This window comes from Triticum urartu, chromosome 6A, assembly GCF_056163025.1.
Source record: "Triticum urartu cultivar PI428250 chromosome 6A, HENAU_Tu73, whole genome shotgun sequence".
Lineage (NCBI taxonomy): Eukaryota > Viridiplantae > Streptophyta > Magnoliopsida > Poales > Poaceae > Triticum > Triticum urartu.
The window spans coordinates 284,036,674-284,108,762 of NC_141878.1; the positions used below are offsets into that span (position 1 = coordinate 284,036,674).

Here is a 72,089-nt window from a genome sequence, read left to right on the forward strand (position 1 = left end):
TCAGGAGTCTTGAAGCACTTTTGGAGCTGAGAGACATGGAACACATCATGAACATTTGCAAAGTTTGAAGGAAGCTCGACTTGATAGGCGAGATCGCCTCTCTTGCTGACAATCTTGAAAGGTCCCACGTATCTGGGGGCAAGCTTCCCTTTGATATCGAAGCGACGAGTACCTTTCATTGGAGAGACGCGGAGGTAAACATCCATTAAGAAGGCACAAAATACAAGCTAGACATGGCAAGAACAATGGCATAGCATGCACGGATCAACTACAATAACATCGGCAAAATCGCAAACGAGTTGACGATCTGCCCAGATTCACCATGAAGCAAAAGTAGAGCTCGATTGACTCAAGCTAGGGTGCTCCATAATTGCAAACAAAGACATGGATGGATAGAGAATAACATGATTAACAAAACTACTTTACTGATCATCCTCAAAAGAGGCACGGATCACTAGGAAATAAGCTGAACATATGGCATCATGAACTAAATAATCCCAGACTTAGTGAAAACTACTAAGTCCCTGAAAACAGATTTACCGGGTGCCTCACTTTGCAAGCTTGCACAAGTCACCACACACATCCTAAAAATGCATGGGTTGCACCTCTGGAAAGAAGACAAAATGCTTAACCAAACATATGAAGGACTCACAGGCATAGCATGCACACAATAATCATGGCAAAAATGACAAAAGTCTAAGATGAACTAGCAGATCTGACAATTAACTCACGAAGCCTCCTACTAACAGCATTTTGGGCATCAAGATGAGCTCAAATGAAAATGATTCAATGGAATTAAATGATGTACTCGTCGAGGCGAACATTTTGATATATTATATGTCCAAAACGGAGCTATGGATGCAAAGTTACGGGGCCTCGAACAGGAGCATATGGAGTAAAAATTTCCGGGACTTAGCAAAAAAACAACCTCTGGATCCAGATCTAGGGTTTCGGGGCACTGTTCACCGGCGCGAAAAACGATGACGGCCGGCGTTGAGGACAGCGGCGGCCAGAGTAGGAGGGGTCGCCGGGCGTGGAGAGGCCGGGGCGCGCCGGCCGGAGCAAGGCGGCGCCGGGCTCGGACGGGGGAGGCGGTGGTGGCGCGGGGCCGGCTCGGGCGGCGGCGCGCGGTGGTCCGCGGCGGCGGTGGTGGCGGTCCGCGGCGGCGGCGGTGGCGGCCCGCGGCGGCGGTCGCCGGGGATGGGAGAGGCGGCGGGGAGAGCGGCGGCGCGCGTACGGGCTCGCGGGGGCCTGGATCGGGCCTCCCGGGCCGGCGGCGGCAGTGGTTGGCGCTGCCCACGTGGCAGCGTCTGGTAGGCTGAGGGGGGCGCGGCGGACGTGTCCGGCTAGGCTCCGGACATGTCCGTCGGTGCGGGGATCGGTTTTTTTTAGACTAGGGTTTCGTGGGAGGAGATGATCCGAAAACGGGGGGGCTATTTATAGGCATAAGTGGAGCTAGGAGAGTCCAAATGAGGTGCGGTTTTCGGCCACACGATCGTGATCGAACGCTCTAGGACATGGAGCAGAGTTTGGTGGGTTTTGGGCCAAATTGGAGGGGTGTTGGGCTGCAACACACACGAGGCCTTTTCGGTCCCTCGGTTAACCGTTGGAGTATCAAACGAAGTCCAAATGATACGAAACTTGACAGGCGGTCTACGGGTAGTAAACCAAGGCCGCTTGGCAAGTCTCGGTCCAATCCGGAAATGTTTAATCCCCACACACGAAAGAAAGCTAGAAATGACCACCAGAGGGGAACGAAGCGCCGGAATGCAAAACGGACAACGGGGAAAATGCTCGAATGCATGAGACGAACACGTATGCGAATGCAATGCGCGTGATGACATGATATGAGATGCATGAAAACGAAAACAACACACGGAGACAAAGACCCGAACCCGAGAAATAAATATAACTTAACACCGGAAACGGCAAGAGTTGGACTACAAATAGGGAAAGTTACATCCGAGGTGTTACAACACTCCACCACTACGAAAAGATCTCGTCCCGAGATCTAGGACTGAAAGAACTCCGGGTACTCAGAACGGAGGTGATCCTCGCGTTCCCTGGTAGCTTCACGGTCGAAATGGTGAGACCACTTGACTTTGAGGAATTTGATTGACTTGTTGCGAGTCTTGCGTTCAGTCTCTTCAAGAATAGCACCTGGGTGCTCACGATAAGAGAGATCTTCTTGGAGCTCAATGTCCTCGAAGTTGACTGTGCGGTCAGGAGTCTTGAAGCACTTTCGAAGCTGAGAGACATGGAACACGTCATGAACATTTGCAAAGTTTGAAGGAAGCTCGAGTTGATAGGCGAGGTCGCCTCTCTTGCTGACAATCTTGAAAGGTCCCACGTATCTAGGGGCAAGCTTCCCTTTGATACCGAAGCGACGAGTACCTTTCATAGGAGAGATGCGGAGGTAAACATGATCTTCGATCTCGAAAGCCAAATCACGGTGCTTACTATCATAGTAGCTCTTCTGGCGGGATTGGGCTGCTTTGAGGTTATCACGAATGACTTTGCACATTTCTTCTGCTTCTGTGATTAAGTCATTACCCAAAAGCTGACGTTCACCGGTTTCAGACCAGTTGAGAGGGGTACGGCACTTCCTGCCATACAGAATTTCAAATGGGGCCTTGCCCGAACTTGCTTGAAAACTATTGTTGTAGGAGAATTCAGCATAAGGAAGACAATCCTCCCACTTCATGCCGAAGGAGATCACACAAGCCCTGAGCATATCTTCAAGAATCTGATTGACACGCTCGACTTGACCGCTAGTTTGAGGATGGAAAGCTGTGCTGAAGCGGATGTTGGTGCCCATGGACTTCTGAAAAGAATCCCAAAACTTGGAGGTAAAGATGCTGCCACGGTCTGAAGAGATCACTTGTGAAATACCATGCAGAGAGACAATCCGAGAGGTATAGAGTTCCGCCAATTGAGCTGCGGTGATTGACTCTTTGATAGGCAGAAAGTGAGCCACTTTAGTGAGTTTGTCGATGACAACGAATATAGCATCATTGCCACGCTTGGACTTTGGAAACCAGTCACGAAGTCCATTTCAATGTGGTCAAACTTCCATTCTGGAATGGCAAGAGGTTGGAAGAGACCAGCTGGCCTTTGGTGTTCTGCCTTCACTCTTCTGCAGACATCACACTCATTCACGAACTGAGCAATCTCGCGCTTCATTCGAGTCCACCAATAAGCCTGCTTGAGGTCCTAATACAACTTCGTGCTCCCAGGGTGGATGGAGAGGAGTGAATTGTGAGCCTCGTTCATGATCACTTTACGGAGGTCACCTTTGGGCACAACAATACGATCCTCGAAGAAGAGAGTATCCTTGTCATCAAGGCGGTAGCACTTGTACTTGGATTGACTCTTGGCAATCCCAATCTTCACCTTTTTCACCATAGCATCAAGAAGCTGGGCTTGGCGAATCTGGTCTTCCAAGGTAGGAGAGACTTGAAGGTTGGCGAGGAAACCTTGAGGAACAACTTGCAGATTAAGTTTGCGGAAAGCTTCACAAAGCTCGGGTTGATAAGGCTTGAGAATCAGACTGTTGCACTAAGCCTTCCTGCTCAATGCGTCAGCAATCACATTGGCCTTGCCTGGAGTATACTCGATACTCGGATTATACTCTTGAATCATTTCGACCCATCGAGTTTGCCTGAGGTTGAGATTAGGCTGAGTGAAGATGTACTTGAGACTCTTGTGATCAGTGAAAATGTCCACTTTTCTTCCCAATAAGAGATGTCTCCAAGTCAAAAGAGCATGCACAACTGCCGCCAACTCGAGATCATGAGTGGGGTAGTTCTTCTCGTTGGGCTTCAACTAGCGAGAGGTATAAGCAACAACTTTCTTCTCTTGCATCAACACTGCGCCAAGACCTTGGAGAGAGGCATCACAAAAGACCTCGTACGGCTTGGATTCATCAGGCGGAGTGAGAACTGGAGCAGTGATCAATTTCTCTTTCAAAGTGTTGAAAGCAATGTCACACTCCGGAGACCAAACGTACTTGACGTGCTTCTGGAGAAGATTTGAGAGAGGCTTCGCGATCTTAGAAAAGTTTTCAACGAATCTTCGGCAGTAGCTTGCGAGACCGAGGAAGCTGCAGAGTTGCTTCACATTCTGTGGAGGTTCCCAATTCACAATTGCAGACACCTTCTCAGGATTCACGGCAATGCCCTTGGCAGAGATGATATGTCCAAGATAAAGAACCTCATCGAGCCAAAATTCGCACTTGGAGAACTTGGCGTAGAACTGGTGTTCCCTCAGCTTATCGAGTACCAAACGCAAGTGCTTGGCATGATCTTCCTTGTTCTTCGAGAAAACCAGAATGTCATCAAGATAGAACAAAACGAAGTCATTGGTGTAGGCGTTGAAGATGAAGTTCATCATGCGAGAGAAAGTCGGAGGAGCGTTGACGAGGCCAAAAGACATGACAGTGTATTCATATGACCCATAGCTTGTCCTGAAAGCCGTCTTGGGAATATCTTGCTCACGGATTCGAATCTGATGATAACCCATACGGAGATCAAGCTTGGAGAATACTTGGGCACCTTTGAGTTGTTCGAACAGCTCATTGATGTTGGGAAGTGGGTATTTGTTCTTGATGGTCTTCTTGTTCAATGGACGGTAATCAACACAAAGTCGGTTCGTTCCATTCTTCTTCTTCACAAAAAGAACACCACAACCCCGCGAAGAAGAACTAGGCCAGATGAGACCCATTCTCTCTTGAATATCGAGTTGCTTCTTCAGCTCCTTCAACTCTTCAGGTCCGAGCTTGTAAGGACGCTTGCACACTGGTTCCATGCCAGGCTCAAGATCGATGACGAATTCAACTGGCCGGTGCGGAGGCATTCTTGGAAGCTCTTCTGGAAAGACGTCTTGATATTCGCAAACGACTGGAATTTGCGAGATAGCATCCAGTTCACCCTTCTCATTGAGAGAAAACAGACGGATGGTATCATCACGAGCGGCAAAGACAATTACATCCTCAGACGAATGAGTCAATTGAATCTGCCTGGCTGCACAATCAAGATGCGCCTTGTGCTTAGAAAGCCAATCCATTCCGAGAATAAGATCAATATTCAAGTCCCCAAGAACTGTAGGAGAAGATAGAAATTTGTAGTCTCCCAAAGTGATAGTAACATCCGGAGCAATGGAGTTAGCATGCATGCGCCTACCGGGAGAGACAACTGCTAATGGACTAGGCAAAATTTGCAAAGCCAAACCATGCTTAGATGAAAACGGTCTCGAGATGAAACAATGCGATGCACCCGTGTCAAAAAGAACTTTAGCTGGAATATCATTAACAGGAAGGTTACCCATGATGACATCTGACGAATCCTCTGCCTGAGCTGCATTCATCAGGTTGACCTTGGCATGCTTGGGATTATGCTTGACCACAGTTGTACTTGCCAATCTCACAGGAGGAGGAGGAGGAAGACGCCTCTGGTTGAAACACTTGTTGGCATAGTGACCCTTCTGTTGGCACTTGTTACACGTGACCTCTGAAAGCGGACGGTGATACGGAGCACTCGATCTTGGAGCTTGAGACGAAGTCTTGTTCTGGAAGCCAGGGTTGGGTGGGTGGGAAGATCCACTGCCACCTTTGCTCTTCTGCTGATACGGCTGACGAAACGGAGGAGGAGGAAGCCAATACTTCTGCTGCTTGGCCACTTGAGTAGAGGAAGAAGGAGTAGCATCTCTGACTCGCTTCTTGGAAGCATCACACCTCAGTTGAGCGGCCTCTTGCTTCAGTGCCATGTTGTAGAACTCATCGTACCTCAAGGGCTCAAAGAGAACAAGAGCTAGCTGGATTTCTTCTCTGAGACCACCCCTGAACTGGTATATCATGCTCTCCTCATCAGGGACGTCCTGCTTGGCAAAGCGGGCGAGCTTCTGAAACAACTTATTGTAGTCATAGACAGACAAAGAGCCTTGCTTCAGGTTGCGGAATTCCTCACGCTTGCTTTCAACCACGCTCTGAGGAATATGATGAGCTTTGAAATGTTGACGGAATTCATCCCAGGTAATAGCACGACCACCTCTGGAGTCTTTGTACTGCTGGAACCATTCTTCAGCTTGATCTTTGAGTTGGAAGGAAGCAAACTTGACGAAGTCCTCAGGCCTGACGTTACTGCACTCGAAATGCTTGCACAGATCCACGAGCCAATCGTCAGCATCAGTTGCCTCAACACAATTGCTGAAAGTTTTCGGCCCGTTAGCAAGGAACTGGTTGAGTGTAGCAAAGTGATTCTGATTGTTGCCTTGGTTGCCTTGATTGCGCTCTTGAAGAATTTGCATGATCAACTGTGTGTTTGCATTGGTTGCGGCCATCACAGCTTGCCATGCCTCCGGAGGAGGTGGAGGTGGTGGAGGATCTTGATTCTGATTCTGATTGGTGCTCTTAGCGGGAGCCATCCTGAAGAGGTTGACCACCGTTAGCACATTGACAGATAAATGAAACTGAATCCAATGGAATGAAAATTGCAACATAAAATCTTCACATTCGAACAAAATGAACGAATGCATTCCTCTTGAAATGGTCACATATCCATAAATTGAGAAGCCACTTAGAATTTAGGTAGAGAAATAAATCAACAAGGTACGGATCAAGAACGAATACTCGGTAAGAAATCCCAATCTCAAACCAAATATCCGTGGAAGAAGAACTAGAGCTACAATAATTCCCACCTATGAAACTCCCGAACCTTTCCGGTTATGCAATCAGGTGTTGGGGATACAGGGGAAGCATAATATCTCACCCAAATCTAGCAAATCCTACATCCAGCTGTATCCATCCTTCAACACATAACCGAGAAAAACTTCGGAAACCATCTACCTCAACCTTCGAAAAGCATCCATTATACAAGTTATGGCGATACTCCCGAACTCCCACCCCAGTACTGGGTGGCGTCGAGGTTATCTCACCAACGAACTGCATAAAAGAGATTTTCGATGTCGGCGTACTAAACTCAGGTATTCCAGAACTGCAACGATAAAATTATGACGACAACACCTCAGTGCTCAACTCCCCGGGACACTTCCACAAAACCCCTAACAGGAGGCACCAAGACAATGTTCTCGTCATAAAACCATCGGAACGATTCCAAGATACCCGCGTGATCCTAAAATTTTTTTTAGTGAAATTTGAGAAGAGAAGAGTCAAAACTCTACGTCAAGATGCCTTACCAGAGCGATGAGGAGACTGGGAAGCAAAAGAATTCCTAAACTCTCCAATATATAATTCCTAAATGACTCAAAACATTTTTCTAGACACAACTCGGCTGCTAAAAACGATCAATCAGTGGGGGCTCCTAAGGTCGGGGAAGGCTCTGATTACCAACTTGTAACGCCCTCGATGCGGCTATATCTCCCACGTGTCGAGGCACGACTTAGAGGCATAACCGCATTGAAAGCAATGTCGCAAGTTAGGCAATCTTCACAACATCCCATGTAATATAGATAATAAAAGGGGAGATAACATAGTTGGCTTACAGTCGCCACGTCAATCAAGTACATAAATAACATTACATCATTTCAACACTCATGGCCCGACTACGGTGCCAAAATAAAAGATAACCCAACATGCGACACGGTCCCGATCACCCCCAACTGGGCACCTCTACTGATCATCAGGGAAAGACACGTAGTATCGTTGAGACTCCTCGTCGAACTCCCACTTGAGCTCAAGCGCGTCACCTGGAGCGGAATCATCAGGCACTGCATCTGGTTTGGAAGTAATCTGTGAGCCACAGGGACTCAGCAATCTCGCACCCTCGCGATCAAGACTATTTAAGCTTATAGGTAAGGCAAGGTAAAATATGTGGAGCTGCAGCAGGCGACTAGCATATATGGTGGCTAACCTGTTCGGAAAAGAGAGCGAGAAGAGGAGGCAAAGCGTGAACGAGTAACTAGAGGACAACCTGCGCAAGCATTACTCCAACTCCGTGTTCACTTCCCGGACTCCGCCGAGAAGAGACCATCACGGTAACTCACACTATTGATTCATTTTAATTAAGTTAAGGTTCAAGTTATCTACAACCGGACATTAACAAATTCCCATCTGCCCATAACCGCGGGCACGGCTTTCGAAAGTTCAAATCCCTGCAGGGGGGTCCCAACTTAGCCCATGACAAGCTCTCACGGTCAACGAAGGAATAGACCTCCTCCCGAGACGTTCCGATCAGACTCGGTATCCCGGGTCTTCAAGACACTTCGACAGGTTAAAACAAATCCAGCAACACCGCCCGAATGTGCCGACAAAATCCCGATAGGAGCTGCACATATCTCATTCTCAGGGCACACTCAGATTGTCTTAGGTACGGGTAGGCCAGCCCAGAGTTGCCCCTGGTGGCCACCGGCAGCTGACAGGTGGACCAACACTCAGAGGAGCACTGGCCCGGGGGGTTTAAATAAGATGACCCTCGGGCTCCGGAAACCCAAGGGAAAAAGAGGTTAGGTGGCAAATGGTAAAACCAAGGTTGGGCATTGCTGGAAAAGCTTTAATCAAGGCGAACTATCAAGGGGCTCCCATTATAACCCAACCGCGTAAGGAACACAAAATCCGGGAACATAACACCGATATGACGGAAACTAGGGCGGCAAGAGTGGAACAAAACACTAGGCGAGAGGCCAAGCCTTCCACCCTTTACCAAGTATATAGATGCATTAAGATAACATGGCAATATAATGATATCCCAACAAGGAAATAATGTTCCAACAAGGAACGGTCTCCAATCTTCACCTGCAACTAGCAACGCTATAAGAGGGGCTGAGCAAAGCGGTAACATAGCCAATCAACGGTTTGCTAGGACATGGTGGGTTAGAGGCTGAACATGGCAATTTGGGAGGCATGATAAGCAAGTGGTAGGCATCGTAGCATAGGCATAGCAAAAGAGCGAGCATCTAGCAAAGCAAAGATAGTAGTGATTTCGAGGGTATGATCATCTTGCCTGCAATGTTGTGAGAGTTGACTGGATCCTCGAAAGCAAACTCAACGGGCTCCTCGTTAGCGAACTCGTCTCCCGGCTCTACCCAAACAAGACAAACAAGCAACAAGGACACAATCAACCACGTGCAAGGCTCAAACAATATGATGCAAAGATGATATGTTATGCGGGATGCATATGCAAGATGTGATAGGGAATGCATGAACCTGGCCTCAACTTGGAATTCCAAGTGTGCCACTGGAAAGATGAGATGAAATCACTTGAAAACGATATAAAGAATGCCGGAATCGGAGTTACGGTTTGGAAATGGCAAGCAATTCAAATATGGCACCGGTCTGCGATTTACAGCAAGTAGCCATCTAAATGCAACAAGATGAACATGCTACAGCACCCAAACATGGCAACAAAATACATGGAAGGGATGCATTCAAGATGCTTAACAAAAGTCTAGCACTGAGCTACGGCCAATTCATCCATTAACAGGTTCAAACAAGCATGGCAAAAATGCATTTGACAAACAGATCTCAGACTTAGTGAAATTAACACTTGTCTGGAATTTCAGATCAGATAGCACTCTTCGGAGCATGAAAACTATATGCTACAGGACCTGAACATGGCAATTTAAAGCATGGCATGGAGCTACTCAAAGATCTTAACAAAAGTCCCTTAGTGACCTTGGGCCAAAAGGGATCAGAAAATACATTTGCAAGCATGTGAACATGGAAAAAAACATAATCAGTTCTCAGACTTAGTGAAAACTGGAACATGCTGAAACAGATATCAAGTAGGCATGTTTACGAGCTCGATGCACTCGCTACAGAGCAAGTCATGACGAGCTAAGCATACACCCATCAAGAATACACAAAATACAAGCTAGACATGGCAAGAACAAGAACATAGCATGCACGGATCAACTACAACATCATCGGCAAAATCGCTAACAAGTAGACAATCTGCCCAGATTCACGAAATAGCAAAAGTAGAGCTCGATTGACTCAAGTTAGGGTGCTCCATAATTGCAAACAAAGACATGGATGGATAGAGGACTACAATATTAACAAAACATCCTTACTGATCATCCTCAAAAGAGGCACGGATCACTAGGAAACAACATGAACATATGGCCATATGAGATAAACAACTCAAGGACTTAGTGGAAATGCCAAGTCCCTGAAATCAGCATTACCAAGTGCCTCACTTTGCAAGTTTGTGCTAGTCACCACACACATCACAAAAATACATGGGTTGCACCTCTGGAAAGATGGCAAAACCCTTAACAAAACACATGTAGAGCTCATGGGCATATCATGCACACAATAATCATGGCAAAAATGACAAATATCTAAATGGAGCAGCAGATCTGACAATATCTCAAGTAGCACTCTTCTAACAGCATTTCGGGCATCAAGATGAACTCAAATGAAAATGATGCAATGGATTGAAATGATGTACTCTCTGAGACGAACATTTTGATATGCTATATGCCCAAAACGGAGCTACGGATGCGGAGATACGACATGATGAACAAGAGCAAATAAACTAGGGTTAGGGAAAAAGTCAACCCTCGTTTTGGATCTTAGATCCAGATCCACTGTAGCAGCGGCATGAACTCCGAGGATGGCCGGACTACTCGCCGGTGTTGGAGTCGGCCGACGGAGGAGGAGGTAGGCGCGGGGGCGGGGATGGACGGAGTGGCCGCGGTGCTCGCCGACGTTGGCGCGGGGTCGGACGGCGTCGGTGGCGGCCGGCGGCTCCCGGGCGCCTCAGGCGGCCGGAGTTCGCGAAGGGCGGCGGTGGCGTGGCTCCCGGTGGCCAGAGCTGGCGAGGGAGGCGGCGGACGCTCGGGTGCGCGGGATGAGGAAGGAGTCGGGCGGCGGCGCGCCGCTCTGGGCCGCGGGGGCCCTACGCGGGCCGGGCGGGCCGAGCGCGGCTGAGGCGGCGATGTGGGCGCGGCTCGCCGCGTGGCGCGTTGCGGTTGGGGCGGCGGCGATGTCCGATGGCGGGTCGGACGTGTCCGGCGGTGGCGGTTAGAATTTTAGGGTTTTCGGGGGAGAAGAAGATCCGGATTCGGAGGGGTTCTATTTATAGGCATAGAGGGAGCTAGGAGAGTCCAAATAAGGTGCGGTTTTCGGCCATGCGATCGTGATCGAATGCTCTATATGATGGAGAAGGTTTTGGTGGGTTTTGGGCCAAATTGGAAGGGTGTTGGGCTGCAACACACACGAGGCCTTTTCGGTCCCTCGGTTAACCGTTGGAGTATCAAACGAAATCCAAATGATACGAAACTTGACAGGCGGTCTACCGGTAGTAAACCAAGGCCGCTTGGCAAGTCTCGGTCCAATCCGGAAATGTTTAATCCCCACACACGAAAGAAAGGTAGAATTGACCACCGGAGGAGAACGGAGCGCCGGAATGCAAAACGGACAACGGGGAAAATGCTCGAATGCATGAGATGAACACGTATGCCAATGCAATGCACATGATGACATGATATGAGATGCATGACAACGACAACAACACACGGAGACAAAAACCCGAACCCAAGAAAAATAAAATAACTTAAGGCCGAAAACGGCAAGAGTTGGAGTACATATTGGGTAAATCACATCCGGGGTGTTACATTATGTCATTTCGGAGGAAGATAAGCTAAGTCTAGGTCATTATGGTAAGAATTTTGGAGGAAATAAAGCTAAGTCTAGGTCTTTATGCATTTCCTAAGCAAAACACTAAAGAAAACTTACCGTCATCATGGAGGTGAAGGACCGGTCAGGGTCGGGGTTGCGCCAGTGCGACATGGAGAAGGATCGGTCGATGCTTGTTGGGAGGCATGCTGCACCAAAGATCATTTGCAATGTCTCCTTAGCATGATGGAACTGAAATGCGAATACTAGTAACTAATGACCATTCAAATGAAACTCGCCATGTCCGCTATACCAATCTGGGGCATCGACGGAGGGTCTGACCGTTTTTCTCGCACATGGACTGCACATTTTGTTTTCATGAGTCATTCATATTAGTTAGTAACGAAACGAACATTACATGCATGATTTGGCTAATATGCAGGAGAAACTTACCACGAGGAGCTCTTATAGAGCCCGGTGAGACGCGTTGTTCTAGTTCCTCACCGCCTCCAACATGCTAGCCGTCCTCTCCTCCAACTCCATCTCCCTCTGCTTAGCCTGCCTATTTGCCTCCGCCAAAAGCTATTGGGCCCTAGCCTTGATGGCGAGCTCCATTGGCTGTGGTCGAGGCCCTATCTCAGGAAGAGATCTCGTCTGGCGCTTCTTGATCTCTGAGAGAGTTCTAGGACAACGTATCAGTCCATCCCCAATGGCTACCGAGCCATGTTTCCTCCCGTCACCAGATAGCATCACGAGCTCTGGATCAAAAGCACTCTAGCTCGGGTTGAAGTCCTCCCCTTTCGTCGCCTTCCCAAAGTCTCTGTACCTCATGAGCTTGTTGTGGGAGGAGATGTTGGTGAAGCTCTCTGGATGACCAAGGTTAGACTCAGAGAATGCCTTGGCCTTCTTGAATGGGGCAGTATGGGCCATGGCATAGAGGTCGTACAACGGTGGCACGTCTTTCTTGTTGTGTTTTGCCTAAAAGAGAGGAACAACATATTAGTTAAGGGCTCAAGCTCGCATGAAGAATGAAATTGCATGAATCGTTAAGGGCTCAAACCACATACCCAGTGATCCCCGCACTCAAACAGCTTGGGCTCCCTTGATGGTGTGGCACACCTTGCATTTGGGCACGCTTATCCCTGGCCTTGTTGTGGACAGCTAGCCATTGGGGAGAGCACCACTCATCCACCAACGCCACCCAATAGTCCATCCTATCCGCACACCATCTCGGGGGCACCTAAGTTAGGCAAAGAGAAATTTCAGCACTACGCCTACGAATGAAATCAAGGAAACTAAGTACAAGGCCTTAAGAATAGGTAATTACCTTCATGTACTTCTCCTTACTCAGATACTTGGCGCGGCACTTCTTCTTGGGCCTCCTAATGTTAGTCGAGGCGTAGTAGTCTCGAACAGCCTGCACCCTAGCCTCGTGCCGTAAGTTCTAAAGTAGGCGCTTGCACTTGGCTTCAAGAACAATAGACGCGTCCGCCTCGTGTTCCTCAAGACACCTGTAGAAGGTCCGCAATCGAACAAGACAACACTAATTAGCATAATCACTAGGTAATGTTGATTTTTAATTCTGTAAAGGAGAAATTACCCAAAATTGTCGCCTCACAATGTCGGCCACCGTGTCGCACAAGACACCGTCGACCCTCTCCTCCAGCGGGGCCGGGGTAGCCACGTGCAACTCCTAGCTCAGTGCTAGCTGTGGAACCTGACCCTCACCGCGCAACGTGACCCACCCCGGGAAGTGGCGCCGGCAAAGCACACCAAGGACCTAGTTGGGCCTGCGGACACCAGGGGCGTATTTCCAACCCCTGCAGTATGACAAGGCCAACACATTAGATATTAATTTGAAGAAACATGAAGGACAAAGGTTAAAAAAGAGTAAATGCACTTACTTCTCCCCGTTAGGCTCAATCAACCACCTTTGATCACGGGTCGCCGGCACGGGTGGGAGCTTTGTACCACCACGCTGGTAGACCTTCTTGCCCCCCTCAACCAGCTCGCCCTCGCTATAGCTATCGTCAGAAAAGGTGTCCTCGCCACCATTAGCATGGCCACTAGCCTCCGGAGTCACGTGGGATGAAGACTCTGAGACCCGAGTCTCCTGGGACGAAGACTTTGGGACCCGAGTCTCGTCGAACGAAGGCTCGGCGACCCGAGGCTTGTGGACAAGAGTCCAAGATGGGTCCAAAGCAGACGGTTCCACCTAAGATGGAGCACTCCGGTGGTCCGGAGAATCAGCCGGGGGTGGCGGCGAGGAAGGCGCAATAGCCTTCCTACCTCTCCCGCCGCCACATCCACCTCTAGTAGCCCTCTTGGGCTTCCCCCAACCTCTCCTGGCCGAAAAAGAAGCATCCGCCGGTGTCATCATGCTGTCTACCAGCGCTCTCCGAAGGTGCTGGGGGTGGAATAATAGCACCCCTCCCAGCACGCATCAAGGAAGGAGGCTCGGAGCGCTCTCGACCCGCGCCCACCATCTGTCAACACGTGCAATGGCAAAGAGTAAACGAAATTAGTACAACATAAACGTAATAAAATATTTAAGTGTGTACCATCATCATGAACATAATAAAATATTTAAGTGTGTCGGGGTCGGGGTTCCATGTCGGGGTCGCGGTGTCGGGGTGTCGAGGCGGGGTCGGGGTGTCGGGGTTAGGGCGGCGACCCTCGACCCCTCGACCCCTTTTCCCCTCGACACCTCGATCCTCAACCCCTAGACCCTCAACTCCTTTTCCCCTCGATCCTCGACCCCTTTTCCCCTCAACCCCTCGACACCTTGATCCTCGACCCCTAGACCCTCGACTTCTTTTCCCCTCGATCCTCGACCCCTCGACCCCTTTTCCCCTCGACCCCTCGACACCTCGATCCTCGACCCCTAGACCCTCGACTCCTTTTCCCCTCGATCCTCGACCCCTCGACACCTCGATCCTCGACCCCTAGACCCTCGACTCCTTTTCCCCTCGATCCTCGACCCCTCGACACCTCGATCCTCGACCCCTAGACCCTCGACTCCTTTTCCCCTTGATCCTCGAGCCCTCGACCACTCGACGACCCTCTTTTCCCTCGGCAACCCTCCTTTTCTCCTTTTCCTACTTCTTTTTTTCATCTTCTACTTCTACTTATTTTTCTCCATCTCCACTTCTACTTCTTTTTCTTCTTCTTCTTCCTTCTTTTCCTTCTTCCTCTTGTCTTCTTTTTCTTCTTCATTTTCCTTATTTTCATTCTTCCTCTTGACTTCCTTTTCTTCTTCAACTAATCAACCTAAACCAACTAATTAACCTAAATCAACTATAATCTACTAACCTAAAATCTACTAACCTAAAATACTCTAAAATCTATTAACCTAAAATCAACTAAAATCTATTAACCTAAAATCACCCTACTACTATTCATGTTAACCCATCCAACCATCCATATATCCATTGCAACACATGATGCAGTACCACACCTCACCTCCACCTCCAGGACACACACAACATGACCATGACTGACTTGTCAAGAAGAAGAGAACACATTTTAGTCCCACAGGAACAACGTGCTCTCACCACCCCAGCCCTTGCTTTGGGGCTCGCTTTAGCTGTTCAAATCTACTACTAAGCTACAAGAAAAAAAGTTAAAGAGAGGAGGAGGGAATCAGAAGGGTTGGGGGTTGGGAGCAAAAGCATGGCTTGCTGCTTTGCTTGGCAGGTTGGCTGGTGTTCCTCTGCTTTCTCTTTGCCACTGCTTTAATTTTCACTTGCCTCTTTGTTGTTTTCATTGTGGAAAATTGCTTCTTGGTTTTTGGTGCCATGTTGAATGCAAACATGTTTATTTTATGTGCATAAAGTAAATTCAAATTAGCATAAATTTTGAAATTTTGGTGGAAAAAAGTGGACATGTACAATAGGCTAGGCAAAGCAAGATGGGGAACTGGCAAAAGCCTCTCTAGTGGGCTTGGGTTACTTTATTAGGTGAGAACCTACAGATTGTGTGTTGGTCCTTCTTTGCTGACCTATTATTTGTTGGTTTCCTCTCTGGCAAAACTTACTGTGTGGTTCTGAAACTGATACAGTGACAAGGGAAAAAGAAAGTGGGCATCAAAACCAAACAATGTACTAATAGTCCTTTTAGGTCTTCTTTCTTTGTGGCAAAACTTACTATGTGGTTCTTTTCTTCTTTTTCTGTTTTCTTTCTTCTTCTTCTTCTTCTTCTTCTTCTTCTTCTTTTTTCTATGTTTTCTCCTCCTAGTCCTTTTAGGTCTTCTTTCTTTCTTTTATTTTCTTGTTCTTGGGCTTATCTAACTAAGTAAAAACCTAAAAAACTAACTAAGTAATTAACCTAAAGAAATAACTAACTAACTAATTAACCTATGTACATTAGGGTAAAACAACTAACTAACTAACCTAAATCAAAAAACAACAACAAAAAAAGTCAGTAAAAAAGTAAAGAAACCTCACTAGGGGACGGAGCGACGCTGGCCGCCACGGCCGGGGGGGGGGGGGGAGCAGCGACGGGTAGCAGGGTGGCGAGGGTTCGGGGGCGCGGGGCGGTGGGGGGTCGGGGGTGGTGGTGGTCGGGGTCGGTGGGGGTCGGGGGCGGTGGTGGCAGTGGGGGTCAGCGGCGGGGCCGGTGGGCACGGGGACGGCGGGCACGGGGGTGGCGCGGGTGAGGTGAGGGAGAAAGAGAGGGGAGAGAGAAAGGGGTGGGGCGCGGGGCCGGCCGCTTTTTAGTTAGGTTTAATTTCTTTGTAAAGAGCGTAGCTAGTGGGGTGGGGCCGGGGGTAACGGCCGTTAGGCTGGCTATTCTCTTTGCCATCTGCTCGCGGACGACAAAAAAAGTGGCCGTTAGGTGGTTCTCGTTAGTGCGCCACCCTCCCTCCTTGCCGTCTGCTAGCACACGGCAAAGCTTCTATGTCATCTGCTAGTAGACGACAAAGAGCTGGCTGACGGCAAACATGGTCTTTACCGTCAGCTCTTTCTTTAAGATGATAGCAAAGACCTTCTTTGCCGTCAGCTAGCGGACGGCAATAGCTGGCTGACGGCAAAGATTCTGATTCCAGTAATGGACGACACATTGGTAGGTTTGGGTGCCACAAAAAATAAGCGAAAGGCTGCACGGCCAACAAATAGTCGTGAAAACGCACAATACGAGGAGTTGAGTAAGCAGACAAGGTTTTGCAGCATTTTTCGAGGTAAAGGATATGAGAAGATGACCTGTCCACAAAGAGGGGATTTGCCGAAGCAACCAAGAAAAGAGAATGCATGTTTACAAACGGGTACTTTTCTCTCTGTAGGTATGTTCTACAATAAGCATGTGCCATGAAGTAAGAAAATGATACATGTAGATAATGTTCTAATCGTGTCGCTACTTATGACAAGTTTTTAATGGATCTATGAAAGAGAAAACACCAGCAATCCAATCTAATCCAATCCAATCCATTAATGCCGTATTAAAATAGAGAATATAAACTTAGACGGCACGGGAGATGGAGTCTATGAGTCATGATTATTATTTACGATATTATTATTTTTCTTCTGTTGCAACGCAGGGATATTTGTGCTAGTATATAGCAAACGGGGATAATTCAGGGCGGCCAAACGGATCGTCGTGGACTCTGACTGCTTCGTTCCCTCGCGAGCGCGTCCGGCTACCCCGGTCTAGTCCCCGTCGTCGATACCCACCCCACTGGCTAAACTGCATCACCGCCTCGCCCCCTTCCTCCTCTTCGGTGACGCTTCCCCTCCCCAGACCCTCCGTCCGGGTAAGCCTTGTGCTGCTGCTGCTGCTGCTACAGTGGCGTATCCTGCTGCCCCCGTCCCCGCGTCGCTCGGATCTGTCATTTCTGCTCGCCGCTTATTTCAGATCCATTAGGTGCCTAGCGTGCTACTTTGCCGGTGCCGCGATCTCGCCGCGGAGCTGCCCGGTGCGTGTGCGTTGCTTTTTCTCTGCGCGGGCGGGTCAAGAGCGTGCTGCGAATTGTGATCTCCCGTGGTAGCACCTTGTTGTTGTGAAAGGGAGTCACTGGAGTGCCGACTTGGTTCGCCGGCATAGAGTGGTTAGGTGCAGAAATTGCTTCGTCGCTGTGGAATTGAGAGTAGTTTTTAGTTTTTTTTCTTTTTTGAAAGATCCAGCAACCGCTGCCTTTTTATTGTGATAGGTTTTTGGACAAATGGTGAATTTTATTGGCTTAAAACGAAGCATCAAGAGAATACAAACACAATGAGCATACACCCAGCCCCTGCATAACTAAGATGCACATAGCCGACACCAAGGGTATGCACACAAAAACACGACGGCAAATAATAATGTCATATAACACCAAAGCTATGAGTAGGTGAGGAAACCCGTCCCCCCCCAAGCGATCAGATCTGCGACAAAGTATAACAAGATCTGCGACAAAGTATAACAATGACCATATCTGCACCAACTATCTCATGGCATCACACAAACGAAGAGGTTCTTCAGCAGCAACACCTTCAGAAAGGGAGTGACGCTCAAGCGCCAATGTCACTGGATCCAACCACCCAAGGCTAGAATCTATATTTTCACCTTAAAGAACCAGTCCAAGCATATCCGAGCAATGCCTTCAACAAGGTAACAACGTAAAAACATCACCATTGTGAAATATAACCAACTCGGGTTAGACCTAGGCTTTCACCCTGGAGCTCCAGACCGGGTGCTCGAGTAGCACCACCTTCGATTTCACTTATGCATTGTCGCCACCACTTTTTAGCGATCCCAACAGCTACATGCGATGTGTGACCGCCGCCGTTGTGCGCCACCATCGATTTCACTTATGTGTTGTTGCCACCACTTTTTAGCGATCCCAGTAGCTACATGCGATGCGTGACCGCCGCCATTGCACAACCATCCCTCCGTGTCATGCTATCGTCCATAGTTTGCATCTCATCGCCAAAGTAAGCTACCTGATCTGGAGAGAGGAACCCTCATGAAGACGTTTTGGTGGCCACCACAATCCGCAGCGAGGTCGCCGCCGTAGACAGAACACACCACCAACTACAACCTCGCAGAAGAGAGCCCTGCCTAGGCCCGTCGACTTAGGGTCCGACATGGCCGAAACTGGAGCGCGAAAGACAGATCAACATTGCCAGCGCGTGCTCACGCGGAGCGCAACGGACACTAGATCAGGGGCGCACAACCGCCAGATCGGCGCCACGCCTCCAGATCGGAGCATTGTGTGCGCCCCAAGCATGCCCGTTGTCGGGCCTCCAAGCCGTCGTGCCACTGCCTCGCACTTGTGCCAGTGCAGGAAGCTTGCAGTCGAGGTGTCGTCACGCCGCAGCCTCACATCCAAGCCACCACTGGAAGCCCGCGGCTGCGCCGCCGCATGCCATGAAGAGGCCCATGCCCACGCGAAGCCTGGATGTCCTGTGCTGCCAGTCAATCCCTTGAGAGGACAAGCAACATTGCTGCCGCCGGCTTCGCCCTCCGGCGGTGGCGTAGGAGAGGAGAGGATGGGAGGCGGCTGAGTTTTGTCGGCACAAGGGCTCGCCCGCGTCGCTCGTGGGAGCGGAACTGGACGATCCACTTCTCAGGCGAGTCAGTTCACGCCTTTACCTAGTTTTAGTAGTGTGCAGCTTGATATGTAGGGAGCAGTATTTACATCATCATAGTTGGAGAAGCGATAAAAGGAGGAAAGGTGGGTGTAGCAAACCCCCCCCCCCCCCCCCCAAAAAAAAAAGAGAGAAGTGGTTGCTTGACATGCTGATCTTTTCGGGGCAGATCATCGAAGGGGTGGTGCATGCAGATTGCTCTGACGTTTCTCCAAGAATCCAGAGACGGGGGTAGCAACCCAAAAAAAAGAGAAGTGGTTGCTCAGCATGCTGATCTTTTCAGGACGGATCACCGAAGGGGTGCTGCATGCAGATTGCTCTTGCGATTCTCCGAGAATCCAAAGAGTGGCGGGTCGAATGCATGATTGTGTTTATGGAAGAAATCTCGTCTCGGACAATGTGTTTGTTCCTTTCCAGCCATATCTCCCAAGTGATCATGATCATGAGGGATTTGGCACCTTTAGCATTGTCTGCTGTCGTTGAGCTTGAGATCGCTTCCCAAAACCCCAGTGAATTGTTAACCTCTGGCCATGCTTGGGGGTTCAGCGCCCAACACCCCAGCCAGAGCGAGGCCCGCCTCGAAATTTGCTTTGCCCCCGGGCATTGCCAGAATCGGTGCATGGAGGTCTCAAGATTCCGGGTCCAGAGAGGGCAGAAGTATTCATTCGGCCAGCCACGACATAGCAGCTGATCAGCACACCAAGTTCTGTCTTGGAGCAGAAGCCATACGAAAAACTTGCAGCGCGAAGCCCAAGCCTTCCAGAACAGGCTACGGAAGGGTGATCTAGTTCCTCCCAAGAATTGTAACTTATATGCCGGGGCAGCGCTGTATGAGCCCGAGCTCGAGACCTTCCAAAGAATTTCGTCTGGTATGTCCGGGTGAAGGACAATGGCGGACGCTCTGAGCATGCTCCAAATCAGAAGGAACTCAGCGATGTTTTCTTCCGTCAGGTGTTGGTTTCTGATGCCTGAGTCCATCTGTTATTCAGCAGGGCCTCACGCACCGATCTAGCTTTTCTTCTAGACTGCACGTAGAGCCTTGGTCCCATCAGGCACAAGGGGGTAGAGCATAGCCAGGTTCACTCCCAGAAACAGGTGGGCTTGCCCTTCCTGATATTGACTGAGGTGGCTGCAGTGAAGAGTCTCGGTCCTGCTGGTCGCACGGCAAGTCAGAGCCCACCCATGGGCGTGAGGGCGCCTGCCAGCTAAGCCAGAGCCATCGCAACTGTAGCTCGTGCTCAAACTTGTCGAGGTCGTGAATGCCCAAATCTCCCAGGGCAATTGGCGAGCAGACAGAGGTCCACTTGACCTTGCACTTTCAACCAGTAAGCTTCTCCTCGTGCACCCAGAGGAATTCTCTGCAAATTTTGTCGATTTCTTTGGAAAATCCCGTGGGAGCACGGATTGCTGTCAGGGCGAAGTCGGGGAGTGCAGGGCGAAGATGGGGAGCGCACGAGAGCCCGCCGGCCCGCATGGTTCATGAGCTTCCATCTTGCCATCTTGGCCTTGATCCGATCAAGGACGAACTGGAGATGCACGCGCCTTGTCCTTGATAGAGTGATCGGTAGCCCAAGGTAGGTGATCGGGAAACCTACCCTGCTGCCGCCAAACCCCTTAAGGATACCATCAAGTTCAATGCCCTGGCAACGGATGGGTTGATGCAAAGTCCAGTAGCACGCCCAAACTGCTCGAGGATTTGGAGAAGGTTGTTGATGTCGCCACGGTAAGGGTTTGGGAAAATGATGGCATCACCAGCATAGAGTCTGACCCACAACATCATGTCCCTCCCTGGTAGAGGGGAAAGAGCCCCCAAGGCGGCAGCAGCATCAGGTATATGTTGAAGCGGGTCGATGGCAAGGATGAACAGGAAAGGGGATAGCTGGTCCCCCCAAGCCCCGACGGTGAGCAATGGGGTCGATGGCAAGGATTAACAGGAACAGGTATAGCTGGTCGCCCCAAGCCCCGGCGGTGAGCAATGGGGTCGCTATTAACCCGTCCAGGAGGAATTGGGAGTAGTTTCCGCTCTCGTTCAGCGGTGTCACACTAAAAATTACTTGCTAGTATGTTCTTTATGTACCTGCGTTTGATCGTCTGCTAAGTGCTGAGAAAAGACTTAGTGGAGAACCAACCTGTGGTTGTATGGTTAGGAGGGTGGTTGTACCCCTATCCCACCAGGGATCAAACCCTGGGTTTGACACCCTGTGTGTCACAGGAATATTCTGCAGCAGGAGGCGAAATTTTCTTCGACAGTGAGGCTACTGTGGTGACTTCGTCAATCTTGAAGCTCTCTGTGCATCTGGTCTTTTGTGGGCACTATGTGAATGAGTGTGTACGTGCGGTTGTGCAGTACTTGGTGTTCCTAAAAAAAGGATGACTTAGTTTTTTTTGTTGTTGTATTCACAGCAAGCCCTTTAAATAATGAATTGAACAGTTGGATTTTCTCAGGCTACACAAGGTCATGTTGATCAGTTTAAATTTCTTTCGTTGATTCTTCAGCCCTAAGATTTTTTTCTCCCCTTTACTGTACTTTTATGTTATAAAGAATTTACAACGACCTGCTGTCTATGCCTTTCTAGGTCGCTTACTCATCTCTTGCTGTGATCATCAGAGATATGATACTTCAGTGCTGCACTTGAAGATTTGACCCATCGTGGTCCTAGTCCTGTTCTATCTGCTGGTGCTAGGCAGACTGAATGGCTTTCCGAGAGGAGAGATATGTGAGGTTAGTTTCTATGCTCCCCTTGTACTGAAGAGTGTTTGGTGTCTTCAAATAGAAATAGAAAATTTCATATTTCGAAGGAAAACCTACTCCACTGGGAACATATGAGGTCAGCTTCATTATGGTTTACAAAAAGTTCATGTTTGACAGATTCCGAAGTTATTATATCTAAAGAGCTGCCAAAATAAGAATCTACCTGCGCATTATTCTGACAAGTAGCCTTAGCTGTTTGTGTGTGTGTGTGTGTGTGTCAGGTTTCATGACTGGAGGTCAGAGTATTCTGTCGGTTCAGATAAGATAGTTTCAGAAGGAAGGCATACTGCATTTGACTCACTAAAGGATAAGACTCTAGGAGCCTTCTCATTCTTAGGGAACAGTTCACGCCCTGAAACCCTGAACAAATCAACACCAGAGGAAAGGAAGGCCAAAACAAGAGTTCTTGATCCTCAAGGGCCATTTTTGCAAAGATGGAACAAGATATTTGTGATATCATGTCTAATTGCAGTTTCTGTGGACCCACTATTCTTTTATATCCCAGTGATCGATGGTGTCAAGAACTGCCTATATCTGGACAAAAAGTTGGCAACCATTGCAAGTATCCTGCGCTTCTTCACAGACATCTTCTATTTGCTCCATATAATATTTCAGTTCAGAACAGGATTTGTTGCTCCTTCCAGAGTATTTGGTCGAGGTGTCTTGGTTGAAGACACCTTTGCAATAGCAAAGCGGTATCTAACTACATACTTTCTGATTGATTTTTTAGCTGTTATGCCCCTCCCTCAGGTACTTCGTATGCCATTTTCTGCATTAACCTGCAACAGTTGAACATCATGTGCTTCTTGTAGTTCTGATGGTTTTGTTAGGATCCAATAAGACTAGTTGTATGCATGCACTTTTGTACTAGTTTTCTCATGTATGATTTATTAGGAAGGCAGTAGGAACTGTTGCTGTTAGCTATTTTAGTGTACTTAAAAATTTATGGGGCCTAATGGCCCAGAATGCACAAAGATATGGACTTATGGAGCATCTATGCAATCAAGCGCATCAACGAGATGAGATGTTTAGTGTGGTTATGCACAGTAATTATAACTGCTGATAACAGAACATCAACCAATGGAATGTTGTCCTCTGGGAATTATAAGAGACAATAATTACTTGGGGCATTCTGTATTTAAAATGCTGAGTTATAAGCTAATGCTGTACTATTCATTTACTTGGTATGATTGAAGCTTTGGGATACTTATAGAACATGCCAAAAAGGGCAGATACTTTCCACCTATGACATAAAAAAGAGGTTGAATGCAGTCACTGTTCTTAACTGGGTGATACTATTCTTAAATTTGAATGAAACAAATGCGGAATATTGCGTTTTTAGAATCTCTTTTGTCACAAATATGTAACAATAACGACATCATTTCAATAACCAGGTTTTTGTATTGTTAGTGCTACCCCATCTCAAAGATTCCAAGGTTATGGAGGCAAAAGATATACTGATGGTTATTGTTACATGTCAGTACGTGCCTCGGCTCGTTCGAATAATACCACTCTACCTTCAAATCACAAGGTCGGCTGGCATAATTACAGAGACCGCATGGGCTGGTGCTGCTTTTAACCTTTTAATTTATATGCTCGCTAGCCATGTAAGTGCTCCGCTCACTAATTAGTAAGAAGAATGCAAGTTAATTTATTTCCCTTTTCTGTCTCTAAACTTAATTAATAACATCGAATTCTGAATCCATGCTGATTTGAGTTCATTGTATATAGTTTTTTCTTGATGGTAAGAGCCTAAGTGGTAACCCAATAATTATTGCTTGATAAAACTTCTCTATTTGTGACCGAAGATAATTCCCGAACGAATTTTATCATGCGATCTCACATCAATACGGATAAATTAGTAGATACAGCTAGGGCGTGTTTGGTTGCCGTAGGAGCCGGGCCTGGTTAGCTCAGCCTGGCTCAACCCAGCCTGGTTGAAGGAAAACAGGCCAAAAGTCTGACATCTGCACATTGTTTGGTTGCCCGCATTTAGGCCTCTCGCATTAGGCTAGCAATTTTGGCATATCGATTGGTTGCTTGCATTGGCTCGGCTCACGCAACTACTCGGTGTTTGGTTCGATGCAACAACTATTGTCTGGTAACCTCTTCAACTTGTTGGCGGGGTTACCAACACACAGCAGCGTGAAGAAACAATCATGCACACACAACAGAAGATAGTTTAAACCATAGCTAGCCGTAGTTTAAATAAAGTGCCACACTTAAACATATCAGTTCGGATGCAAAGCAGTACGATAAGAAACTAAACCAGATGGAGCATAGGAAGGGCAGTCCTAGACGTTGACGGTGAAGGCCTTGTCATGCTTGTTGCACTTGGTGACCACTTCAATGCCTTCGTCGTTGAAGACGATGACCTTGAGCATGTCCGGAGTGAGCAGCTTGAACGTCACCATGTAGCCGATCATGATCTGATGGATGGCGGCGAAGGGGGCCCAACCTTGATCGAGGGTCACCCTACCGTCCATCAGCCAGACAGTCACCTTCCATGAGCAGCCGGTGTTGGCCCTGAGCTTGAACTCTTGCGGCACCGCCGGGAAGTGCTTGGTGAAGTCCAGGGGCATCGGGATGCACTCAAGCTGAGGGGCAAGGATCACCTTGCAGGAGTGGGTTGGACCTCCCTCCTCATGGTAGTGGCCGTAGTTACGACACTTGCCGCAAGGGGGCTCCTCAGGCACCACATCCTCATCCGTGGCCACCTCCTCAGGCGTGGCCGGCTCAACCTCCATGGGCAGCACCACCTCCTTGCCCTTGTTGTCCGTGTCGATCTGCATTACGAAGAGCGCACATTATGAAGAGCACAAAGTTCCAAGGTTGATCGCCATTAAAACCTATCGTCCATAACCCCTTTATTTACCCATCCTCACGGTCACTACTTACCCGTCATCTCACTCAGTCATCTCTCTGTCTCTCACTCTCCCTCCTATCTACCGCCATGAACTCCAGCAGCAATCCCAACCCCTTCCCTTGGGGCATTGGATGGAGGGCTTTCTTCCTCGAGTGCTCGCTCGGTGACCGCACCAAGTTCGAGAACACCATGGAAGTCTGCTCCAACTTCACCAGCATGGCAAACATGCAAAAAGAGTTGGACGCGGTGCTGAAGAAGGCAACGCCGGAGGAGTTGAAGACGCTGATTCCTGACCTAGCGAAGGGTGCTATGTCGTCTGACATCTTCGCTGGGCCATGAATCAAGCCGACTTCGGCGACGCCCGACAGAGGTCAAGGGGGCCAAGTACATAGAGTACAGGCGTCCACACGACCATCGTGCCGCAACGTACTTCACGACATGGACTGTGGTGGCGGTGAAGGAGGAACAAGAAGCGGTGGCGATGGAGGTGGAAGAAGTTGCGGTGGCGATGGTTGTAAGGGCGCCGGAGCCAGGACACCGAAGCATGCCAATTGATCTGGACTCCGGCGAGCAAGAAGAGACGGTGGTGCAGCTCGAGGAGAAGAACAAGGGCAAGGGTAACCGCCGCTCCAAACGCCTCCAGGGTAGCCGAGGCTAAGATCTAGAACTACTGTGAAAGATTTTCCCCCAATACCCTTGTACTCAATCCCGATCGGTAACCTCAAATCCATCGGTGCCACAAACTCATGACGATGTTATGATCAATCCTATGGCTATTTACCTCGATTCCCCATTCCCCTAACGCGGATCGAACCTAAACGCGGATCGAATGCGAATGAGTACGTGAGGAGGTGAAAAAAGTGCTTACTGCCATTGTCGTGCCGGAGGTGATGATGCGGAAGCCGGTGGTCGCCTTGCTCTTCTCCGATCTGCTGCACGCCGTCGCTACCACCGCCGTCGGTGAGAGTGGGCAGCGGGGATACAAAGTGGTGAGGGGGCGGTGAGGGTAATAACTGCCGGCGCTTCGGGAAGCAACGCGGCTTCTCGAGCATGGCTCCGCGCGTGCAGTTCCCGCCGCTCACGTGCATCGAGCGGGCCTGGCTCTGGAGAAACTGCCAATTTGAGCTTTCCCAGCGAGACAAGCCCAGAGGTGCTTTAAAGTTAGTGCGATGCAGGCCCAATAGTGTATGCGGGCAACCAAACAGGCCGGATTCTTCCCGCGTGGGCTTGGTTGGACCTAATGCAGGCAACCAAACACGCCCATAAGGATTTGTTTTCGAAAAATATTCTCCTAGTGAGCATTCGAAATTTATGTTTGTGAACTTTGATTCCTCGAGGTAGTGCAAACAACAATGTCACATAGCAAAGCACATGGGATATTGTTTTTCTTTTTCTTTATGGAACACACAATGCATTTTATGATTATCACATGCTAAACCATATGCACAAACAATGAAATTGTCGTAGTGAGAAACATCTTGTCTTAAGCCGATGTCTTGGTAGATTAAAGGTCACTACTATGTGCAAATCAGTCCTTGTTTTTCACTCAGTTTTTATCATGTAAACTTGTTCTTCAAACTTCAAAGCAGAAACATGTCCCAACTTGTGAGATGAATCTATTTTTTTAACCTGCCGGAACTTTCTAAGATAAAATATGTAAAAGGTTCAAAATATTAGCAAGTTTATTCCTAAGCACAATGGTTCGCATGACATCGTGACCTTTTCGTCGACGGTGTTTCTTTGTTCGGCCAGGGCTAAAACACTTCAAATTACTTCAACCGACAACACAGTTTTTTTTACCCAGGTTCAGGCCACCGCGACATGTAACACCCTACGCCTGCTTGTGTTCTTGATCTATTGATTCCCTGCAGAAGGCGACACCTCTGCACCCTCGCCGAAGCAAGAGGAAGCTCCTTTGTCTTGATCGGCGATCAAGAAGCTCCTTTGTCTTGATCGGCGATCAAGACGGACGGTTGGAAGAGCCTTTCTTTAAAGGTTCCGACTGGGATCGGCTCCTGACGGGAAACCAGTCATGACAAGTGGTCAGCGATTCGGTTCACGTGGCGCTTCACGTGCAACATTTGCAGGCTGTCGAAATGCCGCTCCAGTTTCTTGACCTGGGCTTGGATGCTGCAATCCGTGGGTCTGAGCATTGCTACTCCTTGGACGTCTGGTTGATGAGTAGCTGTGGTACTCCTTGGACACCTGGTTGATGAGTAGTTGCGAGTCAGCTTTGACGAGTAGGCAACGGATTCCGAGGGGGACTGCGGCCCGGAGGCTGGCAAGCAGTCCCTTGTATTCGGCCATGTTATTGGTAGCATCCATGAAAAGGAGTTGGTGTTACGTATTAGAGTTGTTCGCTCGTTGGAGAGGTGAGAACAATTGTAACCCCCGTGCCTAGGAGCGTGAAGGATCCACCGAAATGCATTGTCCAGTGCTCGTGATTCTCGTGCCCTGGGGCCGCGAATAGTTCTTCCACCTTGTCTTTGGGCACACGAGTCCATTCCACCACAAAGTCGGCAAGGGTGCAACTTTTGATGGCATGGGAGCTGATCAAATGAAGGTCAAACTCCCCGATCTCGATCGCCCATTCTACAATGCGGCCGATTGTCCCACGGTCGTGAAAGATGCGATCGAGCGGGAAGGATGTGACGACGGACACCTTATGGGCTTGGAAATAATGCTACAGCTTTCTTGATGCGACCAAGATCGCGTAGAGCAACTTCTGGATCTTTGGATTCCGCGACTTGGTATCACGCAGGACTTCACTGATAAAGTAGATAGGACGTTGTACAACCCGCCCCAGAGTCGGAGACGCTTCCTCGAGCTCTTTGGTTTGCTCGAGGTCGAATGAGAGCTTGGGCTCAGACACCAGCCTAGATGAGAGCTTGCTTGGGCTTGGTCGCCTGTTTTGGGTTGGAAAGGAGCATGGGTGGGTGGAAGCTCGGGCTCATGGGCCAATGTGGATGAGAGCTTGGGCTCAACCATTAGTTTGGGGCTGGAAGGGAGGTTGGGCCCGGCCATTGGCTCTAGGCTGGAGGGGAGCCTAGGCTTAGAGGTTTGCTTGATGATGGTTGTCTCCTTTGGATGCACTGGTAGCCTAGATCCGGCGCTAAGAGTTGATGCTGATTAAGCCGGGGATTCTGACCCATGTTTGGGCTCCGACGTCTCCTCCCGCTTCACCACCAGGACGACGCTTACGACATGGGGGGGGGGGGGGGGAGGGGGAGGGTGGCGGCGATGTACAACAACAGCGGTTCCTCAGGTCTTGGTGGCAACCGCTGTTGTTGAGAAGTGAGATACCGCTTGATATTCTGGAGCACCCGATCAGCCTCGGGGGTCCACTCGAAGGGACCCGACTTCTTGAGGAGCTTGAAGATGAAGAGGCCTCGTTGCCCGAGGTTGGGATGCTTTGACGCTTGGGAGTACCGGGTTAACCTCCCGTGCCAACAACTTGAGTTGTCTGACGTGAAGTGGGCATGCAAGCGCCCCCATGGATGCACGCCACAACCTTGGATCCGTGGGAGCTAAAGAAGTCGTCTTGGCCATGGCGAGCATCATCCTCGTCGTGTATGTGGCGGAGATGGCGCTTGTTCGTACAACCCTGTGCTGCGTTTCATGTCACGGCGTGCTCGGCGTCGATTATCGGCAAATGCCTTGGTGTCTCGCCAGTCCAAGAGGGCATGTCTATCGGAGAGGTGCTCAGGGCACCACTCGTTAGTCCATTTTTTGGGGGCATCAGCCTTCCTCTTGCTGTAGGGGGTGTCACGAAGATCCCCGGCACGTACAGGAACGGAAGCAGTGATCGTGAGGTGGGGCCTGGAGCGGTGTTCTTGGTCCCGTCAAGCGAGGCTTGGCGGGCACAGCGATGGAAGACCCTTGTTGGTGCCGGGGCGGGAGGACACAAGTCTTGTTTGAACGCGGGGGCCTCTTGGCGACGGGCGATGCCCATCAACCCGACAATTTTCTGGAGCCAAAAACTCCTAGGAGACTCCTCCATCAGAACGGGAAAGTGCTGAAGGACACACGCGTTATGTAGCGCGGACGCTTGGGTTCCGTATTCGAACTCTGCCAGCAACGTGCCGACCAGTGAGTGCCCAAAGGGAGCCGGCTGCCGGATGGTGCAACGCCGTCCGAGGGGGCTTCGCCAGCTGCGCCGGAGTGCTTCGGTCTTTGCGCGGATGAGGACATGGTTGATGAAGATGATCTGAAGAGACCTGAAGCCTTAGCCCCCTAGTTGGCGCGCCAGATGTCGACGGGGAATTCGTCGATATCGAAGACCTGGGAGATCCCTCTTTTCTTTGTTCAGCCAGGGGCAAAAACACTTCAAATCACTTCAGCAAACATGTTTTTTTTTACCCAGGTTCAGGCCACCGCGAGGTGTAACACCCTACGTCCTGCTTGTGTTCTTGATCTGTTGATGTTGATATGTATGATTACAGGATGAACTCTTCCTCTCTTTTTTCCTCTGAAGTGTTGAGCGCTAGTCTACTGTAGAGCTATGCTTCTCCAAAATGTGAACCCTTTGCATGGCTTTGGTCCCCCCCTTATAAAAAGACGGGGGGCACCACAATGGCCTGCTACAAAATATGTCACAAACAAACTGAACAGTGTAGTCTGCACAGCCCATGCGGGTCCGTCAGAAAATAGATTGGCGTGCACAGGTGGTGTTTGACAAAAACAAGTCGCCCATCCGCCCACAGCTCGCAGGGCCCCATCCATCAGTGGTGGAGAGACGTGCCGCCCCCAATTGGGTTTGTAGTCAGAAAGGTGGGTTGCGCCTGTCACTTTTCTGACACATGGCAGGCTGTATCGCCTCAGAATGATGCGAACCGGCTTACTGTTCATCGTATCGTAGGTATGCAGGTAACATTTAATGTGCCGGTCGGCCCTTGGGTTCGAACCAAAACCCGAAGAGAGCCAGTCAGACCTGTATTGATACTTCACCAGTTGGTGGGTCCCCCGAAGGGCCCACAAGAGCAGAGCTGGTACTCGGGGGAGTTCGGGTGGTCGGAAAGGACCCCAACCACCTTCCTGGGTTTCTTGCACGCCGGATGCCTTTGTGCTTGGGGAGCCCACAGCAAGGTTTCCCTCCCTTTCCTTGAGCTTCGTGGTGCTGTGTTAGGCCCATCTTTAGCGGGCCTGGGGGACCCTGTTTCCCGTATCGCTGACACTTTTGGATCATATATCTGGAATATCTGATCTGGTTTGATGGTGATTTGGAAACGTTGAGGCGCTGAGCATCTTATCCAATCAAATACTGTTTTTTCTCGAAAGAGAACTGCAGAATGGAGATTATGTGGCACAATCCTCTCCCAGCTGACTTAGCAGCACTTGTGTGTGCAACTGGACTGTATTTCTGATTCTCCCAAGATTATATGATCTGCTATCCTTTCCCTAAAAAAAACTGTAGGAGAAGCCCTGTAGGTGGTGGGGTTGTACGTCCACTCCTAAGCAAATACTAGTTCACTAAGCAATATCTTCCCGAATAACTTAATGATTTTAAATCAGCCTGTATACTATGATGATTAATTTCTTCACAAGAGGGTTAATCTCTAGATGACTTGCAATTATTTGCATATATTTGGTTAGCTGATAGCCATACTCAAGATACTAAGAAGGGCTGATACTGTAACTGCTTGTAGGTGTTTGGAGCCCTTTGGTACCTTCTTTCCATTCAGCGAGAAGATACCTGCTGGAGAAAAGAATGTGGCAAGATAAACTGTAACTTTGCATCTTTATATTGCGGGAGTAATACAGCTAGAGACAATATTTTCCTGCAAAATGTCTGTCTGACAAATGGCAGCGACGATATAGACCCAACCTTTGGAATTTACCTACCGGCTCTCCGAACTGTTTCACAATCGACGAGTTTCTTTGAGAAATTTTTCTATTGCTTTTGGTGGGGTCTGCAAAGTCTAAGGTTTAGCCCCTCCCCTAACTATTTTTGTACTCCATCAAGGAATGTTGAATTCGATATTGTATTTATGTATTGGTTTACCTATCGCAGCTCTCTTGGTCAAAATCTGAAAACAAGCACTTACACATGGGAGAATTTGTTTGCTGTTTTTGTCTCGATATCGGGTTTAGTCTTATTTGCCCTTCTTATTGGTAATGTGCAGGTATGTATTTACTATGGATGCCAACTTTTGTTGTTATGTTTATTGTTGGATTAAGTGGTAATGGCTGCAATACTCATAACCCCTTTTAGCTATTTTTTTTGTTCATGTTGATGTGTTTCTCTGGCATGCTAAAATCACAATTATGAAATCTAGGTCGCTTTTCCTTGCACCCCAGCTTCGCTCCGTCCTAGTCCTTATCTCACTGTGCCATCTACCCAGAGTATATGATTTCGTTCTGTCCTAGAGCTCCTCTTTTGTACTCCTGGGAGTATGTACTCCCACCCTTAGGCTAATGTTCGGTTGCAGGGGATTAGTTCCACTAAGGGATTGGGTGATCCCCACTTGGCCACTCGACCAATTCGGTTGCTGGGGGGTTGAATCTCTGCCACTATGAGATTCCTGCTAACATCTCCCATTTGGTTAAACCCTATGTACCATTTGCATTGGTAAACCAAGTTTAACTATCAGATGTTATCTACATGGATCAAGATTTTGTGCCAACCACCACAAATTATTCATGCACAAGAAGTTGACAAGTACATAAGCAGTAAAACCAGCACAAGAAAGATAGAGAGAACAATAATGCGAAGTTATATCAATTCTAACTTCCTTCCATGAGAACAGCAATGTAGAGAGCAACAATACTCCCAGCACAACAGAGCATACCACAAACCAATACAAGACAAGTTCATAATTTTGCCAATTAATTATTTAAGGGCTGGACCAGCTCGTGCACCTGAACAAAGGTATTGATACACACGTCAACGTAATGAATTGTTTAAAAAAATAAGTGCATGAAAGACGCTTCTTTTAATTGATACTACTTCCGTCCGGATTTTTTAGTCCCGTGAGCAGGTTAGGCACGTCCTGATTTAAAAGGCCACATGCAAAACGCTCGTTCTTTTCTATTGGTCGGTGCTCTCGGTAGTTATTGCCAACGGCGGCATGCAGCAAGGTGAGCGGATAGTCATTTGCATGCAGCCAACGCATGCTTTTTGTTTTGCGAGCGGCCGCAGCGCATTAAGAGGAGGAACAAACAGAGAATTAATGGGACACGGAGAGGGATTTTACACGCCATGGTTGGTTAGACTCTTGTGGGTTACTATGCGCTGAGACGTCTTGGTACCTGCGTTTTGGTCTGGGGGGCATTAAACATGGACGGAGGTAGTAGTAAAGAAAAGCAATCAACGACTATACCGAAGATGTTGCCAACACGGAAATTCAGAATCGCGTGACACAAAAAAGAGAAAGCAGTAGAGATCACACGAGGGAACCAAATCCAGAATGACAATGGATAGACACTAGAGTCTGGTAATTTTAAATAACAGGTGACACGAATTCTTTTAACATGCATAACATGGTAAATGGTGCTTAATTTACAACAGCACTACAGCATGATACTTGTTTCAATTGGATATTGAGGGGATAGCAAGACTTTACATGACTCTTCTAGCTACAACAGTGATAGCTATTGTATTATTTCTGAAAATTAATTCCAATTACAAACAGAGAACAACCTAATGTTCCTTAAATTTTATTTTGCCTTGGAGTCCTTTTGGCTTGTAAATCTGAACTCATGTGCAGGTGATTAACCTCTACCCAAGACCATACAGATCAAGCTAGTTACTAATCAACACTACCTAGGACCATATAGATCAAGTTAGTTTCTAATCAACACTACCCAGGAGGCCAGGACTAATATCTCGAACTAATTAACTAATCACCACACTGAGAAGAACACTGCTTCCAGTAGGGATGAAAACGGCGCGGAAACGGACGGAACTGGGTCCTACCATATTTGTTTTCATATTATTTTACAGAAGCGGAAACGAATACAGAAACCCCGGAAATGAATATGGAAACAGATACTACCAGAAACAAACACGAAGCGAACACAGAGCGGACATGGAAATAAAACTGTGTGTTGATCGGAACTTAAAACCCCCTTGAATCATAGAGAAATACAGACAAAAAACAAACAAATTGATGGAATTCTTAACATGGCTACAAAATAATATGGTTGTGTTGGTAACATAGGGTAGTATTGTAGTAGTACATGACAATTCCGTATAGAGTCTAGCTGAGTATGTGTGCGGTAGTAAAAGTTGGTATTCACATGGTACGTTTTGCTCATTCTACTCATTGTGTCATTGTGTGTTGTTTGGTAGTTGGGCTACAAAGCAGCCATGGGCCTATAGTAGAAACGGAAATTTCATATTAATGGAAATACCATTTTGTTTTTGTTTCCGTTTCCACATGAAAAATTCCATTTCCATTTTCGTTTTGCAAATTTCCGTTTCCGTTTTCATATTTCCTCTCCATTTCCATTTTTCCTCCGAAAAAGTGAAAACTTTCCACTCCATTTTCATCCCTAGTTTCCAGTTTGTCATGATCACCACACTGAGAAGAACACAGCCTCCTTGCATGTTGTAGAGTCAATTCCTCTTGAACCATAGGCTCACAAGCGGCCACGCGAGTGCGTCCTAGACGCTGGCATGAACCATGAGTGTCCCATATAAGTTCAAGCTGGGTTCTTGTGCGCTGCTGCCCGCATATGTACTAGACTGACATACGCTGTTGTGTGTTTGATGGAGCAGCGAGCTGGGTTCACGTCTCATCTTGATTGGCAGATAGCCAAAGAATTAGCAGATGATACTATTGTAGATCATTTTTCTTTGAGTTTTGATCACATCGAATGCATAGAACACAATAACTCAAATAAACTAATAAAAAGTGGATTTGTACTTGGACTGATACCTCGATGATGAAACGTGAAAGGATGCGATGATATGAGAGAAAGGATGGTTGTTGACGCCAGTGTTGCCACTGCAGATAGCTGATCAAACGACGCAGCCGCTTCTCGTCCCCGCCACCACCACAACCACTGCTCACCAAGTTATGTACGTGGGGACGTGATGGATATGCATAGAATTAGAACCCCAGAGCATGTCTTCTTTGGTTCCGAAAGATGAAATAACCTAATAGACGAGGGAAGCCATCAAGACTTGAAACTATTCGTATTTTCACCCCTAACAATTTGGAACTACTTTTCAAAATCCACGTGATCCCTTCCATGGGATTTACTTGGATTAAATAATTTGATGCTAAATAGGTATTGAATGCTAGAACCTAACAGTGCTACTAAACAACAAGTGGCTGGTAATACGTACACCTTCATCACCCAGGATGCAGAATAAGTTATTCTTCACCCGAGGTAATCTTACGATCGCTTTCTAAATAAATTATGTTTAGAATATAAATAGTTACGTGCAGATTGATTCAATATGTAAAATTTGGTTTAAAAAAAATAAAAATATAGTTATAAGACCAGAAAAATCACATTTTATGTATGGTTTACACTATGTTTTTACATTCATAATTTTACGTAACATAAAATATTTTTTACGGCGAGTACATATTTTCTTACGTTCTCTTTTTATGTATGAAATAAGACAAAATTTACGAAACATAAAAATACAGTGCATTGATGTCAAAATAGAGAGGGGTGAAGAATAACTATTCCTCAACCAGGGTGACGAATAGCGTGACCCTATATATATATATATATATAGGAAGTTAGCAATATGATATGGGTATTTTGTAGGCGTACTCATTTGTATGTGTAACTGTGAAGGTATTAATTAAAGTTTGATAACAAGTTAAATGCTTGGGCAAATGTGAAATTAAACCGACAAACTGCAGTTGTAGGGTTTGACTTTTTTATTCCAAATTCTTGATATAGTGATTGGTAAACACAAGCGGAACATCTATATTTTCGTAATTTACTCTCTCGAAGTTAGATATCGAGTGGTTCTTGAAGTGTTGATATCCCTTGTAATTCTTGTTTGGATCTCCTTGAATTAGTTTTCCACGGAAATCAGATATAACTTGAAATGAGCATTCATTATCCACATATATTAGTTAAAAGTATTAAAACATCATCTTAATGTATTAAGCTATCAAAGCAAATCGCAAAGGCTGTTAGAATAAATCCGAGGCATACCGTCGATCATCCAAAGACCAAGCAATAACACGAGCACGACACCGAGATTTGTTAACGAGGTTCACCGATATGGCTACATCCCCGGGGCCTGACTATGGGTGCTCCTCCCTGTGACACCGTCACAATACCGCACACCGACCACCCAGGCGCCGCCACACGCCGTTGGCTCCCCCTTGCGTGCCTGTGCTATTATGTTGGCATAGGTTACATCGTGTGTCTACCCCCGCTATATATGAGAGGCCTAGGATACAAGTGTCCTATTAGGACACGACTCCATATCCTATATAAACACAATACAACTACAAGTCCAACTGTAACCTGCCTTGTACACAATATTCGACACAACTCCAACAAACTCCACCTTGGCGAATATTCTCCACCACCTTGAATTCGTCAATGCGTCAAACTTCCATGTACATTGGACTTGAGCTTATCCCATGAGTACCGCTGCTACTCCAAAGACTCCATATGACTCCACCTGCAACTTGTAGTCCCTTTTTTATTCCTTGACCACAGTCAATACTCGAGCAAAATTAAGTTCCTTGTTAGTCAATTTGTGCTCCCAACTTTCAGAGTTTCCGTCCGATTCCATCACACACTGATCACTGACCTGCGTGCAAGTGAACAACTCACATATTGGGTATTACACATAAGAGTTACCTGAACTCAACATCACCGCTCCTTTCTTGACCGCCTGTCTGAAACATGAAGGAATTTCACTGTTGCTTGTAGTCATCCCGAGTCAAATTCGCAGTTGTCTCATCACATGTATGACCACCAGAGCCCTGGCCCGTCTCCATGCCCCGTGCGTACCGCACGCGGTACGCACGCCTCACCGCTATTACCACGTCGAGCCTCCGCTGTCCCGATCGAATCTCAAGGGTCACAAACCCACACCACTCAACCCCCACTGCAGAGTACCACCGATCATCACCGACCGATGACAAGTTTCACGCTTTCATCAGACCATTGGGCTCCAATTCGAACTACGTGCCACTTGCTTTTTTCCCGCTGAATAGGCTTCGACTCTCTGAGCTCTTATGCCGTAGCCTCTCAATCAGCACCAAGTGAAGTCCTCCAGACTCCAGCTCCACCTTCAACATGACTCCATGGTAGATGATCAGTCCACCCATGCGCCCCGTCAACTTCAAGCTCCGTGTATACATCACCTTGAATCAACCCCGCGCCATAGTCTTGTCGAAGCCGCACAAGCCCTCGGGCATGCGCCACGTGTTTCCACACCCCAGAAGTCAGTCACCATCAGCATCACGCTCCTATGTCGTCATCGCCGATCCCACCATCGTCTTCTGTACCAACCGACTCGCGTCGATCCTTCAGACTATCTAGTCCGACCAGGCTCCCAGATCATTCCATGAATTTCCATCCATCACATGATAACACCATCATAGCTGTCATGACTTTCTGCAACACCTTCAAGCATCCATGTTGTGCCAACGAATCGTTCACTCTTGTTTGCCATAACCCAAGGCTTCCAGTTCCGTAAACTTCTTCACCTCAAACCTGATGCCCGATGGCGTCATGATTCTTTGTATAGCTGACCTTGTGAAAAAATAACCGAGCTTCCAACACGTGCTCAAGTACACTAGATGCACCAGTAGCAAATTCGTACAAAAAATCCTTCTACTCACGTGCATTAGCTCCCAGGCACAAATTCCAATGCTAGTAATTGCTTTGCCAAAACCTCCTGCTACCCAATGGAATAGAACGATGGATCTTTTCTTCCGCTGAATCGATCTGCTGCCTTGTGCTGTCATAACGAGGACTCGGTCCTCTTTTTGTCCAAAACAAATCTCAGTCCGACTGCACGCACCTGCAGCAACGCTAGCCCTGCCTGGGTCTCGTTGCCTGGCTTTGTACGCTCCATCCAGCTGGCCCATCTGGTCCACAGCGCCCACACGTCGGCCTTGGCCTGCACAAGGCCAGCCTCCCAGCTGCCAGACGATCCCACGAGCATGTACCTGCGCCCCCTGATCGCCCGATCGACCGCGATCCATCTGATCGACCGCCGCACATCCCGCGTGCGCATGCGTTCCACTGCCACGCCCCGCCGCCACGGCCACGCGTATACTCGCCTGTTGTTGATGCCGCAACTCGCCGAGATCAGTCACGTAACTCTTCTGATTGCCTTTTTCCGATCACGCCGAGAACCACGACGATGGCCGACTGCATCTCAGATTCGATCCTTCTTCTAAATCAACAATCCACGATCTCCGAATAACCTAGCTCATGATACCACTTGTTAGAATAAATCCGAGGCATATCGTCGATCATCCGAGGACCAAGCACACACGAGCATGACACCGAGATTTGTTAACGAGGTTCACTGATATGGCTACATCCTCGGGGCCTGACTACGGGTGCTCCTCCTTGTGACACCGTCACAATACCGCACACCGGCCACCCGGGCGCCGGCACACGCCGCCGGCTCCCCCTTGGGCGCCTGTGCTATTATGTTGGCATAGGTTACATCGTGTGTCTACCCCCGCTATATATGAGAGGCCTAGGATACAAGTGTCCTATTAGGACACGACTCCATATTCTATATAAACACAATACCGAAAAAGGCTTTCGCCCCGCTTTATAAATAAAGCAAACCACAGAGCACAGAGTCCACAAGGTACCACCGAACAACACACACACACAACGCCACCGCAGGCAAGGTCCAACAGACACGCACAAGAATACTACACAAGGTTCAGCTGTGGGCACAACATAACAAGCCCAACGAAGAAAAGAAGCACGCACAACACATAAACGGCGGTGGCAGCGAGGAAGAGAAGATCTAATCCTGCTCTGGGGGTGGTGGGGGAAGCGGAGGAGCCATCCGGAGAGCCATCACGCAAAGCTGGGTGATGATGGAGGTGATGGCGCCTCTCTCCCTGGGGCGGCTAAGCGGCCGCCAAAGCTGCAAGTAACCAGACCATTTGAACAAAGCGGCCGCCAACTGTAACCTACCTTGTACACAATATTCGACACAACTCCAACAAAGGCAATGTACTCAGAGTCATCACCCATGATGATCATGTCATTGACATAGTGGTGGACAAAGAGTCACTTGCCGTAAAACCAACAGTAGTTAAAATTGAGGCGGGGCGCTAAAACCAGGCACAAGGGGCTTGCTTAAGGCCATATAGAGAGCGGGGAAGACAGAATACCGTACCGCGAGGAACAAAATGCCTCACGCAGCTCAACATTAATAAGTGACATCAGGTTGAGATACAAATCAGTGGCGAACAAATGCCACATTGAGAAGGGGTGCAGACAATGGTCATGTGGGCCACATGTGCAAATTTCCCATTGTAATCATGACCGTGTCCCTTAAAGCCACGGGCTGATGGGCCACAAGACGAACCTTGTAGACCCATTACAAGTGATGGGACGAACACAGGGAGGAAAAAAACAAGATTGACGTGCCAATGCGATCAAGAGCAGCAAGCTCCTATGCCATGGCATGCTGCCATTTGGGATGAATAATATAGCATCACGATAAGAAGTTGTCTCAAGAAGAGCAACGCTAACAAAGCTATAGCGGTCAACAACCAGAAGTGGATGAGCACAAAAGCCATAAGTAGGCTCAGGAGGAGGCTGTGCATCGCCAACAGAAGGAGACGTAGTAGTCGATGAAGATGGCTCATCGGTCGAAGATGGCGCCTCAGGAGAAGGCGGCACGTTTGGAGTAGGCACAACGGAGGAATCCTTGGTAAGTGGACGACAAGCGTATTAGAAGGGAAAGTAGAGTCAAATACAAGGAACCATCGGTGGAGTCTCAGGTGACGAATGAGGTGAGGACTGCTGCGAGGGGTCCACAACATGAGTAGTCTCAGGGGATGAACGAGGTGGGGACTGCGGCGAGGGGTCCACATAGGAGTATGTGCAGACACAATGGGATGGGTGGACAAGGGCAAAAGACAACTGACATGATCCCAACACTATAGCCTTTGTGCTCAACATTGTATCCTAAGAAGACACTAAATGGAGCCGTCGGGTTGGTGCATTCATGGGGGCCAAGAAGAATGAAACAAACACAACCAAGCAAACAAAGCACCCAGTAGTCAGGAGAACAACCAAAAAGATGCTCAAGAGGGATGCCACCCTGCAGAGCAGAAGAAGGCAGAGTGTTGATGAGACAGTTGGAAGTGGAGACAGGTAGAACTGCGGTGGCGGAAGGAGGTGCTGCAGCAAGGTTCCCTGCTCTCATTCTCTCCCTATCTCTACATTTGCTTCTTTCTCCCGCTCTGCCGAGCTGAAGAAGGCGGAGTGTTGATGAGATAGTTGGAAGTGGAGACAGGCAGAACCGTGGTGGCGGAAGGAAGTGCTGCAGCAAGGTTCCCTGCTCTCTATCTCTCCCCATATCTGTACATTTGCTTCTTTCTCCTGCTCCTCTGTTCTTCATCTCTCTCCCTTTTTGCTTCTTTCCTGTGTCAAAGCTTTTCGCGTCGCACATCTTTCCAAATCTCCAGTTGCGTGGGCTGAGCAGCTCACTTTTCCCTCCCAATTTCTAGTCTCTTGATTCAAAATAAACGAGTAGTCTGGAGTACTCAGCAATTAGTCTCACTACCGCCCGACTGCACAAATTAGTCAAGTTTTTCAGCCTAGTCAACAGTGAAGTTACGACTCGTATACTACTCTCTTGACTAGTCTAGACTAGTCGATCGACTCACAATCTTATTGCATTTTGCAATAATCTGGATTTGCTACCCCGCGTGTGTAGTTTACGCCCTAGATCCAGCATACGTTCTGCCTCTGAGATTCACATATTTTCTTTCTCTACACTATGCAACAGCATACTCTTTATGAACTAATGAATGTCTAGCTTGTATTAATCCATTTCCATGCATGAAGTCAGTGAAAATGAATTTGCATTCAGTGATAGTCGAATCTAAACCACATTGACCATATCCTTTTTTTTTTGAGATGCATTGACCATGTCCTAGACAGTTCACATGACAATAACAATCTCATTCATCTGTACTTATTTGGAGGAGCTATCACAATGCTATAGTTACATTTGTATACACAAATGTTCCAAGATCCCAAGTTACCTAGCTCCTTGAAGAAAAAGCTTTGCATCCAGAGATTTAGAATGGACAAAGGCTAACATGCCATAGATTATATACGCTATAGTTCCAGGAGATTAGTTGAGTTCCAGCACCAAATACTGAAATATATAATATGAAGCCATTCTCTACAACCTGTCCGCTGCAGAACACACATTCTGCATTTTCAGCTTCGATATTCTTCAAGTTCTAGACATAAGTTTTATATATCTAAGTACTAGGTGCACGTCCATGCTCTTAGCCCTGTAGAAGAATCTAGACTAGTAGCCCCACGGTGGACACCATGATCATCTTAGCTGCTAACAAGAGCTGGTACAATAGGAACTTGGTTATTCTCAAAATATATCAAAGGACAACTATAACATAAACTTTTAACATTTTATTGGAGTAATTTTGGAAGCTATTCAAGTAACTGTTCCAGTAAATTCCATAATTTAAATGTTCTAGCTGATCCATATTTAGATATAGTCATTTCTGATTTCTCCTTATAGCGGCTTTTGAGTATTTGCTCGTTAGGCTGTTAAATGTATTGATTTCATATGTGAAAACAGTATCCTAGTTTTTTTTAAGGTGTAACCAGAATAGCCATTTTAGTTATCTAATCAGTAACCAGCTATGTTGTGCAAGGGAACCATACTTCTCCTAATTTTCTATTTTGACTTGAATTTTCTAGACATATTTACAATCAGCCTCTGTGCGGATAGAAGAAATGAGAGTGAAAAGACGTGACACAGAGCAATGGATGGCACATCGATTACTTCCTGAGAACCTCAAGGGGCGAATATTGCGTCATGAGCAATACAGATGGCAAGAAACAAGAGGGGTTGATGAAGAGGGCCTTCTTATGAATCTTCCCAAGGATCTTAGGAGGGAGATAAAACGACATCTTTGTCTATCACTTCTCATGAGGGTATTTTCTCAATCTTTACATGGTTATACTATATTTGCAAATCCTCGTCTCAAGTATGCCTGTCTCGAGATCACACTTAACGTAGTGGTCATACATTGTTTCAATGGAAATATAGAAACATGCCAATGCAAAGTTTAAAGTTCTAAAAATGATATCGGATGTTGTTGCCATGACAGAGTTTTCCGTTCAATGTTGAGGTTTGCACACTGATTGCTCATGTGCCTAGACAGTTGATTAGTTGCTTTCGTTGGTGGTTCTCAGTCAGCCTGGTCGTGGGTTGGTGCAATAGAACGGGTCAGTTGTGCTAGTAGGGATAACTTAGTCCATGTCCGCACGTATTTGGCTAGTGGGATGGCACGAGGCCTAAGGATCTCCATGGGTGTTTAGCTCCGGCCGTTATGGCCACTATGTATTCCCAAATAGAAGGATAAATGAGAAACAAAAAGTTGTGCGATTGTATGCAGCACAAAAAAATAATCCTGTGTGCTTTCGTCCCCAAACCCAAAACCTCTCTTCCTTTGTCCCGGTGACCGTCGGAGGCCTGCTGATATTTTGTATCAGAGCCTCGTTGCTTGTGGTTCTGTGAAGATGACTGGAGGTCCGAGCAGTCCAAGGTCGAAGCCCAATGCCCCTCATGCTAAGATCACCGACGGGAAAGACAATGGCAGTGGCACGCTCGTGGTGCAGCGCGTCTTGTGTGATTCAGGCGGATTGACCACATAGTCGATGGGTTTCAAACATTGTGAGATAGTTCGGTACCTATCTACCGTTGGTGTTAAAGGGAGAACAACGAGGAGCCAACTCTACGTTGCCTGGACGTGGCACGCCCGTTTCAGCCATTTGAACTTGCGCAGGCTTGCGAGGCAAGACACGGTGTGAGCAAGCAGATCAGATCTGCGATGCTTGCTTGGCCGGAAAACAGAGGCGTGTGCCCTCCACGCAGCACGCCAAGTTCCACATTGAGAACTGCCTTGAGGTGGTCCATGGCGACCTTTGCAGGCTGATCTCACCGGCGACACCAAGTGGGAAGAAATACTTCCTCCTGCTTGTCGACGCCACATGGTACATATGGATAGCGCTTCTTGCCTCTATGGACGAGGCCCAATGGCAATCCAGTGCATCCAGGCTGAAGCAGTCCGATTCTGGCAGCAAGCTATGCGTTTTACGGACGGGTCAAGGTGGTGATGACCCACAAGTATAGGGGATCTATCGTAGTCCTTTCGATAAGTAAGAGTGTTGAACCCAACGAGGAGCAGAAGGAAATGATAAGCGGTTTTCAGCAAGGTATTCTCTGCAAGTACTGAAATAAGTGATAACAGATAGTTTTGTGATAAGATAATTTGTAACGAGCAACAAGTAACAAAAGTAAATAAAGTGCAGCAAGGTGGCCCAATCCTTTTTGTAGCAAAGGACAAGCCTGGACAAACTCTTATATAAGGAAAAGCGCTCCCGAGGACACATGGGAATATCGTCAAGCTAGTTTTCATCACGTTCATATGATTCGCGTTCGGTACTTTGATAATTTGACATCTGGGTGGACCGGTGCTTGGGTGCTGTTCTTACTTGAACAAGCATCCCACTTATGATTAACCTCTATTGCAAGCATCCGCAACTACAACAAAAGTATTAAGGTAAACCTAACCATAGCATGAAACATATGGATCCAAATCAGCCCCTTACGAAGCAACGCATAAACTAGGGTTTAAGCTTCTGTCACTCTAGCAACCCATCATCTACTTATTACTTCCCAATGCCTTCCTCTAGGCCCAAATAATGGTGAAGTGTTATGTAGTCGACGTTTACATAACAACACTAGAGGCTAGACAACATACATCTCATCAAAATATAGAACGAATACCAAATTCACATGACTACTAATAGCAAGACTTCTCCCTTGTCCTCAGGAACAAACGTAACTACTCACAAAGCATATTCATGTTCATAATCAGAGGGATAATAATATGCATAAAGGATCTGAACATATGATCTTCCACCAATTAAACCAACTAGCATCAACTACAAGGAGTAATTAACACTACTAGCAACCTACGCTCCAATCCCGGACTTGGAGACAAGAACTGGATACAAGAGATGAACTAGGGTTTTGAGATGAGATGGTGCTGATGAAGATGTTGATGGAGATTACCCTCTCCCGATGAGAGGAGCGTTGGTGATGACGATGGCGACGATTCTCCCCTCCGGGAGGGAAGTTTCCCCGGCAGAACAGCTCTGCCGGAGCTCTAGATTGGATCCGCCAAGGTTCCGCCTCGTGGCGGCGGAGTTTCGTCCCGAAAGGTTGCTTCTTTTTTTCTCGACGAAGGACTTCATATAGGAGAAAATGGTCATCGGAGAGCCACCATGGGGCCCACGAGGTAGGGGGCGCGCCCTGGGGGGGGGGGGGCGCCCCCCACCCTCGTGGAAAGGGTGTGGGCCCCCTGGTCTTCATCTTTGGCGAGGATTTTTCATTATTTATTATAAGGTATTTCGTGGAGTTTCAGGACTTTTGGAGTTGTGCAGAATAGGTCTCTAATATTTGCTCCTTTTCCAGCCCAGAATTCCAGCTGCCGGCATTCTCCCTCCTTATGTAAACCTTGTAAAATAAGAGAGAATAGTCATAGGTATTGTGACATAATGTGAAATAACAGCCCATAATGCAATAAATATCGATATAAAAGCATGATGCAAAATGGACATATCAGGTGGTGAGTTCACATCCGACTCCTTCACCGCGTATTGCGCCGATCTCGGAGTTTAGCGTCAACTCACTGCGCCCTACCCACCGCATCTAAACGGCGTTGTCGGACATTGCAATCAGATGGTGGTGAGCATGGCCTGCTGTCTTCTCGAGGCCAAGTGTGTTGCCGGTGAGTTCTAGGGTGAAGCGGTCATGACAACGGTGTTCATCTTGAACCGTTAAACATGTCGACAATGAAGAGCCTAGATGGCAAGACACTGTTTGAGGCATGGACACGACTCTTCATCAGCATCTAAGTGGAGCATCTAAGTGGGCGATTTGGTGATCACCATGTCCAAAGCTGGCGAGATGCAGAACTTGTTTAGAATGTCTTACCTCAATCTGCTGAGTTTTTACCTTGGGATGGAGGTGCGGCAGGGCACGGTCAGGATCACCATCTCTCTTTCTGCCTATGCCCATAACCTTCTCGAGAAGAGTGGCATGGTGGGGTCCAATCCCTTTCAAGTGCCCATGGAGCCGTGCTTCAAGCTTTCCATTTGGCATGTCGCTTATTCAATTTCGTTTGACCTTTAAGGTATTTAAGCGTCTCATGATCCGTATGGATGACAAATTCACGAGGGCGAAGATAATGCTCCGACACATGCAAGACTCTCACTAAAGCATATAACTCTGTCATAAATGGGGTAGTTAAGTTGCGCTCCAAAAAGTTTCTCGCTAAAGTATGCGATTGGGCGCTTCTCTTGCATCAACACACCTCCTATGCCATTACCACTAGCGTTGCAATGCACTTCGAAAGTTTTATCAAAATTGGGCAATCCAAGCAATGGAGCATGTGTAAGCAAATTCTTAAGCCCATGAAATGCAGTATCTTGGGATGGTCCCCAAACAAAGGATGCATTCTTCTTATTCAATGGGTGCAATGGTGCTAAAATCCTTCACAAGGTGACGATAAAATCCGGCTAAGCCAAGGAAGCTACACACTTGTTGCAAGTTGGTTGGTTGTGGCCAAGTTTTAATAGCATCAATTTTAGCTTCGTCTACATGAACACCCTTAGAAGACGGAACAAAACCCAAGAAAACAAGCTTGGCAACACCAAATGTGCATTTCTCCATATTAGCATAAAGGCGCTCGTTTCTAAGAGTTTGCAAAACAGCTCTAAGATGGGTGACATGATTTTCTAGAGATTCGCTAAACACAAGTATATCATCAAAGTAGACCACAACAAATATGCCAATATATTCGCGAAGAATGTAATGCATCACACGCATGAAAGTGTCGGGTGCTTCGGATAAGCCCATAGGCATAACTAACCACTCATACAAGCCAAATTTGGTTTTGAAAGCGGTTTTCCATTCATCATCCTCTTGAATGCGAATTTGGTAATAGCCACTTTTAAGATCAATTTTAGAGAAAACTGTGGCTCCGCTAAGCTCATCTAGCATATCGTCAAGGCGTGGAATGAGATGCCTATAGCGAACGGTGATAGCATTTATGGGTCGGCAATCGGAACACATGCGAAAACTTCCATCTTTCTTGGGCACAAGAATAACCGGAATGGCACAAGGACTTAAGCTTTCACGTACATGCCCATTGTCAATGAGGTGTTGTACTTGCCGTTGTATTTCCTTGGTTTCTTTGGGGTTGACGCGGTACGGTGCCTTGTTCGGTAAGGTGCGCCGGGAATGAGGAAGATGCGGTGTTCGATGCCTCGTAGTGGAGGTAGACCCAGAGGTAGCTCATCGGGGAATACGTCCTTGAATTCCAGCAATAAATTAGACAACACTAAAGGTAGGGTAAGAGGTGTTAGTCCGTGCCGCTTCATCCTTGCATACTAGGACATAGTGTATGACACTAGATGGGTTCTCACACACTTCTCTCATGTCTCTTTCGATAGCTAAGAGCACTAAGTTTTTCTTGTCGCTCATCGTGGAGGCACTCATTTTTGGCTTATGACGCTCACTCTTCTCTTGCTGGCTCACTCTCTCACTATTCTCTCCAGTCTCCGCGATGGGTGGATGCTTGCTCGTCGACGATCACTTGGCTTGGTGACATGGGTCATAGCACGTACTCCTTTCCCTTCATCTTGAAAACTATAGTGATTGGTTCGCCCATTGTGGATAACGCCACGGTCGAGTTGCCAAGATCGTCCAAGTAGGAGGTGGCAAATGGACATGGGAACCACATCACACTCCAATATGTCTTCGTATGCTCTAATCTTGAAGGAGACTTGAACGGTGTGCTCCACTTGAATGGTGCCGGAGTCGCTAAGCCATTGGACCTTGTAGGGGTGAGGATGCTTCATCTTGATCAATTGTAGCTTGGAACATAGCTCTTCACTTACCAAATTGTGGCAACTTCCTCCGTCGATGATGACCTTCACAGAACGTCCATTGATGCCCGCTTTGGTGCGGAAGATGTGGCAACATTGGTCTTCGTCTTTTTGGTGTTGAAGTGTCAAGACTTTGGAGACAACAAGAGCGGGGCTCGAATCATTGTCACAAAAGACTTGGTCATCTTTGTCTTCATTCACTCGTCGGTGCATGGCCACGTGCTCAAGTGCTTCCATTTCTTCCTCGCTCATGGAGTCATAGGTGCCGTCGTCATTGATGATCATGGTATGCCGCGTGGGGCACTCAAATGTCTTGTGGCCTCGGCCTTGGCATGTGAAGCATTTGATGGAACTTGTCTTGATGGTCTCATCCGTTGGAGTAGATGATGATGAAGCTCTCGGCTTGAGGTTGCTTGTAGTAGGAGGACGACTTGAAGATGTCGAAGCTTTCTTGAAACTTGACTTGTCGCTGTTGCTTGGTGTAGGTTTCGTCGGGGTAGAAGGTGCCTTAGTCATTGAAGCTTGAATGTGTGAACCGTAGGTCTTGGAAGAGTACTTGGCGTACTTGTAATCATCTTGCACTTGTCGCTCCGCCTTGGTAGCTTGGTGCACTAGCTCGAGGAGGTTCGAATACGGTTGGAAATCATCAATCTTCTTGATAGGATGGTTGAGTCCGTTCAAGAACCGTGCCATAGTTTGCTCCTCATCTTTCATGACATTGGCTCGGATCATGGCGATCTCCATTTCCTTGTAATACCCTTCAATGGACTTGGTGCCTTGCTTGAGTAGTTGCAATTTCTTGAATAGGTCGCGGCTATAGTACGTGGGTACAAAGCGTGCTCGCATGGCATCCTTCATTTGATTCCATGTTGTGATTGGTGGGTTACCTTTTGCTTCCCGTCGCTCAATGACTTGCTCCCACCAAATGAAGATATAGTCTTGGAACTCAAGAGATGCCATGGCAGTCTTCTTTTCTTCTTCATAGTTGTGTAAATGAAAGACCTTGTCGACCTTCAATGCCCATGAAAGGAAGTCTTTGGGATCATTGCTTTCGGAGAACTTAGGCATGGTGAACTTGAGCTTGCCGTAGCGTTGCTCTTCATTGTGTTGGTGGCAATGGTGATGACGCTCTTGTCGCGGAGGATCTTCAAGCGCTTGCTCCTCGTGCTCCTGATTAGCTTGACGTTGAGGGTGTGGAATTCTTGAACGGTTCCTCAACTCTAGGTGCTCCTCAAGGCGCGCGACTTCTTCTTGTCGCTCTCGTTGGAGGGCCTCTTGTTCGCGCACACAGCGGTTGTGTTCATTGACGACTCGTGTGGCTTCACGTAGGGCACGTTGAGCTTCTTGGCCTTGTTCCTCGCGACGTTGTCGTTCTTGTTGTAGGGTGTCGTCGTCTTGGTTTTCTTGGTGATCTTGGCGTATTGGAGGCTCTTGGAAAGCAGGATCATTAGCTTGACGACGATGTCGCTCACGTTCCCGGAGGCTGTCTTGTAAACCATTGCCATGAAATGAGTTTTGTGGAGCTTGATGATCTTCATGGTCTTGGCGACAATGCGGACGAGCTCGGGGAAGACTTGCATCCGAAGAAGATTCCGAAGAATGTCGGCTTGAGTGGCACCGTCTTGATGATGACGATGTCATAGAAGAATGGTTGACCATCAAAGCACAAAACTCTTCCATTTGAGTAGACATCCTAGCGTCAAGCTCTTCCATGTGGGTGGAAAGTTTCGATTGTCGAAGTAGTCTCTTGTACGTAGCTCGGATGGTCGCAAGTCGATAGCAAGTAGGTCGATGTGGTCACTCAATGCTTCATTCTCTTAATGCAAAGCTCTTTGCGCACCGAATAGGTGATGCTTGGTGACGTAGTTGTTCAGGTCCTCTTGTTCGATGATGAGTGGGTTGGTAGAAGTACTTGACCTTGCTACCTCTTGAGCACTGCGTTGGTTTTTCCCGAAGAGGAAGGGGTGATGCAGCAAAGTAGCGTAAGTATTTCCCTCAGTTTTTGAGAACCAAGGTATCAATCCAGTAGGAGGCTACGCGCAAGTCCCTCGTACCTGCACAAAACAAATAAATCCTCGCAACCAACGCAAATAGGGGTTGTCAATCCCTATGAGGCCACTTACGAGAGTGAGATCTGATAAATATGATAAAGATAATATTTTTGGTATTTTTATGATAAAGATGCAAAGTAAAATAAAGGCAAAGTAAATAACAAAGTAGTAGGAGAACAATATGATGAAGATAGACCCGGGGGCCATAGGTTTCACTAGTGGCTTCTCTCGAGAGCATAAGTATTCTATGGTGGGTGAACAAATTACTGTTGAGCAATTGACAGAATTGAGTATAATTATGAGAATATCTAGGCATGATCATGTATATAGGCATCACGTCCGAGACAAGTAGACCGACTCCTGCCTGCATCTACTACTATTACTCCACTCATCGACCGCTATCCAGCATGCATCTAGAGTATTAAGTTAAAAACAGAGTAACGCCTTAAGCAAGATGACATGATGTAGAGGGATAGACTCATGCAATATGAAGAAAACCCCATCTTGTTATCCTCGATGGCAACAATACAATACGTGCCTTGCTGCCCTTACTGTCACCGGGAAAGGACACCGCAAGATTGAACCCAAAGCTAAGCACTTCTCCCATTGCAAGAAAGATCAATCTAGTAGGCCAAACCAAACTGATAATTCGAAGAGACTTGCAAAGATAACAATCATACATAAAATAATTCAGAGAAGATTCAAATATTATTCATAGATAGACTTGATCATAAACCCACAACTCATCGACCTCAACAAACACACCGCAAAAAGAAGATTACATCGAATAGATCTCCACAAGAGAGGGGGAGAACATTGTATTGAGATCCAAAAAGAGAGAAGAAGCCATCTAGCTACTAACTATAGACCCGTAGGTCTGAGATAAACTACTCACACTTCATCGGAGGGGCTATGGTGTTGATGTAGAAGCCCTCTGTGATTGATGCCCCCTCCGGCGGAGCTCCGAAACAGGCCCCAAGATGGGATCTCGTGGATACAGAAAGTCACGGTGGTGGAATTAGGGTTTTGGCTCCTGTTCTGATCGTTTGGGGGTACGTGGATATATATAGAGGAAGAAGTACGTCGGTGGAGCAACAGGGGGCCCACGAGGGTGGGGGGCGCGCTTGGTAGGGTAGGGCACGCCCCCCTACCTCGTGGCCTCCTGTTACGTGCCTTGGCATAGGGTTCAAGTCTCCCGGGTCTTATCTGTTGAGAAAATCACGTTCCCGAAGGTTTCATTCTGTTTGGACTCCGTTTGATATTCCTTTTCTTCAAAACCCTAAAACAGGCAAAAAAACAGCAATTCTGGGCTGTGCCTCCGGTTAATAGGTTAGTCCCAAAAATAATATAAAAGTGGATAATAAAGCCCAATAATGTCTAAAACAGTAGATAATATAGCATGAAGCAATCAAAAATTATAGATACGTTGGAGGCGTATCAGACCTATTCATCATCTCAAGCAAATATGTGAGTGGAAGAAAGGAGTGAACTAGACCAAATGTACCTTGTCCGATGTTGAAGATGGATCAATGATCACTCAATAATGTATTATGGAAATAGCACAATTGGTATCGGATTTTGTCTATTCTCACACCTACACAAAAAAAGCCTTTGGAGTAGCATGGTGAGGATGCTGGCACAAAATTTATGCAATTGTTAGCAAGATTTCAATAATGTTGAAAGAGATTCACAAACTTGCAAGTGTAACAAGTAGACCAAAGCAATATGAGGCACACGGAAACACACGCACAGATAGATAAATGGGGACGTGCAACCAAGGAACGAGCTCAAAATGTGGAATCCACGGAAAATGCTCTTGTTGCACAACACTAGAGAGACACTAGCATGATTGCTCAATAGACGAGATACGATACTTGTGCACAACCTACAAAGCAAAAATGCAACTGAGTTCTATCCCAAGTATGCTATATGTATGATTCTCGGTGATTCTCTTAAGATGATCCAAGATGATCGAGTATGGCAATTTGGATGCAATATGGTATGATACTACGACTCTTGCTTACAAGCTTCTTTGTTCTCTTTTTGCTTAAAAGCTTTTCTTGCTCTTTTGATATTGTCCTTTGGCCACTTATTCAAAACGCTGGAATCAAGATAGCAATGGTGTATGTGGGAACAAATGAGGACACAAGAGATAATACGATATATGCACGCAATAGAAGGAAGTGACGCAAAAGTTTGGCTCGGGGTTAAGAATGCAATGGCAAGGGAGAGTATACGAAGGTGTCGTCGAGGTTACCGCCCTTGCTTTCTGTTGGTGGTGTCACGATGGTGAAGTGGTTGTTGTCGATGACGAATCTGTGGCGAAGATTAGTGGTGGTGATGTCGATGTCAAACTGTCCCTAATCCAACAAAACATCATCACACCAACAAATCACAAAAAAATTGGTAGGGTATTTTTGTGGGGATTTTCGAAATTGGGCAAGAACACACAAAATTAGGCTAGAAAATGAAGGGGAAGAACTCCAAGGTGTAAATCAACGTGGCTCTGATCCAAGATGATGTAGGGTGGAACCCTAATAGGTTGATCTTTTAATGCTTGGAGGGGGAAAGAGTGCAAATCAAAGAGAAACACAAGAACTCCCAAATAGACTTGATCCAATCACACATGTGCTAGATCCACATACACAAAGAGGTAACAAGGGTCCAAATCCAAGAAAAGGGGATACAAAAGGGGCACTAGCTCATGTCAATCCTAGGGGGAAGGAGGTCTTGAATCCATGAAGGATCTTCCCATGAAGGGGTCTTGAATCCACTTGGGGGATCTTCTCACATGGGGGCCTGATCTCCATGGGAGTAGGGGTACAAGTGGATGAGCAAAGCTCTATCTCTAGTTTGAGCTATCACAATGCTAACCCTAAATCGTAGGTAGAGGAAGGGTATATATAGTCTAGGGGGTGAAGGGGTACGTGGGCCTCGGCCCAGATACACTGCGCGCAGGCAGGAGGGGCTGGATGTCCGGGCCTTCACGTCGGGGCGGATGTTCGGGCTGGCGGGGGCCGGTTTCGGGTTCTCTCTGTATAGGAGGTGCCGGATTTCCGGGGCTGGGCCGGATGTCTGGGGCTGAGCCGGATGTCCGGTGCGTGTAGGTGGTCTTCGATTGAGCTGCTGCTGTGGTTGACATCTCCAGGGGCCGGATGTCCGGATGTCCGGGGCCTGTAGGCCTTCTCCGGTTCCTTTTGTCGTGCTCCTTCGTCCATGTACTTGGGGACTTGTCCGTTGTCACGAGCATCTCCGAGAGGGTGTTCTTCATACCTAATCAAACATAGCATTCCGACTTTAGGTAGTAGCCATGTCTCACGTGGGTCATAACGGAATATTACTAAGGAGAGATGTCACCTCGGTCTCGAGAGCTCTTGCACGTGCTTGTGTCACCGGTCCACTTGGCACTTGAGTAGGCGAAGGCTGGTCTATGAGGATGACCGAAGGATGCTCCACATCTAATTGGCTCCGACCCTACTCAAGATCCAACCCTCTATCCTACGTGGCACGCCACATGGATGATCAACAATTGTCAAGGCCAATCAACACAAATCAAGGAGGTCAACCATAGTCGAAACAAGCTCCCATGGGTCCAAGCGAGCCACCCCGGTCAAGGAAAGTCCAAGCAAAGTCATCATGGTCAACAAGTCAAAGAAAGAAACTTGTAAAAGAACAAGTCAAAGGAGCAAAGAAGCCCAAGCCCAAGCCCAAGCAAGGAAGCCTTCAACGCTACCACACATCTCCAAGCCCAACTAGAGGCGTATGGCCCAAAGGACGCCAAACTATCTTGTTCTACCCTCCCACCTCCTCAAGGGTAGCCTTGGTCATTAGTCAAAGACCCCTAGCCTATATAAGCCCCCCCCCCCCCCCCCCAATGGGAATGTAAATCTTTCACTCCCTACTTGAATAAACTCAAGAGAAGGATCACACTCCTCACCTAGCTCTCTTTGGCGAGCTAGCGAGGCCGAGATTCGAAGTCCAAGGAACCTAGTAAGGCTCAGACCAGTGGGGGTCGTGGGACACCTCAGGTGTCTCGTGCGTTGGGCACTACCCTCGACCACTTTTCGGGAGTTGCGGGACTCCAGAAATGGCAACACAAGTGTCCCATTCGCTAGGCACCACTCTCGACGACCCTCCCATAGGGACATAGCTCGCGCTCCCACGACGTGACTGAACCTATTTAAAAAACATCATTGTGTCATTTTAAGTGTACGTCAACCTTTGCTATAAGGCCGCTGTACATACCCCTGCCTAGTCATCACTAATTACGTTGCTAAGGATACCCCTCGTCAAAAGTTGTTTCTTGAACAACATTGGTGCCGTGTGAGAAGTCAGCTCGACTATCTAAGCTAGTTGGCCCCGACCAAAATAGCCTGGATAGAACCGCCCAATCTAGTTTGACCACCTGTGAAGCCAAGGCCTTGCTCGCCTCCAACACCATCTTGCAAGGAGGAACGGTAGGAAGCTCCTTCGCCTTGAGATGCACCAGGACATGGTGACGTCCTCAGCATGCACCACCAAGGCATCCCTTGCCTCTGAGGAACGGGCGACCATGGCCTCAAGATCCAGTCCAGGCACCAGTCGAGGAACCTCAGGAGGGGTAACCGCCTCCAACTCTGCCAAACGAGCTCGGAGTGCCTTCATGTCCTCCTTATTTTGAATTGCCGGATCTGCATTCATCAGCACATGTCTATAGTTCTGTTCTGGACCCCATAGTTTCTTATCTGCCTGTAGTGCACATTTCACAGTTCATATTTCTGTAGTCTGTTTTGTAGGCCCCATAGTTTCTTATCTGCAGTGTAGTGCACATTTCACAGTTCATGTTTCTGTGGTCTGTTTTGTAGGCCACACACCCGTAGTTTGGTTACTTCGCTCTCTCATCTTTAATCCTTCCCCTCCTGTTTGCAGGTTCCAATGTTTGAAAACATGGACGAGCAGCTCCTGGATGCAATGTGTGATCGTCTAAAGCCCATGCTGTACACTGAGGACAGCTGCATAATTCGAGAAGGAGACCCCGTGAATGAAATGCTTTTCGTTATGAGAGGATATCTCGAGAGTATGACGACAAATGGTGGACAGAGCGGATTCTTCAACTCCAATGTTCTCAAAGGTGGAGACTTCTGCGGTGAAGAGCTCCTCACTTGGGCTCTTGACCCCGCTGCAGTTTCAAACCTTCCCAGCTCAACCAGAACAGTGAAGACATTGTCTGAAGTTGAAGCCTTTGTTCTGAGGGCTGATGACTTGAAGTTTGTAGCCACCCAGTTTAGGAAACTCCATAGCAAACAGCTCCAGCATACCTTTAGATTCTACTCACAACAGTGGAGAACCTGGGCCGCTTGTTTTATACAGGCAGCTTGGCACAGATATTGCAGAAAGAAGCTAGAGGATTCTTTGTTTGAGAAGGAGAAGAGGTTACAAGCAGCTATTGTAAGTGACGACTCTACCAAGCTCAGTCTGGGCGCGGCACTGTACGCCTCGCGTTTTGCTGGCAACATGATGCGGATCTTACGGAGAAATGCTACCCGAAAGGCCCGTTTGCAGGACAGGGTGCCTGCAAGGTTGTTACAGAAGCCGGCAGAACCCAACTTTTTTGCCATTGGAGAGTAATTTTGACATACCCTGCTACAAGCAGAAAGTCACAACCCAACTGGTAAAGTTTGTTCTTATGCCCTCATCTTCTCCCAGCTCGGCTCAGTTTATGACTGGATGCTATACATAGATAGACCGCTTGTTCTGCATCCTTGTAATTTATATAATGCAATTCAATGTATTATTGCTTTTCGTTGTCTATACATGTGCTGTGTTTGTATATTGAAGGTATCTATATAAGCATTCCACATTTATTCGTACCTGAATTGGAAAACATGAAACTCTTGAATGATGTTTTAGGCTGGAAACTCTAAATGTAACTGGTCATTTCTTCGTTCCAGCACACATGCTTGTAGGACAAACAGTCCGCTTGGGAACCAAAGTTCGTAATTGGTCGTACACCATGCCAACGATTTTGAAAGACCACCAGTTATATATTATTATTAATGGCTAGCAAATATGCCCGTGAGTTGCAACGGGATAGGTAATTGTGTGCCTGTCAATCAGTGTGGCACAATGGTGTCATTCGGTGGCAGCAGGGAGGCGCACGCCTAGGTCTATCAAAAATGCATATCAACAGTGTATTAAGAGCCATACTGCAGTTTCCACAAAAAACACACCAAAAAACATGCTATAGATATAATATTTTTGGTATGATTTCTCTACGACAGTTCTGATCACACCATAGATAAGCCGTCCTCCCTCCATCTATTTTTGCGGGGCCTAAATTTTAAATTTATCATACCAACGGTGCTGTGATAAAGTTGGAGCAATTTTCAAAGCTCGGTTTTGGCCAACGGGGGGTCCATACCTTTTCTCTAATTAATTGTGTATATTAGGCTAGCCATAGTGGAGGTAACTTAGACTAGTCACAGTGGGTAGTAACTTAGAGTAGTAACATGCATATGTTACTAGTCTATGTTACTACCTTCACAATGAGTAGTAACATATGTGTTGTATCATGCATCACTTCATTTATTAGGTTGTAGACTCATCTTTTCTTGATATGTGCGATGTTACAGTAACTAGTTATGTTATTACTTGCCTCTCTTTCTTCATTAATTACATGCCACATCATCTATTTTGCCTAGATAAATGTGATGTTACCATCTATGTTACTCCCACTGTGGGTAGTCTTACGTAGTAACTTAACACATCCCAAGACAATTTTGCTTATGTGGCAAGTATTTAATGAGGAAAGAGGTGCTTGTGGTAACATAGCGTTTCCCGAGGCAAAATGAGTCTATGAGCTAATAAATGAAACCATCTATGACACTACTACTTAGTTACTTTGCACTATGGAGATAGTAACTTAGACTAGTGTCAGAATGACACTAGTATAAATTACTCCCCACTATGACCAGCCTTAATAGCATGTAGACGCTCAGCTTCTCCGCTATTAATTGTGTTGCTCAATTATCTTCTTTTTTTCAATAAAGGGTGAAGTTTATTAGCTTAAAATAAAGCATCAAGGGACACACTGAGCCACACATCCAACTCTAGCGCGCGCGCACACGATCAATTTTCACCTCCTTTGATTGGTAACTGCCCGTGCAATCAATAGATGCGATAATATTTTTAAAAGGGGAAAGCTGCATGCGAGACTATATTTATTTTTTGAGGGGTATGTGAGACTAGATGTGAGTTTTTAAAATAGAACAGTAATATTTGGTAACAGTGTGCCCGATAGCAAAATTACCATACGATCTCCCCCCTCGTACGGGGTGAGCACCTTCCCACCTACGAGGCCGAGCGCCGTACCAGGCCCAACAGAAAGAAGCCCAACGCACTCAACCATCCCTCACGATGCACTGTACCACATCCCAGCTTTCCCCCCTCCCCACCACCCCCGCCTCTCCCCTACCCTGCTGCTCAAATCAACACCAAAAACCTATCATTCCTCCAGATCCGGAGGAAACCAGAGGCCTAGTACTCTGCATACATCAAACCAGAGGCTAGACGGTGGGAATTACCAGGGATCCGACGGACGACTCACCAGACGACATCACTCCACCCCCTGGTAAGAAACAAAATCATCCAACATCTCTCAAAAATTCTGCTTACTACAAAGACTTACCCCCCCCCCCCCAATCTGTGCAAAAATTACCATCCCTCCCTAGATTGAAACAGAATCAACAAACTTCTTTGATAATTCTGCCTATTACAGTGACTAACCATCAAAATCTATGCAAAATTACCAACCCCTCGCACTGTTTGTTACCAGCTATATGCAACATAACAGATTACCCACCATATACCCCACCCCCTTGCTACATAAACAAAGACCAGTGGTGTTACCATGTAAAAGTAAATAGAGATAAAGAAAAGAGGAACACATAAAAACAATGAAGCAGGAGGTGCATCGAAAAAAAAGAAAATGGATGCTAGCAAAGGAGATAATGCAGAACATGCAGGAGGAGGGAGAATGCATGAACAGACGATGCAGCGCGCACGGCAAGCAACAATTCTGCCTACCCAAACATCATGGACACAGGTAAATATACCATCATTAGTGTTTATATATCATCATGGGATAAAAAAACAGTTATATACTTTACTAGTGAACTGGTTTTGAAAATTACCAACATTGGTGTTCATGTATTACTAGTGTACCTAGTTTGAAAATACTATCAGAAGTGTTTCGATGTTACTAGTTACTCCTGGTTTGAAAAATTACCAACATTGGTGTTCATATATTACCAAGCTCAATATAGGCAAATTACCAGGGTTCCTTGGTAGAAAAAAAATACATTCACTAATTCTTCAGAAAACTACCATGATGGAAAACTGTTATTTATCATGCTAGATTTCACTAATCTAGCAGGTCAAATTGCAGGTGCTCGGACAATCAACGCAAACAACAGCTTGCCCAGTGGTGGAACAAATGCATTGATAGAGGCGGGGTGTCCCGATCTTTCAATGAGATGATAACTATTGATTTGGTGGAGTCAATTTTGACGATCCGACTACAAACGTGCACGACGTTGCGCCTTAGCAATCGCTAAACCAATCTCCCGAAGTTACTGATGATGCTGGAAGCACGATCAGCCTGACCACGAAGGTCTATACCTGCAAGCAATCGAAAAACAAGCAAGAATATGATAATGCAATCTGAATATTGCGAATATAGATGAAGTATTGATAAAGGTGGGGATCCGAAAAGCGGTCTTGGTCTGGTCGTTGGACACAAACAAAGTACACGAAGTTGCAATAGCTAACTTTTAACTAAACAAATCCCAAGGAAAAAGCTACTAGATGGATCTACTTATATAGGAGCAAGGGGTGGCGACCAAGGAGGTGGAAGGACGTCTCAAGGTAGCCTAAAACTAACCCTAGGTCGTACAAGGCTCATGGGCCCAAGTGGAGGTGGTGCAACACCTTTGGACTTGTTGTTTGACTCGGATTCTGCTGCACCATCAGATTTTTTCGTCGATATCTCAATGCTCCGGATGAATTTGAAGGTGATTTCAATTGGGTTGGAAAAAGCACGGAATTTACTTTCCAACAAAAATAGAATCACCCAATTCGGAGTCCGTATGAAAAATTTGTTGACGTCTTGAGTCAGGTATGTCTGTGCAGTCCGAATCTAAATTCGGAACGTGAGAGACTTGGACTCTATCTTCTCTTGGCCCAAAAGTGACGTGAGAGGACTTTTTGAACAGAACCTAAACTTCTCCTTTTCCCATATCTTCATATGTGGATTGTACAAATGTCCCATACACCTGCAATTAGACAAAACACAAAAGTGTGTGAAGTATTTTTGTTCTGGATAACATAAATAGATTATTGAATAGTTTGTACTAGAATTCACCTGACAAATATGCATGTATGCAATATTTTTGGTCGTATCCAAGGTAGTCATGTCCTCATCATCCTCCCCTTCTTGAAAACAAAGCCGTCCTCGGTGTTGCTTAATCTGAAATGTGGCTAACAAAAGAGACAAGGTGTACATGTTGTATATGTATATGTCATCCATTTTTACTTCCCTTGATTTTTGCACATATGACACATGTATACATGAGTAACTTTCATAGTTCATAAAATCTAAAGCCAAAAAATTATCACAAGAAGTAGAAGGCATGAAAATATTGTAACTCAGTTTGCACATATAAGTGAAGCTCTTATTCATTTCAAAAGATTGACAATGTTCATCATTAAACCATCCCAACATTGGTGAATAAACCTTATTTGCATCAAATTTACATACTACAACATGCTTAAATAAGCAAACATGCAATAAGTCATTGGACATAGAATCATCACCAAGATTAGAGGTCATATCAAAATGATTAAACATTGGTTCTTTTGCATCAACAGTTAATTCAACGGGTGCACTCAAAATTGTTGATATTTCAGTTATTTGATCACATGACGCATTCATGACAGTAACAAGATTCTCTAAAATAGGTGGTGTGCTCAAATCAACAGGTAACTCAACACATGATGCATTGAAGTTAACTAGGCATGCATCATTCTCATGTGAAGTTATATCATCAATACCTTTATTGTTACCTTGTTGCAAAGACATAGCTGATGTAGGTACGGACGTTGACAATGTACCATACTCTTGAGATGATGTCGCGCTCACAATCCGAGGTGGGGCTGCTCTAGTAGGTTCAACGGTGGAGGAACCAACCGGCGATGGTGAGCATGAACTGGAATAGTAGTTGTTGTAGTCACCCAATGCATCCTCCTGTATCTGTCTCTCAAAGGTACAAGCACGAACATACATACTAGTAATGCAACGAGGAATATACTGAAACCTTGCACGGATATCATGGTTCAAACCATCAAAAAATCTATTCATTTTATCATCCTCAGATTCTTCCATGTCACAATGATGCATACAAGATTTGAACTCTTGATAGTAAGCATGAACAGTGTTACTGCCTTGTTTTAATTGTTCCAATTTGCGAAGCAATTCACGACGATAGTAAGGAGAAAAAAATTGTTGTCTCATTACAACTTTCAAAACTTTCCAAGTTGTGGGTTGGTTATCAATATTTTTCTTACAATGTACACTCCACCAAACAGAAGCAAAACCAGTAAATGCTCTAGTGGTAGCTCGTACTCTCTCAAGTTCAGAAAAATCATGGTGAGTAAAAACTTGTTCTACTTCAAGCTCCCAAGCTAGATAAATAGCAGGGTTAAATATACCCTCAAATGACGGTAAAGAGATAACCTGACCATGTGCATGTGTGTGTTGTCCCAACTCTCGTGATGGTGAAGATATGTCTGTCGCCCAAGAACTTCTATCTCCGAAACCTGTCATGATTAGTAGAAACAAGAAACAAAACTCGAGAATAATGTTCCTATGAACTACTAGGATGTGGTTGTAAAGTGCTCACAGTAAAGCAAATATCAATATCTTACAAGTTCTTACCATGCGGCAGGTGGTGACAGGCAACCAGCGGTGTCAAATAACTCTAAAGATTGTGTAAAGCGATTGCCAGGGGAGCGTACGTATACACGATGTAGAAATATGTGGAGCTGGGTTGGCTATATATGGTAGCAAAAGATTAGCAATAATCAATTCAGAGATGTAATGTTGAATAAACGCTCAACGACGGTACTGTGCTGGTCCTAGCCTAGACCAGACTAGAGACGCGAGCCTAGAACACTAATGAGGTCACGACGTAGCACAACTAGCATCAATGAAGAATACTAAATAGCTCTGGACAACAAGATATAAGTGAAAATCACAACGGCAGTAAAGATAATGATGAAAACAACTGCCAAGCAGGATATACAACAACTTTCTCTCCAACTTTCCTTTGAAAAAATTTGTGCCAATTTTTTGATAATTTTTTTCAAGAATGGTATTGACATAAGATTTCAAACACAAAAGGAATCACTCAATTCCGAGTTGATATGAGGAGTCAAAAAATTCTAAAATTGGCTTGAAAAACTGGAATAAACTGTGTTCACGAACTTCGAAGGGCAAAAAGACCTACTTAGAAGCCGATTTTGAGGTGCGAAAAATTGAACTAGCTTCTACAACTATTTAGACGCGGCTCATCGCTAGTTTTCATTTGAGTACTCGTGGAGCCAAAACGGACTTCGTATGAGGAAGTTATGCCTGTTGTACTGAACAATGCACAAAATAGATTCCAATCCGAATTCAACTACGAGATTGAGTCTAGATAGATCCGAATTTTGTTATTTTTTCTCCTTTTTTTTGTCCTCACACTTTTTTTATTTTTCTTTCTTTTTTTCTCTGACTTTTTTTTACTTTTTTTTCTTTCGTTTTTCTCTCTCTCCCCCTCTTTCCAAAACAAACTAGATAATATGTAGATTGGACCAAGCAAAGATGGAAACGATGATGAGGACATGGCTACCACAGTTACACCCATATCCCCTGTTGTTTTACCTCTTGGAACAGTTGCTAGAGCTCAGATACGCCAATTAAATTATCAGGTACTTTCGTTTCTTGGTAATGTTTCTAGTGTTCATGAGAATATGATGCTGCCTAACTTAGATACATTTGTGTTGCTTGCAATTGAAGGGCCTAGCACGGACAAGAAGGATGAGCATTGGAGCATGGTCAAGCACGGAGATGAAGGTGCGTGCAAAGAGAACAAGAACGGAGGTTCAAGTGGAGATTTCCGGACTTTGAAGCCACCATGATGACATACAAGAAGATGGACGAAATATACAAGATGGCCTTTCATAAATTTCCTCCGTAGCTTATTATTGGTGTTGCGCCACCTTATTTTGGGCCAGGCCCATGTAATCTATTTTTAGAGTCCATATTATAGGGGAAAGGACTTAGGAGGTGTTTTAGTCCCACCTTGCCAAGGGTGGACAAAATCCCCTCTCTTTTCCCTATATATATAGCCCTTAAGGCTTCGTTTAGACTTGGGTTTTGTTTAGATTAAAAGTTCGCCATAGCTGCAACTTCGCGTACTTCGTTTGTGTCCAACGACCAGACCAAGACGTCACAGAACCCCACCTTGATCAATAAAGCTTTCATCTTATATTCGCAATATCCAGATTGCAATCTCAGTTTCTTGCTTGTTCTTCGTTTGCTCGCAGGAAACAGACCCTCGTGGTCAGGTTGATCGTGCTCCGGCGTGGTCAATAACCCTCGGAAGTTGGTTTAGCGATTGCTAAGGCGCGACGTCTCGCACGTTCGTAGTCGGATCGTCAAAGTCGACTCCCACAGAAAACGATAGCCACCATCTCATCGAAACATCGGGACACCTTAGCCCCTATCAAGTGGTATCAGTTTTCAGGTTGCTCGGTGAGATTTTACAGTTTTTCATAGTTTAGATCACATCTGTCATTCATACCTACAGTCCACGAAAAAGCCACAAAAAAAAGAGAGTTAGATTAGTTCATCCGTATCCCAGACAGTCTGAGCCTTTCGCTATTATCACTTAGTTTTTGCATGGTTGAAATTTTGGTTGCATCGTGTGTCGAGTTGCTGGTTTCTAGTGTCTAGTCTTTTAGAGTTTCGAGTTCTGGTCACGTTTTGTTCATGCAGCATCCGCATATACCATCTTTGTTGTCATCTTCCGCTATCACCACTCACCGCCGTCGTTCATCATCATCATCTCACTAGTTCATCTTGCAGTCGTATTCATCTTCGAGAGAGAAAATTGAGTTGCTACGTTGGAACAGAAAAGGGGAGAGCATAAAGGACTATTGATCGGTTGTTTATCTCGGAAGAAAGAGTTGGGCAAAAAGAAAAGGAGCAGATTTCATATAGAAGAAGTGGAGATCGGAGAAAAAAAAAGTTGGCATGTCGGTTGTTTGGGCGTACAGATCCGTTTCTTTGGAGAAAGATTTTGGAAGTTAAAAAATCAATTGCCTTGGATCATCACGTTTGGAGAAAAAAAAGGAAGTCTTACTAGTTGGCTGATTTCGGTTGGTGGTTTCCACGTTCTGGAAGTCTCCTTGGCGAAAATTAAGGAGAAAAAATAATCAAAGAAAATAGGAGCAGCCAACGTGGGAGATAAATAGGCAAGTTTCGATCGGCAAAAAAAAAGGGGGGGTCGGTTGCCTTTTGAGTGAGATCTCGTAGTACTGTATGTAACGTGATCTCGTAGTACTTTTGGGAAAAATTGAAGGAAAGAGATCACGTGAGTTTCCAAGAGAGAGAGAGAGAGAGAGAGAGAGAGAGAGAGAAATAGGCAAGTCGGATCAGAGAAAAATAAAAAGAAAAACGATTTTATGTGCTGGCCCGAGGACTTGCTTCACGCCTAAACTGGTTGGTTTGGAAAGGATCTTGAAGAAATAAAAGGCAAGTTTGGTGCGGCCTAAAAGAAAGAGATTTAAAAGGAAAGAGAAGTTGCAGATTAGCTCTCATGGAAATCCCGAAATAATAGGCTGCATCCGGATTGGAATTTGTTTTAGAAAGAGTGAAAAAAAGTGCACCGTTTGAGGTTGCCTTATCTCTTACATGGTGTTTGTTTGAAAAAAACCGGAAAGGAGGAAATAAATCTGCGCGTAAATCAAGGAGAGGTGGTTGTTTCCACGTTTGGAAGAAAAAAATAAGGAAAGCTACGGATCTGTTTCTTTTACGTAGGAGTTTGTGCGATTTGGAAGGAAATCAAAGCGATTGAAAAAAAAGGCAATTCTGGTCGGCAAAGAAAGAAAAACAGAATAAGGAGGAAAGAGGTAAAGTGAAAGGAAAGTGCCCATCCGATTGGTTGGTGGCTGATTTGGTGTCCTTGTGTGGCACGTTGGTTGTTAAATAAAAAAAAAAGAGCAGGTTGCATTACAGGAGGGGTGGAGATCGCAGCAAGGAAAGAAAAAAGAGGTGTTCAGATTCGTGTCTCTGTTGAAAAAAAAACAATCGGTTGGTGGTTTCCAATTTCTGGCAGTTTTCTTGGCGAAAAAAAAACCCAGTGTTCCTTGTGATATAGACTACTAGTACGTAGTAGTACTTTGGCTGTGGTAAAAAAAAAGAGGTTGCCTCACTCGGTTGGATTTCTTTGGAGAACTGATAAAAGAAAAAGAGAAAAAAGGAGGTTTGTACCACGTGTCTTGTTGCTGTAAAAAAGGTGTGGTTAAAAGAACAATACGGCTGGTGTTCGCGGCATATCGTGAATTTCGTCTGTGTCTTAGGCTCGCGTCTCTAGTACAGTCTAGCCTAGAATCAGCACTCGACCACTTTGAACGAATTTTCAGCTTGCACTAATTAACGTGGTTGTAGCATTTTTTTCCCACATATATAAAGCCAACCCAGCTCCACATATTTCTACACCGTCTATCCATTCGCTCACCTGGCAATCGCTTTACCCAACTTTTGGAGTTACTTGACACCGCTGGTTGCCGATCACCGCCTGCTGCATGGTAAGACATTGTAAGACATTGATATTTGCTTTACTGTGAGCGTTTTACTACCACATCCTAGTAGTTATAGGAACATTATTTTTGGATTTTGTTTCTTGTTTCTACTAATCATGACAGGATCTAGAGTCAATCCATGGGCTTTGTCGATCGCGGGAGACGTGCCACCACCTATGCAAATTCCACAACGATCACGAGAGGTGCATAAACATCCAAATGCACATGATCAGGTTAATGTTTCTATACCATCATTTAATGGCCGTTTTAGACCTGCTTTATATATTGAATGGGAGTTCGACATAAATATTATATTTGCTTCCCATAATTTTGATGAATGTAAAAAAGTTAAGGTTGCGGTTGGTTCTTTCAATGGTTATGCTTTAGTTTGGTGGAGTGAATATTGTCGGTTACACCCTGATTATATACCTATTACTTGGGATGATTTGAAACTTGCCATGCGACATACATTCGTCCCCGCTTATTATACTCGTGACATGATTAAAAAGTTGCAACATTTAAAACAAGGTAGTGACACTGTAACGAAATATTATGATACTTTACAAACTACCTTGTTGCATTCCTCTTTAGAAGAAAGTGAAGAAGATTTTATGGATAGATTTTGGGGAGGATTAAACCGTGACATTCAGGAGATACTAATTCATGAAACATGTTATCCTATGGACCGTTTGTTTCGTCTTGCTTGCAAAGCTGAACAGGAGATAACAAGATGTGTTGCCCACAAGATAAACAAGCGGAAGGTGCAAATCCCACGAGTTGCGACGGTTGTTCCTTCCACCACTGCGTCTCCTATGGCAACAACATCCATTGTTGAGAGCACTACATCAGCTCCACCATGTGACGTGTTGCCACTTAGAGTGCCTACATCATCTTTGTTGATCATCAGAGGTAATGACAAAGGTACCGATCTTCCACCTCCACATGAGTATGATGAATTCCTTGTCAATTTAAATAAACCATGCGATGAGCTACCCACTACTTTGATCACACCAGCTATTTTAGAGGACATGTTCATGATTTGACTTTGCCATGTGATCTAACAATTTTGAGTGAACCCATTGAATTAACTATTGATGCAAAAGAACCATGTGAATCAGTGAAAGATCAGATTTGGATCAAATACGTTTGAAAATAGTTGTGCCAATGTTTAATCATTTTGATATGACCTCTAATCTTGGTGATGGTTCATCAAGGTTGGGATGGTTTAATGATGAGCATTGCCAATCTTTTATTATGAATAAGAGCTTCACTTATATGTGCAGCTGAGTTGCAATATTTTCATGCCTTTGACTTCTTGTGATAATATATTGGCTTTATTTTTCACGACTTTTGAAGGGTGCTCTTGTATAACTGTGTCACATGTGCCACAACTGAGATCAGTTAAAATGGATGACATATACATATACAACGTGTACACCTTGTCTCTATTGTTAGCCATATTTCAGATTAAGCAACGCCGAGGACGGCTTTGTTTTCAAGAAGGGGAGGATGATGAGGACATGGCTACCACAGTTACACCCATATCCCCTGTTGTTTTACCTCTTGGAACAGTTGCTAGAGCTCAGATACGCCAATTAAATTATCAGGTACTTTCGTTTCTTGGTAATGTTTCTAGTGTTCATGAGAATATGATGCTGCCTAACTTAGATACATTTGTGTTGCTTGCAATTGAAGGGCCTAGCACGGACAAGAAGGATGAGCATTGGAGCATGGTCAAGCACGGAGATGAAGGTGCGTGCAAAGAGAACAAGAACGGAGGTTCAAGTGGAGATTTCCGGACTTTGAAGCCACCATGATGACATATAAGAAGATGGACGAAATATACAAGATGGCCTTTCATAAATTTCCTCCATAGCTTATTATTGGTGTTGCGCCACCTTATTTTGGGCCAGGCCCATGTAATCTATTTTTAGAGTCCATATTATAGGGGAAAGGACTTAGGAGGTGTTTTAGTCCCACCTTGCCAAGGGTGGACAAAATCCCCTCTCTTTTCCCTATATATATAGCCCTTAAGGCTTCGTTTAGACTTGGGTTTTGTTTAGATTAAAAGTTCGCCATAGCTGCAACTTCGCGTACTTCGTTTGTGTCCAAAGACCAGACCAAGACGTCACAGAACCCCACCTTGATCAATAAAGCTTTCATCTTATATTCGCAATATCCAGATTGCAATCTCAGTTTCTTGCTTGTTCTTCGTTTGCTCGCAGGAAACAGACCCTCGTGGTCAGGTTGATCGTGCTCCGGCGTGGTCAATAACCCTCGGAAGTTGGTTTAGCGATTGCTAAGGCGCGACGTCTCGCACGTTCGTAGTCGGATCGTCAAAGTCGACTCCCACAGAAAATGATAGCCACCATCTCATCGAAACATCGGGACACCTTAGCCCCTATCAAATGATCTCAACTATGATTATGACAATGAACGGTGGGTAGCACGTGGAGGAAATTGATGGATGGGTGGACAACGGAAAGGATAACGATGCAGCGGTGGCATGACTAATGTGAACAGAACTCGAAACTCTAAACGAATTAGACACTAAGACCAGCAACTCGACACGACGATGCAACCAATAATTCAACTATGCAAGCAATGAAAAGGTAATTGCAAAGGCTCAGACTGGCTTGGACAAAGGATGAATAGATCTAACTTTTTTGTGGCTTTTTCTTGAACAATAGGTAAGAAAATAAATCTAATCTAGGAAAAACTAGGAATTCTCACCGAGCAACCTGAAAACTGATACCACTTGATAGAGGCGGGGTGTCCCGATCTTTCGATGAGATGATAACTATCGATTTGGTGGAGTCGACTTTGACGATCCGACTACAAACGTGCACGACGTTGCACCTTAGCAATCACTAAACCAGTCTTCCAAGGTTACTGATGATGCTGGAAGCACGACCAGCCTGACCACGAAGGTCTATTCCTGCAAGCAATCGAAGAACAAGCAAGAATATGATAATGCAATCTGAATATTGCGAATATATATGAAGTATTGATAAAGGTGGGGATCCGAAAAGCGGTCTTGGTCTAGCCGTTGGACACAAACGAAGTACACGAAGTTGCAATGGCTAACTTTTAACTAAACAAATCCCAAGGAAAAAGCTACTAGATGGATCTACTTAGATAGGAGCAAGGGGTGGCGGCCAAGGAGGTGGAAGGACGTCCCAAGGCAGCCTAAAACTAACCCTAGGTCGTACAAGGCTCATGGGCCCAAGTGGAGGTGGTGCAACACCTTTGGACTTGTTGTTTGACTCGGATTCTACTGCAGCGTCAGATTGTTTTGTCGATATCTCAATGCTCCGGACGAATTTGAAGGTGATTTGAATTAGGTTGGAAAGAGCACGAAATTTACTTTCCAACAAAAAAGAATCACTCAATTCGGAGTCCGTATGAAAAAGTTGTTAACGTTTTGAGTCAGGTATGTTTGTGCAGTCCGAATCTGAATTTAGAACATGAGAGACTTGGACTCTATCTTCTCTTGGCCCAAAGTGACGTGAGAGGACTTTTTGAACAGAACCTAAACTTCTCCTTTTCCCATATCTTCATATGTGGATTGTACAAATGTCCCATACACCTGCAATTAGACAAAACACAAAAGTGTGTGAAGTATTTTTGTTCTGGATAACATAAATAGATTATTGAATAGTTTGCACTAGAATTCACCTGACAAATATGCATGTATGCAATATTTTTGGTCGTATCTAAGGTAGTCATGTCCTCATCATGTACCTAGTGCTGGAACAAATGCAAGCACATGAATTGGGAGCCTTGGAGAGCAAACAATAAGCGAACCTGCAACTCCAGAATCTGCTAGAATCGACGCTAATATGGAAGGCAGCAACATGGAGGCATATTCCACACCTAAGCCACCTTTATAAGGGACAAAATTTGACACTCTCGAGAGTGCACATGACCACTACAACATCTACGTGCGCAAGACTGGCTTTGCAATTAGGTAGCAATTCAAAAGAGAGAGGGTTGATGGAACTATAAGCAGGGTGCTCCTAGTTTGCACAAAATATGGCAAACAACATAGGGACAAGGATGAGTTGCAAGATGTGGAAAACCAAGTTAGCATTGTCAAGAAGAGGAAAAAAAGAAGGTTGTTAGGACTGAATGTGAAGCACATGTACCTATCCCACGACGATGCATGGTGGACCGTTACTCGTTTCGAGGATGACCACAATCACCCCCTCATAAAAAAGCCCCTAACAAAAATTTTATCATCACATCAGTACATTCCGAAGGAGGAGCATGACTTCTTGAGGGTTTTGCATGGATGCAACATTGAGACTACGAGGCAGGTGCATCTGATGTCATGGTTCTACGGAAGTGCTAAAGACGTACCCTACACGACACAAGACATTGCTATCAACGAGCTAAGTTCTTCTTAGAGCACCGCCACACAGACGTTGGAAGCACAATTGCGTACTTCCAAGACACGAGGGCCAAAGATTCATATTTCTGCTGGAGAATCAAGCTTGATGATGAAGACAGGGTTGAGAACTTGTTCTGGATTGATGGCGCATCATGCAAGGCATATTCAAAGTATAATGACCGTTTGTCGTTCGACACGACATGCATGACAAACATGTACAAGTTGCCGTGTGCACCATTCATTGGAATTAATAACCATGGTCAATCCATCCTGTTTGGGTGTGGCTTCGTTCAAAACGAACTAAAGGAGAACTTTGTGTGGTTGTTTAACACCTTCCTCCATGCAATGGGTGATGTTGCTTCAAAAAACATCATCATAGATCAAGACTTTGCAATGAGGAGTGCAATCGACGAGGTCTTCTTGAACATAATACACAGAAATTGCCGCTGGCATATAATGAAGAAGGCATAGGAGAAACTTGGAAAGCTTATGGCTGATGATAAACCACTAAACAAAGCATTCAAAGACTGTGTCGACAACAGCTTAACTCGTACATACCTAATCTGTATACACATTTTAATTACCATGCAGCAAACTTGGAAAGCCATATGAAATGTGTGAGAACAAGTTACCATGTTTAGGTCTACACAAGTTACCATGATCTTGTAGGTTATATTACCAGGGGGCACTTCACTGGAAAACATCAATTACCATGGGGGAAATGTGTGGACATGTAACCACCATCTGGGTAGAAAAGAAAAATAACAAAACATTTACATTTTATATTACCAAAACGGGTCCTGTTATTTTGTAACAGAAAAACTACATATGTTGTTACCAACTATTAATTTAGAAAGTTATCAGTCTAGCACTATTAGGGAAAACTTTATACACAGAGGTATAGCAGTAGCATTGGTCAGAACAAAACACTACTGCTACTTAGTAGTAGCGCGTGTCAACAAAGTGCGCTACAACCATGGTTTTAGCAGTAGCACGTTTGCAGGTAAAATCGCTACTACTATAATTCCCACACTATTGCCAGTAGGCTAGGAATAGTGGTAGCGATCTTGCGGAAAGCACACTACCACTAAGTGCCTTGTAGTAGCACGTTTCTGGTGTAGAGTGCTACTGATGTGGAGCATCCTACGATCATCCCCATGTACACTACGACTTCTCCCTAAGCCCCAAGTGCCCTCATGTTGAGACCTCAAGCATACGCAATTGGACACAAGGTGAACTCGCTCCTTTTCGAATCTTCCCTTTCCACATGTAAGACATGGATGCTACTTCAAGCGCGGACCTTGTTCATACTCAGGTACACCCGAGGAGACCATGGAGAACCCAAGGACCAAGGCCAAGCATGCGCGGAAGCAAAGGAAGGAGAATGAAGAAGAGCCAGCTACTACAGGCCCCGGACATCCGGCCCCAGCCCGGGCATCTGGCCCGACCCCCGGAAATCCGGCGCCCATCACAAAACGCACCCGAAGCTGAACCCCGTCAGCCCGGACATCCGGCTCTTCCCGAGCCGCCAAACATCTAGCCCCCAGCCCGGATATCCGGACCCTGCCTATCCAGAGAGCTCTAAGACCGACCACTCCAGCCCGGACATCTGGCCCGCTAGCCCAGACATCTGGCACCTCGCGAAGGCCCATACATCCGGCCCCGCCTGCCTGCGTGCAGCGCATCTGGGCCGAGGCCCATGTACCCCTTCGCCGCTTAGACTATATATACTCCCCCCACCTACGTATTAGGGTTAGCAAAGTAGTAGCTCATTAGAGATAGAGCTTTGCTCATCCATTACGGATCTACCCCATGAGAGAGACCGCGACCCCTCTTCGGAGAAGATCCCCTTGGATTCAAGACGCCCTTTTGGGTGGCCCCATCAAGACCTCCTTTGGAGAAGAATCGGTTACCGTGCATCGTTCCTTGTTGATCGTGGATCATGTATCTCCTTTTGTGTTCATGGATCTAGCACATGTGTGATCGTTCTTGTTGGTTTGAGTGATTCTCTCGTGTTTCCCTTCGTCTTTCCCCTCGTGATTCCCCTTGTGTTCTTCGTGTTCTTCGCGGGATCCGCTCCTTTCATGAAAGATCGGCCGATTAGGGTTCCACCCTACATCAGCTACTGCTAAGAAAAAGAAATAAAATGAAAAATAAATAGAAAAGTAAATGAAAATAAAAGAAATAGAAAAAGAAGAAATGAAAAAAAAGAAAATGTAAAGAAAAAAAGAAAAAATAAATAAAGGAGAAAGGCATAGCAGTAGCGCTTGTTCACACAAAGCGCTATAGCTACTTTAGTGATAGCGCTTTTTGTATGCCTGCGCTATAGCTAAGTTTCTTAGATAAAATGAAAAGAAAAAGGAAAATAAATAACTACTTCCTATAGCAGTAGCGCGTTTTGGTGGAAAGCGCTATAGCTAACTTAGCTATAGCGCATTTTTTTCCTACCAACGCTATTGCTATTTTGACTTAACCACGCGCGGGTTCAAAATTTTGCTAAGTCCTTTCCCCCTCTCCCCTATCCCCCACTCGATCTGTCGCCGCCGTCGATCGCCCTGCCCGAGCCCGCCCTCGATGCCGACCGTCGCCTGAGCCCGCCTGCGACCTCACCGCCGCCGCCCTCGACCTCACCGCCGCCGCCCTCGACCTCGACGCCGCCGCCCGAGCCCTCCCTGGACCGTCGTCGCCTGAGCCCGAGCCCACCCTCGTCGTCGACCGCAAGCCTCTCCCTCTCCTCTCCCCTGCCCTCCTCTCTCTCTCTTTGCTAGCTAGGGCAAATTTCATATGTTGCTGCTGTGATGATGTTCATATGAACCCTAGATTTGTTTAGGACAGTAGAATTTTAGCACTTAGGAAAAAAATTAAGCAATTTTTTTTAGGAAATTAGCTAGGGCAAGTTTTTATGAAAATGCATAAACAGTAATTCCATTTATCTTTAAATTAACAGAGGGTATATACATAATAGTAGAATTTAGTTTTAAATTAATAGAGGCTATAAACAAAAAAAGTAGCATTTAGCTATATAAAATTATTTGGACTATGGACCTAAATCTGGTCCAAATTTCATTCAAATGAAATTTGAATTATTTGGACTATGGACCTGAATATTTTTGAAGAAATTGGGTGTAGGTACTAAGGTCTTGCTGTGGAAATTTTGGTGAGGTCAGAAGGGTTAGAGAAAATGGAGTTCCTTTGCAATTTCTAATAAGGTGAAGTATTGTTGGAATATTTGCTCTAAAACAATTTGGATGAAAATAAAATAATGTGTGTGTGTGTGAGAGAGAGAGAGGAATAGCTAGAACAGAATTTGGGTTCTGTCCTAGGTAGAGAAGTGTTTAGTGAGGTCATTTTGAAAAGGGTTTTGGTTTTTGAAAAGACCACTAATTTTCAAGGAAAAGAATTTAGGCAAGTTTTATTTTAATGATGATCCCTTCCTAGACTTTTATCTTTAAACAAAAAACAAAAGAATTTAGATATAAATAAAAAAAGTAGCCATGGCATTTAGCAATAAACAAAAAATATAATTGTTTTTCTTTTCAAAATCTTGGTTAAAGTAATTGTTGCTATATAAACAAAAACAAGATTGATGTTATATGATATATGTCATTGATGTTCATTTGCACATTCCATTATTGTTGATTATATCTTTCATTGGAGTGGTCATGTTATATCTTTTCATTGAAGTGGTTCGATTGTGCCCAAGTGGCCTTTTGTTGTTTGTAGAGAATAAAGCCGAGTGGCCTATGTTTTGCCGGGATGTTGATTAATTTCGATTCCGGCAAATTTCAGGTGCTCAATTTGTCCACTTTGTAGCAAAGGTCATGCCAAAATTTTCCGTGAATTTCGGCATGACTTGTGCTACAAACTAGGACATATCGAGTGCCCGGGATTTGCCGCACTGGGAATGAATCAACATTCCTGCAAAACATAGACCTCTTTTATGTCATTATTCATTTTATTAGGTCTAGAATTAATTGACTAGATTTAATCATAGGAAACATGGTTAGCGACGATGAAGGACATGGCTCTAGTGATTGCAACGTCTACGAGGCAGCAGGCACCTATTTGAACCTTCTCGAGGAGCAACGGTTGTTGTAGTGCCCACCTGTCACATGCGAGACCGAGACCGGCGCCGAGACCGACACCGGTGCCGAGACCGGCGCTGAGACCGACACCAGCACCAAGACCGGAACCGAGACTGGCAAAGCCGGTAAAGAACCGAAACCGAAGAGGACACGACGCCCAAACCAGCTCAACACTACTAGACTGGTGGTCATGAAGGTGGACTCCGGCAATTTTGAGCGAAAAGAGCATGCGGAAGCGAGCGCATGCTACAACAATCAAATAGGCTGCATCCTAAGGGAAACCACCACCATCAACGATGAGAAACTAAAGAAGATACCAAATATGGAGCACTCCCTCCTAAGGAAGCTGCACCATGCATTCTTGTTCCCGGGCCGGGATGAAATCAAATATACTCGACCGTGGAAAGACCCGACAATGAAGAAGATAAACAAACATGCCATGGGCAAGTTTAGCAGCGCGTTGTCCACCTGGAAAGTAAGGGTGAAACATCGGATCATGGTTAAAAAGGAACCTGTAACGACCAAACCTCGAAGGATTTGAGTCTCTGTGCTTACCGTGCTAGTCCCTGGATCGAACTCGCTAGGACACACAATATAGATGAATATTAGAATAGCAAGTGCATCATCCAGAATGTATAAAATAAAACAGTCTGCATAGCACTTGGCTAGCTGATAGAGGCTAAGGTGTCCCGATGTTTCGATGAGATGGTGGCTATCGTTTTCTGTGGGAGTCGACCTTGACGATCCGACTACGAACGTGCGAGACGTCGCGCCTTAGCAATCGCTA

At 46.1% G+C, this 72,089-nt stretch overlaps 2 protein-coding genes across 4 annotated transcripts; one reads left to right on the plus strand and one right to left on the minus strand.

Moving 5' to 3' along the window:
- Positions 1-17,141: 17,141 nt before the first annotated feature.
- LOC125513468 (cyclic nucleotide-gated ion channel 1) lies at positions 17,142-53,796 on the plus strand. 3 transcript variants are annotated; one of them, XM_048678590.2, is made up of 8 exons: positions 17,143-17,321; positions 21,711-21,856; positions 22,108-22,636; positions 23,281-23,493; positions 30,398-30,675; positions 30,763-30,874; positions 40,629-40,865; positions 52,850-53,796. In XM_048678590.2, the coding sequence occupies exons 2-8, from the start codon at positions 21,828-21,830 to the stop codon at positions 53,546-53,548; spliced, it is 2,097 nt and encodes a 698-aa protein (XP_048534547.1). In that variant the 5' UTR covers positions 17,143-17,321; positions 21,711-21,827; the 3' UTR covers positions 53,549-53,796. The 3 variants fall into 3 exon arrangements, with proteins under 3 accessions (XP_087383972.1, XP_048534547.1, XP_048534548.1); XM_048678591.2 differs by having other exon boundaries at positions 21,743-21,856; XM_087527846.1 differs by lacking the exon at positions 40,629-40,865 and having other exon boundaries at positions 17,142-17,321.
- LOC147965014 (putative B3 domain-containing protein Os03g0621600) lies at positions 23,500-28,461 on the minus strand. The gene has a single exon (XM_087527847.1). It carries the CDS (start codon positions 24,676-24,678, stop codon positions 24,181-24,183), a length of 498 nt encoding a protein of 165 aa, XP_087383973.1. The 5' UTR covers positions 24,679-28,461; the 3' UTR covers positions 23,500-24,180.
- Positions 53,797-72,089: the final 18,293 nt, after the last annotated feature.

Coding starts and splice junctions, on each gene's coding strand:
- LOC147965014 (XM_087527847.1), bottom strand. CDS start 24,678: ATGCAGATCGACACGGACAACAAGGGCAAGGAGGTGGTGCTGCCCATG.
- LOC125513468 (XM_048678590.2), top strand. CDS start 21,828: ATGGCTTTCCGAGAGGAGAGATATGTGAG. Junction 21,857..22,107: donor CGAGAGGAGAGATATGTGAG/GTTAGTTTCTAT, acceptor TGTGTGTGTCAG/GTTTCATGACTGGAGGTCAG. Junction 30,875..40,628: donor TTCTTATTGGTAATGTGCAG/GTATGTATTTAC, acceptor TGAATTTTCTAG/ACATATTTACAATCAGCCTC.